This window comes from Phaseolus vulgaris, chromosome 1 (assembly GCF_000499845.2).
Source record: "Phaseolus vulgaris cultivar G19833 chromosome 1, P. vulgaris v2.0, whole genome shotgun sequence".
NCBI lineage: Eukaryota > Viridiplantae > Streptophyta > Magnoliopsida > Fabales > Fabaceae > Phaseolus > Phaseolus vulgaris.
The window spans coordinates 36,731,217-36,803,305 of NC_023759.2; the positions used below are offsets into that span (position 1 = coordinate 36,731,217).

General features: G+C 33.5%; 4 protein-coding genes and 1 pseudogene across 5 annotated transcripts; 4 read left to right on the forward strand and 1 right to left on the reverse strand.

Moving 5' to 3' along the window:
• Nucleotides 1-14,832: 14,832 nt before the first annotated feature.
• On the forward strand, nt 14,833-17,683 carry LOC137814044 (putative disease resistance protein RGA3). Its single transcript, XM_068616578.1, has one exon. It carries the CDS (start codon nt 14,883-14,885, stop codon nt 17,508-17,510), a length of 2,628 nt encoding a protein of 875 aa, XP_068472679.1. The 5' UTR covers nt 14,833-14,882; the 3' UTR covers nt 17,511-17,683.
• Nucleotides 17,684-23,306: 5,623 nt separating this feature from the next.
• LOC137814045 (putative disease resistance protein RGA3) lies at nt 23,307-31,568 on the forward strand (annotated as a pseudogene).
• A 15,466-nt stretch (nt 31,569-47,034) lies between these two features.
• LOC137814046 (disease resistance protein RGA2-like) lies at nt 47,035-49,879 on the reverse strand. Its single transcript, XM_068616579.1, has one exon. It carries the CDS (start codon nt 49,508-49,510, stop codon nt 47,168-47,170), a length of 2,343 nt encoding a protein of 780 aa, XP_068472680.1. The 5' UTR covers nt 49,511-49,879; the 3' UTR covers nt 47,035-47,167.
• Nucleotides 49,880-56,479: 6,600 nt separating this feature from the next.
• LOC137815982 (uncharacterized) lies at nt 56,480-57,388 on the forward strand. Its single transcript, XM_068619089.1, has 3 exons — nt 56,480-56,881; nt 56,995-57,057; nt 57,266-57,388. Exons 1-3 carry the CDS (start codon nt 56,480-56,482, stop codon nt 57,386-57,388), a joined length of 588 nt encoding a protein of 195 aa, XP_068475190.1.
• A 9,298-nt stretch (nt 57,389-66,686) lies between these two features.
• Nucleotides 66,687-69,763, forward strand: LOC137814047 (putative disease resistance protein RGA3). Of its 2 annotated transcripts, XM_068616581.1 has the most exons (2): nt 66,687-68,362; nt 68,704-69,763. In XM_068616581.1, the coding sequence occupies exons 1-2, from the start codon at nt 66,794-66,796 to the stop codon at nt 68,719-68,721; spliced, it is 1,587 nt and encodes a 528-aa protein (XP_068472682.1). In that variant the 5' UTR covers nt 66,687-66,793; the 3' UTR covers nt 68,722-69,763. The 2 variants fall into 2 exon arrangements, with proteins under 2 accessions (XP_068472682.1, XP_068472681.1); XM_068616580.1 differs by having other exon boundaries at nt 66,689-69,763.
• Nucleotides 69,764-72,089: the final 2,326 nt, after the last annotated feature.

A 72,089-nucleotide genomic window follows, 5' to 3' on the forward strand; every position in this document is an offset into this window, starting at 1 on the left:
TATCCCGATTTCAAATAAAAGGTGAATGTCAATTTCGAGATTTATAAAATCAAGGGGGTGCAGGAAGAAAAATGTAGGGGTGCAGGAAGAAACTGCTGCAAATAGTGAAGTGGTAGGGGTAGAAAATAAATAAGGGTTGCATAGAGTAAAACTTGTGGGCATAATGGATGGACAATTTCTTTTTATTGTTTTTTGGTTGTTTCTTCCTGCACCCTAACAAATTTCTTCCTGCACCCCATCATTTTTCAAAGAAGTCTGTTTTACTTGACTCAATTCCTCATATAACACTATTTACATATTTATTTCTCCATCTAACACTCTTTTGTTTCTATTTTTCTATTTAGAATAATTTTAAAAATAAAAAAAAATGATAATTTTAATTTTGAATGCATTAAAAAAATAAATATCTTTAATGTTTAAAATAGTTAGAAATATAATTAATGAATAAAGAAATGAGTTTTTAAAAAATAAAAATTAAAAATGTTTAGTTTGAAATTTTTTTTAAGAATGAAGAAAATAAAAATTAAACCCTACAACAACATAAAAGTTGAATTTATAAACATAAATTAGTATTTTTTCTTTTATTATTATTGATGTTGTAATCATGTTAATTTCAAGTAAAAAATACAAGACATAATTATAAAAAAACCAAAGTCAATTAGTATTAATCAATAGTGGACACAAATAATATTGAAGTGTCTACCCTAAATGTAAAATCATAAAAAAAAACTTAATGCAAATGTTACACTTAATGCATAAAAACGAGAATAAAAAAAATGTAAAAATAAATAATATAGAAAATAAAAACAACAACAATAAAAATAAAAACATAAACAAAAATAAATAATGGCAGAAAAAATAATAATAACTAAAAATAGAAAATATATAAAATAAAGACAAAACAAATAAGATAAAGATAAACGATATAAAAAAGATAAAAACAAATGTAAACAAGATAAAGATAAGAGATATAAGACGATACTAAATAAGTATGTCACACCCAACCATATTTTCTTCTCATTTTTAAGCATTAAGTGTAACATTTGTATTAGTTTTTTTTTAAGATTTTGCATTATACGTACACTTCAATATTATCTATGTCCATCACTCATTAATACTAATTGACTTTATTTTTTATATAATTATGTCCTGTATTTTTTACTTGAAATTAACATGATTACATCATCAATAATAATACAAATAAATACTAATTTATGTTTATAAATTCAACTTTTATGTTTTTTTAGGGTTTAATTTTTTATTTTCTTCATTCTTAAAAAAAATAATTTTAAACTAAACATTTTTAATTTATTAATTTTTATTTTTTATTTTTGTAAAAACTCATTTCTTTATTCATTAATTATATTTATAACTATTTTAAACATTAAAAATATTTTTTTTAATGCATTCAAAATTAAAATTATCATTTTTTTAAATTTATTATTATTTTTTTACTTTTGAAATGGCGCTATAGATAGGGAAATAAAAACAAAATGGTGTTGGATAGAGAAATAAAAACAAAATGGTGTTAGATGGGGAAATAAAAGTGTAAATAGTGTTATATGAGAAATTAAGTCGTTTTACTCCTTTTAAAAATGACTTATGGATTGCTGTTTCCAAAATATTTCCAGAACATATTTTCTGGAACATATTTTATTAATTATGAATTTACCAATCTAGAAATCAAAAAACTGTATTTTGGAAAAGATATTCTGGAATGATTTTTTGTCTCCCGGATCCTATTATAGAAATACTCTTTCCTTACAGAACCCTTATTTTGGAAACACTTTTTACTTACGAAACTCCTACTACAGAATTACATAAAATTGTGAAAGGGTAATTTTGGTATTTTAAAGAATGTAGGGGTGCAGGAAGAAAAATGTAGGGATGCAGAAAGAAACTTCCTTGTTTTTTTTGCTGCCATTTATGCATCGGCCTGATCCACACAAGTATTTATTTTTATTTTTTTCAGTTTTGCACAAAACTTTGATTTCATTTTTTTTTCATCGGCTTGACTGACAATACTATGCTCTTTTTTGTTTGCCAAGTCGACGCATGGAGGCATTTCTGGTACATTTGCGTTTGTTCGGTCGACAATATTGTTGATGATATTGCGTCCATTTATACGTTAGTTAGATCAACGATATTCACATTTGTCTCACGTTGGTTAGGCAGACGTAACTTGGGTCGTTAGTGCTAACTGACACAAAATGGACTTTGTTTCCGCACTATTTTCTTTCGCTTGATGGTCAACAAGTCCATTTTCATTGATTGTGTATGTTTTTTTTGACTAAATATATTGTTTTTCTTGTAGTGAACAAAGCCTTAACTTTACATGAAAGTTAGTGTTACTTGTCAAACATATAAAAAAAAAGTCCATCACTTTAGAAAATAAAAATGGGACAAAATACATAAATAAAATACCCATATTATAGAAATACACTAAATATTAAAACTCATGAATTGACATTCAGTTGCTAATTAATATATTAATGACTTGCTTTACTGAAAAATAAATCCTAAAAACATGTACTCCTTTTAAAAATAATTGGATCCCTCCCTCAATAAAAAAATATAATGATAGATGTAATAATTCAACAGTTAAATGCCAATCAATGTAAAATATATATACCTGGAATACAAACAGATCTCCTTTCCCTTAAATATTACCCATCCAATAAAATTACACAAAAAAAGTTAGGCAAAAAAAAGTTAGGTAGCTAGCTAGTGAAACTCCCAATACCATTTAATCGTGTCTATTATATGTTTGTGAATGAGAAAAAGTAAAGTAACTCATGACAAGGAGTGAATGAAGATGAGAAATATAGTATTAGTAACTTACTATCAATGAATATTATAATAAGTTAATGTTCGTAAAGCTAGTAAAAGATAAATCACCAGTCCAGAAAACCATAATTGATAAAAAGAAGTTGGTAATTTCACCAAAGTTTTGAAAGTGAACAATGACCACTAGTACAAAATTTGAAAACAACGACTATTTATTTAGTGCGGCTTTGCGTTTAAACGCATTTGTAAAAAACGCGGTGGCATTTTTGTAATTAAATTGATTTACAAATGCGGTCTTACCCTAGAACCGCATTTGTAAATCAATTTTACCCTAAAAATAGAAGCGCGCCACTGGTTTTCACTTTCACTTTCGTCTTCTCCGCTCTTCGTTTCAACGTTCTCAGCTCTCTCCGCTTTGCATTGTAAGTTTCAGCTCTCTCTTCTTCAACGTTTGTTTTCGTTTTCGTTTTTGTCATTCTCATTATTCACTTCCTTGGCATTGTCATTTCGTTTCCTTACTCGTTTTCTGCATATAGGTGGTTACTGTTCTATTGGTTCTCTGGTTTTTTCTGCTCCGCCACCGCCACTGCTTCCGTCACCGCCACTGCTTCCGCCACCGCCTTCGTCTTCGTCTCCGATCACCATCAACCTAAAGGTTGGTGTTGTATTTATTTAATATTTTGAATTTATATTTAAAATTTTGAATTCATATTTAATATTTTGAATTTTTATTTTTCTGTATTATAATATATATTTAATTAATAACTAATATAACTTGGAATGTATATAACTAATAACTAATAATTTATATATTTGTGTGTATTTTGAATTTTTGTATTATATAATTTCTATTTTCTTAAATTTATATTATATATAAATTCTATTTTTGTAATTATTTTTATTTTTTGCACTTTCTCTTTGCATATCTTTCTTTTTTTCCCTGGCATCATTTATTTTTTATAATTGTCACTTTAAACTACTTTTACTTAAATAAAAATGAATATGATATTAATCTTTATGGAATTATAATTCTATAGTGTATTAAACTTTGTTCTAGAATTTTAATTTTAGAAGTGAAATATTTAGTTAGTTGTTAATTACATTTTAATAAAAGTTTTATGTTATGTTAGTTATTGTTACTTTTAGAATAGAAATATCGTGTTTGGATTGAGTCCGGGGGTGTTCGACCCTCGGCAAATGTGTGAGATTGAAGAGAATACTAATTATTAGAAAATCCTAACTATATTCCAGAATATATAATGGATCGAAGTTGGATTAATGCTGTTCGTATAAGTGATGAGTACGAAAGGGGAGTAGAGGAATTTATACAATTTGCACAGCGTAACGCGATTATTAGTGGTCATGATGGAGCAAAGATCAGGTGTCCGTGCGTTAACTGTTTGAATGGAAGGATACTGGATGTGAATATCATGAGGGAACACCTGCTATGTGATGGGTTTCTTCGATCTTATACAACTTGGACATGGCATGGTGAATTATTAAATTTACCACGTGTTTCCGTAACTGAAGAATATGTGGGTTCTACCATGGATGAAGCAGTACACGATGATGGAGATGATGATCGATTGGAGGACATGATTCGTGATGTGGGAGCTGAGTGTTTTGAAAAAGCGCATGGATATGAAAGTATGTCAAAAGATGCAGAGACTCCTTTGTATCCTGGATCAACTAACTTCACACGGTTGTCGGCGGTGTTAAGATTGATGAATTTGAAGGCAATAAACGGATGGACTGATAAAAGCTTCACGGAATTGCTCCAGCTGTTGAAGGATATGCTTCCAGAGGGAAATAGTCTACCTAATCGTAATTACGAGGCAAAAAAGATTCTTTGTCCAATGGGTATGGAGTTCAAAAAGATACATGCATGTCCTAATGATTGTATATTATACCGGAAAGATTTTGAATTGTTGAAAAGTTGTCCGAGGTGTGGGTTATCACGTTATAAGTTGAAACAAAAAGATGATGATTCTATTGATGACATGGAAAAGCATGGACCCCCAATGAAGGTTATGTGGTATCTTCCCATCATTCCAAGGATGAAGCGTTTGTTTGCAAACCCAGACGATGCTAAGAATCTTAGATGGCATGCAGATGAGAGGAAATGCGATGGCATGTACCGACATCCAGCTGATTCTATTCAATGGAAGAAATTTGATGATGACTTTCCAGAATTTGGTAAAGAATCAAGAAATATCCGACTTGGTTTAGCTACAGACGGAATGAATCCGTTTGGTAATATGAGTACAAATCACAGTTCATGGCCTGTATTACTAGTTATTTACAACTTACCTCCTGGATTGTGCATGAAGCGAAAATACATGATGTTGTCTATGATGATATCCGGTCCGAAACAACCAGGGAATGATATTGATGTTTATCTAAGTCCCCTAATTGAAGATTTGAAGTTAATGTGGGACCAGGGTGTCGAAGTATTTGACGGATTTGCTAATGAAACTTTCAAGCTTCATGCCATGTTATTTTGCACCATCAATGACTTTCCGGCATATGGTAACTTATCTGGTTATAGTGTTAAGGGTCACAAAGCGTGTCCAATATGCGAAGAAGACACTGCTTCTCAACAATTGAAACATGGAAGGAAAACAGTATATCTTCGGCATCGGAGGTTTCTTAGAAGTCATCATCCTTACCGGAGGTTGAAAAAAGCCTTTAATGGACACCAAGAGGGTAGTGGTCCACCAACTCCATTAACCGGTGTTGAGGTTTACGAAAAGGTAAATAACATAGACCACACCTTCGGCAAGTCCAAAAAAAAGTCATCTGTGACAAATATTTGGAAGAAGAAATCAATCTTCTTTGATCTTCCGTACTGGTCGAGGTTAGAAGTCAGACATTGTATAGATGTAATGCATGTTGAGAAGAATGTGTGTGATAGCTTAATTGGTACACTTCTTAACATTAACGGGAAGACGAAGGATGGTCTAAATGCTCGTTTAGATTTGATTGAGATGAACATACGCGGCGAGTTGGCACCCATACAAATGGGTAAGCGTACATATTTGCCCCCAGCCTGTTACACAATGTCAAAAGATGAAAAAATTAGTTTTTGTCAATGTCTAAAGGGTGTGAAAGTGCCACAAGGACATTCCTCAAATGTGAAGAGTCTAGTGTCAATGCAAGATTTGAAGTTAATTGGGTTGAAGTCTCATGATTGTCACATCTTGATACAACAATTGTTGCCGGTAGCTATCCGTGGGATCTTACCAAAAAATGTTAGACACACCATAACCCGTTTGTGCTCATTCTTCTCTTCCATCTGTTGTAAAGTCATTGATCCCTCAAAACTAGATGAACTTCAAAATGAAATTGTTGTTATCTTGTGTGAATTGGAAATGTTTTTTCCTCCGTCTTTTTTTGACATCATGGTTCATCTAGTGGTGCATCTGGTAAGAGAGGTTAGATTGTGTGGACCAGTGTACTTAAGATGGATGTATCCTGTTGAGCGGTATATGAAAATTTTGAAAGGTTATGTGAAAAATCATTATCGTCCAGAGGCTTCAATGATTGAAAGGTACATAGCTGAAGAAAGTATTGAATTTTGTTCAGAGTACATGACAAAAGCAAATCCAATAGGTGTTCCAGCTAATTCATGGCACCACAGGCGTTCTACAAGTAAATGTTTACGTGGTGTGAATATTGTAAGCAAATCTCGATCAGAAGTCTTGCAAGCACATTTGTACATATTGAATAACACAGATGAAGTTGTACCTTACATAGAAGCTCATAAAGCCATTGTGAAGGCAAATAACCCAAGACAAGCAGAGAAATGGGTCTTGATGGAACATAATAGAACTTTCATGCCTTGGTTTAAAGATGAGGTGTTCAAGGATTCAACGGCATCAGAGACCTTGACTTGGTTGGCTGCTGGATTGAAGTTTGATGTCATTTCATGTACAGCGTACGAAGTGAATAATTGTATATTTTACACGAAGTCCCTGGATGAAAAGAGTACAGTTCAAAATTCTGGTGTTACTCTTGAAGCCGAGTCAATGCAGTTTTCGACTTCGAAAGATACAAATCCAGTACTTGGATCAATGTCATACTATGGGTTTATAGAAGAGATATGGGAGATTGACTACACTAAGTTTTCCGTTCCAGTTTTCAAGTGTAAATGGGTTGATAATAAAAGTGGGGTTAAAATTGATGAATCAGGATTCACACTAGTGGACTTTCGAAAGATAGGGTATCGAGATGAGCCATTTATAATGGTTCAACAAGCATCTCAGGTTTTCTATGTGAAAGATCCTACGTCAGAACATTGGTATGTCGTTTTACACGGGAAAAAACAAGGGGAAGCCATAGATGATATTGAATATGGCGAAACTCGTTCATTCACACCAATGATAACTAATAAAGATGACAATGTACTTGATGATGTACATGCAACCCGTAAAGACCACAGTGAAGGAATTTACATATAAACATTCAACCCACATGCAACATGTAAATAAACATTTATAATTTTATGTATTATTTTTATATGATTTTAATTCGATGCACATTAACTAATGTTTGTTACCTAATTTTTTTAACAGAGACATGGATGACGACCAGACTCCAGTCAGACCTCGATCTGGGCGAGGTAGTAGAGGACCTACTAGATTGAAGCGTCTTGCATTGAGACGTGCTGCTGGTGAGAAGACACATGTTGACATTGACGTCAACACTGGAGTGGCTTTTGGTCCTAAGGCAGATGAGTTTATGAGCTATCTTGGAGTTGTTTCTCGTGAGAGGCTCTCCATTTTGATTAATTCATGGGATGAGGTTTCAGAGGTTGATCGGAACATGCTATGGGAGGATGTTCTGGTAAGCTTTACATTATTATTGTTATCATATAATTCTTTTTAATATTGATTAATTAATTTTAATTTCATGATGTTATTTTGCAGGCAAACTTTGACATTCCTGATGTGGAACCGCTTCGATCAAAGATATTATCCAATATCGCACTTAAATTTCGTACCTTTAAGTCAAGACTGACATCGAGATACATTTTTGGCGACCTTAAAGACGAAAATCCATGTTTAAAGTACCAACATATTGATGAAGAGACATGGCGTCTTTTTAGAGAAAGCCGTGAAAATGAGGCTTGGATGGTAAGTGAAGTAACTTTTTTGTTTATATAACATTAATAAGTTTATCTTATTTACTTCAGTTTGTTTATTTCAATTATGACAGGATCGTCGGAAGAAAGCTCAAGAGATAGCTTTGAAGAATCTTACCCCGCACGTTATGTCTCGTTCGGGGTATAGAAAACTTGAGCAAACACTGATGGTGGAAAAGGAGAAATCTCAACAGGGGACGTATTCTGAGAATGTGGAAACAGGGGTCACTTCTCCTCCACCACCTTTTCGCCATGAAAAATGGAAGAGGGCCCGAATTAAAAAGTCTGGTGCACCAAGTTCCGAGCAATCCGGGGTTATAATCGAAAAAATTGTAAGTTATTTTTGTTATTTTCAATTTTTTTAAAGCATTAATTATATTAATGATTGAAAATATGATTTTTGTGTACTCTTGCAGGATTCCTTGGAATCCGACGGTACATTTGTTGCTGAAGGTCGTCACGATATCCTGGTTGAAGCAATTGGACGACCTGAACACTCTGGTCGTGTTCGTGCCGCTGGACAAGGGGTCGGAATTAAACTTTTTTTTGGAGTTTCAGAACGACAGCCATCCTCCTCCTCCAAGAAGGAAACTCAAATGAAGACTAAGTTACGTGAAGAAATAATGGAGGAGATGAGAAAGGAGACTGATTTGATGTGGCTGGAGATGAAAAAGGAGAATGATCGAATGCGACAAGAGTTTCTATCGCAACAAGTTTGTGCTGAGCCGATTGAACCCCTTGTTAGTCCCACTCCCAAGAGCACAAAGGGGAGTTGTGCGGCTCCTCCAACATCAGGGGATGATATCAATGGGCAGACAGAGGATTGTGAGCTACTGGTAGTGGGCGGCAAACTTCCTCGGGTGGTGGCACTTGGAAAAGTCTATAAAAACGCCACCACCTTACATAGCGTTCCTCTCTCCCCTGATGTGGCGAAGGTAACTGTTGAAAAAGTACGATTTCCTGATGCTCGTGTTCCACTACCTTCAGATGAGGTAACCACTGTGGCCGATGCATTTCAGACATTCGTTGCCTGGCCCAGAGAGCTCATTCGATCTATGCCCGAACCTCATGTAATAATTTCGTTTCATTATATTATTTTTATTTATATTTATATATTACATATAATTTAATACAAATGTTGTTTATCTTGTAGGAACCTTTTCAGCCACCAACTCCGAAAAAGAAGCGTGAGGTTCCAGTTGACGATCCTATGGCTTCCCTACGTCTCATTGCTAGTCAGATTGGCAATGATCCTTTTCCAGTTCCGTGGGATAATACATTTTTTCAAATCAACACTGAACTGCCACTGATGATTTACAACACAGATTTATCAGAATTTATATCTGGGAACCAGGAGCTCAATATAAGTATAATTCAATTTTTTATGATGTAAGTATCTTTACCTATTATTCAATTTACTTTATGTTAAATTATTATTGATTATGCTTTAACTAAAAACTTGTAGGTTTTTGCATAGAGTCTGTATCACTGAGGGGAAGGAAAATATGTATGGATTCGTAGATCCTGCATATACTAATCCCGTTGGACCAAACTCAACTGAGACTCAAGCATACATCACTAACATCCTGGAAAAAGAGGGAAAACAAATTTATTTATGCCCTTACATTAATGAGTAAGTTTAATTATATGTCATCAATTATTATTATTTCATGTTTTAAATATTTACTAACTCTTTTCAATGATCATATAGGCATCATTGGCAGTTACTTGTCTTATCAATGGTTGATAAGACTGCTGTGTGGTTCTGTTCCCTACACAAGAAGATGCCCACAAAATTTAAGGATATCATTGATACGTAAGTATAGTATGAACTTAACTTTGTATATGTTACTAATTAACCATCTACTAACGAGGTTTTTTGTATTAACCAGTTCATGGCGTGGATATAACATCCTAAAAGGTCGATCCAGTTCAAATAATTTGAACTACATAAGAGTAAAGGTTTGTAATTTTTTTCTTTCTCTATTATCATTGTTTATCAATATACTAACATATTACTTTTTATTGAATTATATAGTGTAATAAACAACCAGGAAGCTATGAGTGTGGCTATTACATTATGCAATGGATGATTACCATTATAAGACTAGGTGTTAAAACTGGTTGGAAGGAGGTATATGTTAAATCATTTTTATAATTCTTGAACATATATATATCTAGAAACTAATTTATGTCAACTTTGCAATGCAGTTATTCACAGAAGAAACACCAATGAGTGAGGAAGGCATTTCATATGTTAGAGATTCTTGGTCCACATACTTCATTAATTTTTATAACTCTAGCATACGTAAACAACATTAGTGGTTTTATTATATGTAATTTGATCACTTGTAAATGTACATTTTGATGATTTCAATTGGTTACTACATTTTTGTATTTGTCTGGCTGGGTTTAATCATTATGCAGGTTATTTAAATATATGGTTTCTGCACAAAACAGGATGTACCAAAAAAAAAAAAACACTATTTACAAATGCGGTCATTTACCAAGACCGCATTTGTAAATAGTGAATTCGCATTTACAAATGCGGTCTTAGTAAATGACCGCATTTGTAAATAGTGATTTATGAATGCGGTTTTTACCAAGACCGCATTCATAAATCCTAAACCCCAAACCCACTCCCTAATTCAGAATAATATACAAATGCGGTTACCTAAAATGACCGCATTTGTAAATGTGATTTATGAATGCGGTCATAGGACCGCATTTGTAAATTCCAGATTTACAAATGCGTGTTGATCAAATGCGGTTCTATGACCGCATTTGTAAATTTAAAATAGCCGCATTTGTTTAACTTATCTGCACTAGTGGACGCATATCTTTAAATTTGATTAAGTATGTGAACATCAGTTCACCAAACAATTGAAGGTTAGCAAGATGGCAATTACACACTAGTGCATAAACATAAAACAAATGCGGCTATTTCGAATTTATAAATGTGATTTTACAACCGCATTTGATCAACACGCAATTGTAAATCAAGAAATATAAATGTGGCTATATAGCCGCATTTATAAATACCATTTACAAGTGCGGTTATTTGCTTTAACCGCACTTGTATACGCTAAATCATTAAAAAAAAAAAAAAATTTTAAAACATCGTTAATCTTGTGTGAAGCCAACGTTGATGAAGAGTCACGGGAGCGAACAACGGTGGCGGCAGCAGAAGCGACGGCGGACAGGGAAGCAGCAACGGAGCAAACCAAAAAATCCACAAGAAACCACGAATACAATGAAAGAGTGCTCTGAGACCACCAATGCAAGGAAAAAAACATATATAAGAAAAACGAAAAACATTTATGCATATATTTGTGAAGATGAAGAGGAAGAAAGAGAGTTCAAAAACTTACATTGCACAAATGGAATGTAGATGCAGCAGAAGAACTCAGAGTGCGAACACGAAACGAAGGCAAAGACGAGAAATAAAGTTTGAAATTGTGTGTGGCGCGCTTCAAAATTTAAGGTAAAAAATGATTTACGAATGCGGTTAAAGGTAAAACCGCATTCGTAAATCAAGCACTTTGATTTACAAGTGCGGTTATACAAATAACCGCATTCGTAAATCAAGTGCTTTGATTTACGAATGCGGTTATTCAAAATAATTTCAAAAATGCCACCGCGTTTTTTACAAAAGCGAGTAGAGCAAAAACCGCACTAAATAAAGCGTATCCTTTTCTTTTTTTTTGCACTAGTGACACTTGCAAGGAGGAATAATATGTATTTTAACAATAGTTTAATTTATTAGAAGATAATAGAAACTCTATAGTTCCAGTATATTAAATTGTAAATCGTTTTTTATCTAAAGAAAATAAAACGAATAAGGTGATTTGATTAAAAAAAATTCAAGTGGTTTTGGGGGATGAAAACAAGTTGGTATCTGTTTAGTGTGGGTCATAGGGTTAAGATAAGCTGAGATTTGGAAGGTGGAGACAAGTTATTAACCACAACAACTAGAAATTAGTGACTAATTTTTACAATCATTATTTGTTTTATGGGAAACTGCAATGACACAAAGATCCAGCAAAAACATTAAAGCAAAGTTACTCAATTCACACTTACAAAAACAATCAAAGGGGGAAGTACATATACTTAGAAGAAGAAACAAGTAATTATGAAAAGAGTAGTCCCAAAATTTGATATGTTATTTTTAATTTCTAAAATTTCATAATTTTGTTTGAATTATATGAAGAGAAAAAATAGTTACAATAAAAGAAAATATAATAGTTAATAAATAATTCACTTAAAGTTATATTAAAAAATTAAATGGTTTTCTTTATTATTATAAACATAGATGGAGTATATCATTCAAAATTACTATTAATGGATTTTATCCAAATTTGTCTCTTAGTTTCCTTTTTACAAAATTAATTGAAATAAAAAATATAAATCCTATTTAATATTCTCTCATATCATGGGACATGTTAGCTTAAAAAGGAGATCTCAAATTCTTTTTTTATGCTTTTGAGATGACTTTATACTTATAAACGCTTAACTAAATAAAAGGCCAACTTTTATTTCTTAAATCACATATTGTAAATTGAAAGCTAGGGATAAAGAGAACTTCAATTACTTGACTTCTCATATTCTCAAAAGCACAAGTTAATTGGACTAAAATCTCAAGCGGTAAACATCAATGAAAAAAATTCACAAAATACATTTATTAGCAAATTTAATTTGAACTTCATTAATAAGTAAATCAACTGATTTGTGTCAAGAAAACAACAATAACATGAACACAAAATAGTTTTATAAACAACACAAATATTAATTTGAGAATTTTAAAATGAACTATTTAAAAACATAAAATACTAATTTGAGAATTTTAAAACTCTCTTTGATGCAAACCAAGCCAACAAGGAGATGACCAAGGATGTACATTACCACTCATATTATGAGAAGTCATCTCATTAATCAAGTGAAGACCTCACCAAGGAACTAGCATATCTCACTAGAGGGGGAAATAGACACAAATCAGAGAATTAAATGTTCTTCCTTCTGGTTTTCTTAAGAATAAAACAAGTTGTAAATAATTTGGGCTCTCTTTAAAGGTCTAAATAGCAGGATATGATAGAATAGACGCTTTTAGCAAAAATAGGAGTGCTCATAGCGAAATGGGCTTGATCCAAGCCCACATTTTCAAGACAAGACACTTATAATTAGGATTTGACCTTAGTCAACCCTCCTAGGCTGCCCCTCCCTTATTTCCCATCCTACCCTTGCCCTTCTTGAACACCAAGGAACCCATTCCTATAAATAGGGTGCCTTACTCCATGTATCACATGTTAATTTTGAAGAGAAAAGTTACTCTGCACAAATTGTGTGAGGTTTGAATCCTCTTAGCTAGGTCTTATCTTGAGTGGTGTGAGACTCTCAAGTGGCGGCCCTTCACTCATCTTGGTGGCTATCACACCCTAAGTGGCGTGAATCCCTCTCACAATCACTCCATAAGCTACTCTTTTTCCACTCTTTTCATTTCATTTCCATTTCATAAATGTCTTTATCTTAAATTCTTACTCTTGGTTTTTGCTTTTGTTATATGCTTTTGATTCATCATTTGGTTTGGCCATGACCACCATTAATGTTTACCGTATTGCTATTTCCATTCTACATTGCATTTCATCGATTACTTAGTGTTGATTTTCATCATTGTCTTTGTGAAGTGAACATTCATATTTACTGTTCCTTCCGGTTGACCAAATTCGTCTTCGTGCGTCTACGTCACTCTCACGTCCAGAATCCTTGCGCTCGCACGTGCTTTCCCTTTGGTTGAATGCCTGAAAAAACAAAGACAAAGGGCGCCCTAGAGGCCATTTGCACTCCAACGCTCAAGCCAATCTTAGGGCTAGGGAACACCAAAACTCTTTACGTAAAACTGTAACTGTGTGTGTTAAGTGGCGCAAATGAATAACGTACCTTGCCAAGTTTGTTACTTCCCTTTATATAGATTGAAAACTAGGGTTTCCACTGTTTCCATTACCCGAAATAGGTTTCCTGAGGGGGTGGGCCCCAACGCCACAACTACCCACTCTTAGGATAACCTAGCGCGTGGGGTTCCCTAACTGGAGTGCAACCTCTGACAAGATGACCACCTGGATGCCTCCTTGTGCACCTGATCTCTGTGGTCACACGTCTTGGTAGTGCCCTAGCTGTTCACGTGCCATGCATGCAGCTCACTGCTGGAACGTGACCCTCACAGGTTGTATCCTTTCCAGTGCTCTATACTTGTGTTACGCCTAAACGCGTCATCAACTCCACACACATGGACTCTCGTGACCTAGGCTTCTCCCCTACTGATAACTGGTGTGTGGTCTGGGATCCACCTCTCGTGGCCCAGCTCTGCTGTTCGAGTCCCCGATGTCCGACCTCTCCACACTGCCTAGTGGCACGTCAGTACATCCTGATGACCGATGTCTGACCACTCTTTGGTTCCTTGGCGCACGTGCCTCGGGAGGCACTGACCCACGCCGCTTGTGAGACCCCGCTTACGTGGCCCCACATTACTAGTGGTCCCGAATACTGGCCGGTACACTTACTTAACCATTTGGTTAAGTTCGTGTTCAATGAGAATCTTCCTTAGATTTCACTATAAAATTGCTAAAATCCCAACTCTAAGTAGAGTGTCCCCATAAAATGGAACCATAAAAAAATCAACTTACACCACTCTTAATCTATTTAATGTTTTAATTAAAACATTCAAAAATAAACCTTGCAAAAGATATGAAATACTTCAGACTTAAACTCAATCCGTTGACTTAACACCAAAAGATAAACAACCAAAAGTAACATTTAACCTTAAACAGTGAAAATTGACTCAGAGAGACTTAAGCTCTATTTCGTGACCTGTCACAAGACTGTACGGGTATAATGGACATGGAAGGCCAATCCCCACAAACACAATATAACAACTACTTTGTGCTCTTTCACCAAGAACATGGCCGAATATTTTGTCTTCGAAATTGCTGAATCACTGCTAGGGAAGCTTGCATCTAATCTTTATGAAGAAGTTTCTCGAGCCTTTGATCTGTATGAGGATGTGCAAGGTCTGAGAGACACCCTGTTAATTGTAAAAGGCGTGCTGTTGGATGCTGAGGAGAAGAAGGAGAAGAAGCATGGGTTGCGTGAATGGCTCAGGCATATTCAAAACGTTTGCCTAGATGCTGAAGATGTGTTGGATGGATTTGAGAGCCAAAGCCTGAGAAAACAAGTTCTCAAAGCTTCAGGCAGCACAAGGATGAAGGTAGACCACTTCTTTTCTTCATCTAATTCTCTTGTTTTCCGTTTTAGGATGGCTAGGCAAATAAAAAATGTTAGGCGTAGATTGGATAAGATAGCAGCTGATGGGAGCAAGTTTGGTCTTGAGAGGATTGATATTGATCACAGCCGTCTGCAAAGGAGAGAAATGACTTACTCTCATCTTGATGCTTCAAGGGTTATAGGAAGGGAGAAGAATAGGGAAGAAATTATGAAGCTTTTGATGCAACCTCACCTTCATGGTGATGGTTATGGAGATCAAAGTGTTTGTGTTATTCCCATAGTAGGTATTGGAGGGTTGGGAAAGACCACACTAGCAAAGTTGGTGTTCAATGATAAGAGAATGGATGATCTTTTCCCGTTGAAGATGTGGGTGTGTATTTCTGATGACTTTGACATAAGACAGATAATTGTTAAAATCATCAACTCTGCTTCTGATCCAACCATTTCTGTTGTTCCCCAAGAAAGCATTGACAATTTAGATATTGAGCAGTTACAAAGTCGTCTGAGACACAAACTTTCTTCCCAGAAGTATCTACTAGTCTTGGATGATGTATGGAATGAGGATCGTGCAAAATGGATAGAGTTGAAAGATTTAATTAAAGTTGGTGCAATTGGAAGCAAAATCATAGTGACAACACGGAGTCTCTCAGTTGCTTACATGATGGGGACTATCCCCTCGTATGTTTTAGAAGGTCTTTCTGCGGAGAATTGCTTATCTCTGTTTCTCAAATGGGCATTTAGGGAAGGTGAAGAAAAAGAACACCCAAACCTAGTGGAAATTGGAAAAGAAATAGTAAAAAAGTGCGGAGGGGTTCCACTAGCACTGAAAACTTCAGGAAGTTCCCTGTTCTCAGTTTTTGATTTAGAAAGATGGGAAATTATGAGAGACCATGAGCTATGGAACCTAAAACAACAGAAAGATGACATTTTACCTTCCCTAAAGTTGAGCTATGATCAAATGCCATCCTATTTGAGGCACTGTTTTGCTTTCTTTTCTCTTTATCCTAAAGATTTTGACTTTACCAGTGCTGAAATGGCTAACTTTTGGGTCACACTTGGATTACTTGGATCACCATTTGGAAGTCAGAAGATAGAGAATGTAGGAAAACTATATATATATGAATTATATTCAAGATCATTTCTGGAGGACTTTGGCACACACTACTATTTTAAACTACATGATTTGGTACATGATCTTTCGCTGTATGTTGCGAAAGAGGAGTTTCTAATGGTGAACTCCCACACTCACAAAATACCTGAGCAAATAAGGCATATATCAGTTGTTGAAAATGACTCACTAAGCCATACTTTGTTCCCCAAGTTCAGAGGTGTGAGAACTATAATATTTCCCGTTGATGGAGTGGGTGTTGGCAGTGAATATCTTTTGGAAACATGGATAAAAAGATACAAATACTTACGTCATTTAGATTTAAGTGATTCCTCTTTTGAGACACTTCCTAATTCAATTGCTAAATTAGAGCATCTGCGAGCTCTCAGTCTTGATAATAATTGCAGAATAAAAAGACTTCCTAATTCTTTTTGCAAACTCCAAAACTTACAAATGTTGTCTTTAAGAGGATGCTTGGGCCTTGAAACATTGCCTAAACGGTTAGGAATGTTAGTCAGCCTCCGAAAATTGTATATAACCACAAAACAGTCTACTTTGTCAGAGGATGAATTTGCAAGCATGAACAGTCTTCATACTTTGATTTTTGACTACTGTGACAATTTGAAGTTTTTGTTCCGAGGAGCACAGGCACAACTCCCATCCCTTGAAGTTTTGACCATTCAATCATGTGGGAACCTGGAGTCCTTACCTCTTCATCTTCTCCCTAAACTTGAGGTTCTGATTGTAACAAGGTGCGTGATGCTAAACCTGTCCTTCAACAGCGAAAGACCAATCCAAAGATTGATGATGAAATATTTGCATATTGAGCAATGTGCACGGCAACAGACATTGCCTCAATGGATTCAAGGAGCCTCCAACACTTTGAGAACATTGTTAATTTCAAATTTTCATTGTCTTGAGAAGCTTCCTGAGTGGCTTAACACAATGACTGATCTTAAGATGCTCCATATTGTTAACTGTCCTCAGTTGTTGCATCTTCCAAGTGAGATGCATCGTCTACGAGCCCTTGAAGATTTGATCATAGATGGTTGCCCTGAATTGGGTCGAAAATGTGAACCACAGTCTGGTGAGTACTGGTCCTTTATCTCTCACATCAAATGTGTTTCCATTGGAGAAACAAGAAAAAGGAAACTTCTTTTTCAAATGCTTTCACGACTGCGCTTGAAATACACTTAGTAAAATTGAAATGATGCACACCATGGGAGCTGCACTTTAAAATCTGATCATGTATGAAATCATCTAACATTAATATTATTTTGTGGCTATCTTAACAGATCTTTACACTTTTATAGCTGGTATCTTGAATATTTCAATAATCAATTTGAGATAAAAGATATGGGTTAGTTGGATTTTTTGTTGTGCATGTCTCTCCGTATCCTTAATCTGCTTCTTGATAAAATGTGATTAAAATTAAAGTTAAAGGTATATTATAAAAATTAGTTATATTTTCAATACAAACATGTGCAGAAAAGCTCTTAGACGATAGATGATCACTCACAACCGTAGTTATAAGGTATACTTAGACGACGATTATTTTGACCAATCGTCAACTATTACTACAAGAAAAAAATGTTTTAATGGGGGTTATTTAGCAGAAGTTAATATAACCCTAAAAATTGATTTAATTAACGATTTTTTTTAACCTTGTGAAGTTCCAAAGGTTACTCTAAAAGCTCAACAAAATAATGGAGGTTTTTTTAACCATCGTTAAATTTTTAAAGATTTATTTTAAAAGCTTAGCAAAATAATGGAGTTTTTTTAACATTTGTTAAATTCCAAATTTTTATTTTAAAACCTCAACAAAATAACAGAGGTTTTATAATTTTAATTAAATTCCAAAGGATTATTCTAAAATCTCTATAAAATTTTGAAAGTGTAACTTTACATTACAAATAAGTTTTTTAAAGTTTCAAAAGTTTATTTTAAAAATTTAGCAAAATAACGTTGGATAATAAGTATTTCAACAACTAATCTTGGATGATGAGTATTTCAACAATATTTGCATATTTTTTATGATTCACTACAAGAAAAAAAAAGGTTTTACCCAAGGTTAATATAACCCTAGGAATTTATTTAATTAATGAAGGTTTTTTTTATCATTCGTTAAGTTCCAAAGGTTATTTTAAAACCTCAGCAAAATAACGAATGTTTTTTTAACCTTCGTTAAATTCCAAAGGTTTATTTTTAAAACCTAAGAAAAATAACAAAGACTTTTTTTTGTTGGGTTTATTAGTGTCAAGTTCAAGAGGGGGTGAATTGAGCTTATAAAATTTTGGCAAGAAACCTGTTTTTTAGAAAAACTTACAAAAAGAACAGATTGATTCATAACAAAACAAATTTATTTTTCTAATTATACATGCACTTTCATAAAATTAAATAAACAAATTAGTTTCAGAATCAATGTGTTAAATTTTCAACCTTACACCAAACAGATTATGAGCAAAGTTTTAAGCAACACTTGCAGAAGTGATTGTCAAAGATTCAAAAAACAAGGAGTTCAATCTCAAATTTATAGAAACTGTTATTGAAAAGAATTTGAATTTTGAAATCAATTATTTAGAAGATTTTATTACTTGCTTCAACTAGCTAGTATCCACTGGTTTAATGATTTCTTAAGCACACAAGAATTTCATACAATCTTAAAGAACACTTTATGAAGCAATCTAGAAACAATAGATTCAATTTTAAATAAACAGATTCTTTCTAGAAGAGTATATCAATTATTTCAGTTATCAAGAAGAGATAGAGGCACACACAGATTTATACTGGTTCACTCAATAAGAGCTACGTCCAATTTAACCTTACACCAAGGTGATTTTCACTAAACCAAATCAAATCTTTACACAAACCTCTTGGTTCTTGAACCCTTCAAGAACAAAGACAAAACAATGCTGAAAAACCCTATTTCAGCACCACCCACACTCTTAGAAACCCTATCAAGAAGTGCAATACAAACACCCTTACACAAGAAGAAAAATAGGAATGAAAAAACTTGAGTTGGGAATACAAGAACCCAGAAACAGATCACCCTTGATGTTGAACTATGACAAAATCTGAAAACTCTTCTCCAAGAAGCACTAACACAAGGACACTTGAAGTTTTTGAGAGAACTTTTCAAAAAACAAAGGAAAGATCTCAAAACAATTACTGAAAGCTTTTGAAACTGTGTGTACAACGTAATTTTCTCAACAACATTAACATGAAAGAATTTCAGAAAACAGTTAGAAAGTTGTTATCAAAATAACAGATTGAAATTTAAATGAACAAATTGCTTTTCGAAAAAGTAGCTGGTGGTTATCTAACCACTTCCAGGTCAGCTGTAACGGTCATATTTAGCCACAAAATGACTTTGATCTTAAACATAGAGCTTCCAAAAAAACTTAGTAATTTTTGCTTTTAAAAGAACTTAACATTTTTGTTCTAGTGCATAAAAGAATCTATTGTTTTGAAAAAAAAATAGATTAATTTCGTGATCAGTAAGCTAGTTTTGAAAAACTTAAAACAACTTTTGATAAAACTTTGTAAACCATCCTTTTGCTTGAGCTCGAGTTCATCACCTTGGTTATAAAAGTAAGAGATAGATCACAGTGCAAAAGGAAAATTTAAACAACCTCTAACCTAATATATACCATGAATACAAAACACCATTTTTAAAAAAAGATTTTCTTCGTTAAACACACTCTTTAAGCAAGTTGAGTAGAGACTCCAGCTATCTTCAACCTTTTTAACATTCGTTGAATTCCAAAGGTTTATTTTAAAACTTAGCAAAATAACGAAGATCTTTTTAACATTCGTTAAATTCCAAAGATTTATTGTAGAACCTCAATAAAACTCTCTAGATTTTTTAAACTTCAATAAATAAATATAATTAAATGTATTTATAAATAAATAATTAAAAACTATATAGTTTTAATATATTTTATAACTAAATTCTCTAAAATTTTGAAAGTGTAACTTTACATTACAAATAAGTTTTCTAAAGTTTCAAAAATGTATTTTAAAAACTCAGCAAAATAACCTTGGATACTAAGTATTTCAACAACTAATCTTGGATAATAAATATTTCAACAATATTTGCGTATTTTTTTATGATTGATGGTAGTTGGTTTATATAATTCCTAGTTTTTTTTATTACGAGCTCATACTTCAAAAAATCTGATTTATTTTGTTTTAACTTTTATGTACGTATATTTTATGTGTAATTTTAGTTTTAGTTATAACTGATAATATTTAATTCTCATAATTTTGAAATATTTTAAATTAAGGTCTTTATTTTAAAATGCATCTAATAATTAATTCATTGTGAAAGTAAGAAGTAATAAAGTTAATTTCTCCTCGCAATATGTTCTTGCAATTTTACGATCTTGGCCGATAATTTCTCTTATGGGTCTTGACCTCCCGCCCCTCATACTTTTCTTCTTCTCTACCATCCTTCTGCACAAAAGTGCCTCAAGTGGTCAACCTCACCAACTCTTCTATTTTATCCTTTAGTGCGGCGCACTCTTCGGTGGTATGACCGTGATTTCGAGGATACCGACAATGTCGGGTTTGGTCTGCATTGGGGGGATTGGTGTTCTTTTGAAAGGTGGTATTAAGTCGATGTTTAGGGCCTCGTCCAGGACTCTCAACCTTTCAATCGTTAGGGGTGTGTATTGGAGGAATCTAGTCTGCTTTGGGAATTCCCTTGGTCTTTTGGGAGGCCGCATGGGTCGTTGTGCCTCCTCTACCCGTCAGGTTCTTGCATCTTCACTTACCTTCGTTTTGAACTCTCGAAGCTCTTCCAGCTACATAAACTTTGTCGCCCTCTATCTTAGCTCGTCCATGCTTCTGGCTGGTGTTTTTCACAAGCTATCAGATAGTGGTCCCGACTTCAATGCAATTACCAACTGATGTAAGGCCACCTCTAGGCTCAAGTCTCGAATACTAAGGGCTACCTTTTCGAATCTCTCCATGAAGGATCAGAGTGTCTTGAACCTTCCTTGCTTGATGTTTACTAAGGCAAGGGAGGTCAGGTGATGTGTTTTGCTTGTGGCGAACTGAGAGAATTTTGACACTAGCGTGTCAAAACAATCAATCGTGAAGGGGGTAAACAAGTGAAGTAGTTCAAGGCAACCCCCTTCAACGAACTGGGAAAGACGCGACAAAGAAGGACGTTGTTTGTCGTATACAAGGTGACTTGAGTGATGTACACGTCTACATGCTCATCCGGATCAACACTGCCATCGTACTTGTCAATTGCTGGACTCTTTCAGCTGGGCGGAAGAGTTACTATTGCATGATTGATTCCATGAAGGGGTGTCAGCAGGAAGACATCCCTACCGCTCCATTCGAGTCGGTGTGCATCGTGTGGTGATGTGTGTTATTCTCTCCTTCCATTCGTGTCAACGTTTTGCTTTTCGAATGCTCACGATTTCTTGAATCCTCTTGGCCTGTCGGGGTGTGTCCAAGGTCTAGTTTTCTCCTCATGATTTCATTCTCAGCCTTCAGGTCGGCTATCTCCTTTTCATTTTTCTGTTTCAAGTTCTCAAGTTCTTTCCTCATTGCTGACATCATGGTTATCGGATCCGCAGTCGGTTTTCCGTTTTCCCTATCGTTTCCCATCATGCTCCAGGTGGTTACCATGCAGTTGTTCGATAGGTTTTTATTCGGCCCCACGGTGGGTGCCAAAATGTTCTTACAATTTATCCAAGGCCGAATGTCCCTTATTGAATTCCTCCTGTCTTCTCTTCGATTTCGATCGCTCTTCTTGGATATTCGAGAGGGGGTACCTGCAAAGGCACTTCGACGCTTAAGTCAGATGAGGTCAATTTAAATGATCTAGTTTAGGATTTAGAATAACATTACCTTTCATCACGGGAGTCCCCTCTTATTTATACTATTCTAGTGAGCCTTGTCCAGTCATAACGATTAAGGTAGGCCCAATAAGTGCATAATCATGCTTTGTTACTCCTAATTGGGATTAATGTATTTAACTTGAGACGTGACGTGGATCTTTTTTGCCGAGAGGCCGATAGGTCATGGATATAATCGGGCATCCGATCTTTCGATCTCCATAGAGAGGTTGTCCCTTGTTATAACACAATATAATACAACAAATCTCAAGATTCTCCTACTAAATCCAACATTAGTAAGTTAAATATGATTAAATTTTTTGAGATAAATAAAGACTACTTAAGAAAAAGAATTTTCCTACATGAAAATAAAGAAAAAAGATACTGGTTTTTGAAGACCTATTCTCAAGAAGAACTTCATAATTACAGGAAAGAATACTACACATTTTTAGAATCAGTTCAAGAAAATATTCTTTATTTTAGATGGTTTGAAGAAACTGGTTAGACAAATAAAATCTAAATGTCATAAAAATCGATGAAAAAAAAATATGGAGAACTTTGACCAACAAAGTTGCTGTAAAATCCCAGCTTTAGAAGAAATAAAATTCCCAAATATGGAAAACAAGGAGGTAACAACTCTCTTTTGAAATGCATAGAGAAAAATGAAAAATAGATATAAAAGACATTCAAAATATTTGAATATTCATAGTCAACTCGATTATAGCAATCAATTAGAACATCCCTCCACCTTTGATGGAAATGGCGTTACAGAATGGAATATTGATGGAATAACAGAACATCAAATTCGAAGAAAAATCTATAAAATAACTATGGTTGCATCACTCTAAAAAAGACTATTAAATTAATAATTGCTGGATTTAAAATGGATAGTATATTAAAAAAGGAGAGTCACCAACTTATTTTAAAACTCTCTTAATCTATTTAACGTTTTAATTAAAACATTAAAAAATAAACCTTGTAGAAGATATGAAATACTTTAGGCTTAAACTCAATCCGTTGACTTAACACCAAAAGATAAACAACTAAAAGTAACATTTAACCTTAAACAGTGAAAATTGACTAAGAGAGACTTAAGCTCTATTTGTTGACCTGTCACAAGACTGTACGGGTATAATGGACATGGAAGGCCAATCCCCACAAACACAATATAACAACTACTTTGTGCTCTTTCACCAAGAACATGGCCGAATATTTTGTCTTCGAAATTGCTGAATCACTGCTAGGGAAGCTTGCATCTAATCTTTATGAAGAAGTTTCTCGAGCCTTTGATCTATACGAGGATGTGCAAGGTCTGAGAGACACCTTGTTAATTGTAAAAGGCCTGCTGTTGGATGCTGAGGAGAAGAAGGAGAAGAAGCATGGGTTGCGTGAATGGCTCAGGCAGATTCAAAACGTATGCCTAGATCCGGAAGATTTGTTGGATGGATTTGAGAGCCAAAGCCTGAGAAAACAAGTTCTCAAAGCTTCAGGCAGCACCAGGATGAAGGTAGACCACTTCTTTTCTTCATCTAATTCTCTTGTTTTCCGTTTTAGGATGGCTAGGCAAATAAAAAATGTTAGGCGTAGATTGGATAAGATAGCAGCTGATGGGAGCAAGTTTGGTCTTGAGAAGATTGATATTGATCAAAGCTGTCTGCAAAGGAGAGAAATGACTTATTCTCATGTTGATGCTTCACGGGTTATAGGAAGGGAGAAGAATAGGGAAGAAATTATGAAGCTTTTGATGCAACCTCACCTTCACGGTGATGGTTATGGAGATCAAAGTGTTTGTGTTATTCCCATAGTGGGTATTGGAGGGTTGGGAAAGACCACACTAGCAAAGTTGGTGTTCAATGATAAGAGAATGGATGATCTTTTCCCGTTGAAGATGTGGGTGTGTATTTCTGATGACTTTGACATAAGACAGATAATTGTTAAAATCATCAACTCTGCTTCTGATCCAATCATTTCTGCTGTTCCTCAAGAAAGCATTAACAATTTAGATATTGAGCAGTTACAAAGTCGTCTTAGACATAAACTTTCTTACCAGAAGTATCTACTAGTCTTGGATGATGTATGGAATGAGAATCGTTCAAAATGGATAGAGTTGAAAGATTTAATTAAAGTTGGTGCAATTGGAAGCAAAATCATAGTGACAACACGGAGTCACTCAATTGCTTCCATGATGGGCACTGTTCCCTCGTATGTTTTAGAAGGTCTTTCTGCGGAGAATTGCTTATCTATGTTTCTCAAATGGCCATTTAGGGAAGGTGAAGAAAAAGAACACCCAAATCTAGTGGAAATTGGAAAAGAAATAGTGAAGAAGTGCGGAGGGGTTCAACTAGCACTGAAAACTTCAGGAAGTTCCCTGTTCTCAGTATTTGATTTAGAAAGATGGGAAATTATGAGAGATCATGAGCTGTTGAACCTAAAACAACAGAAAGATGACATTTTACCTTCCTTAAAGTTGAGCTATGATCAAATGCCATCCTATTTGAGGCACTGTTTTGCTTTCTTTTCTCTTTATCCTAAAGATTTTGCCTTTACCAGTGCTGAAATGGCTAACTTTTGGGTCACACTTGGATTACTTCGATCAGCATTTGGAAGTCAGCAGATAGAGAATGTTGGAAAACTATATATATATGAGTTATATTCAAGATCATTTCTGGAGGACTTTTTGGACTTTGGCACACATTACTATTTTAAACTACATGATTTGGTACATGATCTTTCGCTGTATGTTGCGAAAGAGGAGTTTCTAATGGTGAACTCCCACACTCACAAAATACCTGAGCAAATAAGGCATATATCAGTTGTTGAAAATGACTCACTAAGCCATACTTTGTTCCCCAAGTTCAGAGGTGTGAGAACTATAATATTTCCCGTTGATGGAGTGGGTGTTGGCAGTGAATATCTTTTGGAAACATGGATAAAAAGATACAAATACTTACGTCATTTAGATTTAAGTGATTCCTCTTTTGAGACATTTCCTAATTCAATTGCTAAATTGGAGCATCTGCGAGCTCTCAGTCTTGATAATAATTGCAGCATAAAAAGACTTCCTAATTCTTTTTGCAAACTCCAAAACTTACAAATTTTGTATTTAAGAAGATGCTTGGGCCTTGAAACATTGCCTAAACGATTAGGGATGTTAATCAGCCTCCGAAAATTGTATATAACCACAAAACAGTCTATGTTGTCAGAGGATGAATTTTTTTTTATCAGCAATAAATTAATAGAATAGATAGGGACATTTAGGGGGTGTCCCAACCCTTTTACAAGTCAATCTCTAATTAAGCGAGCTACACTACAAAGCAGAGTTGAAAAATCACTTAACACTAGAGAGGCTTAAGCTAAAGAGGTATCATTCCAGGTACATGGTCTACACATAAACCAGCATAAGGGCACACTGCAGTGGTCAACAGCTACTAGAAGGGTGCGTAGGGTGATTTCCTTCCCATCCCTTTCCAGCGTGACAAAACTTTCTAAGTGACATAATCTACTTCTTACAAGAATCATAATGTGCCAAAAAGCCAGCCCCCAACCTCCACTACTAGAAAGATTCCATATCCTCTTGCTTCTTCCTTCTGCATACGTGTCATGGTCACTCCTTTAGTCTTGCAAAGCTTTTGAGTTCACCCTGCATTAGCAGTTGCCATCAAGGGAGCAACAACCACTAACACATGTGGTAGCAGCAACATTTGAACCCGTAACCCCCTACATCCCTTCTAAACGCTGCCAGGCATATACTTCCCACTATAATATAACCAACCTCCCCACAACACACCTGGGAACCTCAGCACCTTGCATCAGCCGCAACCCGCCTAGGATGTCCCATCCTAATATACACCAATTCACCCGGCTACATCTGCTGCATGAACATGACATTCTTCTTTACTACTTCACAAAACAGGTTCACAAGTTGAAACAACACCAAGTCAATTATATCAATACACAACATAATTCCCCTTTAGGCCCCGTTGCAACACCTAATATGGATAAGTCCTCGTCAGAAGGTGTTGGCCTTTCACATGGTTTAATACCTGCAACCAGACAGAATCAATCCCCGGTATCAAGGGGCCCAAAGCAGCATATACAACATTTACTATCTATACAGACAACAGGTTGTTGCTATCCAATTCAGGGTCTTCTTGGGCAACCCAAACCATCTTCTATGTTCTACTTCCACCATACTCCAACAAGTTCATCACAAGGTTGGTCCATCACAGAGCACCTAACCAACTAGCCAAGGTAATTGCCGCTGGAAATTTACCATTCTTTTAACAGCCACATATGTTGCACCAAACCTTGGCCTCCCTGCAAGAGAGTAGTTCATTTCTTCATCCTACAGAGCCTTGGAACACTCCGCTCCCTCCCAGCATAAAGTTTCTTCCTATGGTGATCACCTTCAGTACGTTACTCCTCCTCCTTTGCAGCCAAACTCTGTCATACTTGGCTCCAAGCCAAGACTAATCACACTGATCACATTGTCTGTTCAACCTTCACTTGTGTTTCCTCTACCTGAGATAACCCCTCTCGTCCATCCAGTCCTTACTCCTTGGTCTGTTTTACTCTTCCTGCAAATTCACACCATCTTGTAATCCTCATCACCACTAGTAGACCACATATGCTTGTTTGATTAGTACCACATGTATGTGTCTATCATGTGTCATTACTGTACCAGAATACAACACCAAAGTATAGCATCACTTGGCCACCAAAAACCTAATGTCTACCCTCTTCCATCACCTGCCTTCCAATTTACTTTCACCTCCCTCACCATTTTTGACCTTCAGCCCGCCAGAGCCCTCCTAGCAACCAATTTTACTTTTGCTTAAGTTCAATTAAGATCATAATACCTGCATCCAAAAAACCTTCTTTAAACACCACATAGCGGACTTATGACCTCACACCCTTATCCTCTCCCCCTCAAACACCATCCTTCCCCATTTATTTGTAACTTCTAATCCAGATAAGGGGATTCAGCATCCAATCTGTAAAAGAATAGCTAAAGGAGGAGCCCCTGTGCTTTAGCCACTGCCAGGACTTAAGCTGGACTTTCTGAACAATCTCCTCCACATCTACTTTCCCTTGACTAAAGACAACAGAATTCCTTTGCTCCCATATACATGCCACTATAGTTGCCCACACTCCTTTCCAAAAGAGATTTTGTCTACTACTAAGTTGGGGTAGGTAAAAACTTTCAAAATGAGATAAGATGGCATTCTGCTGGACCGACACAATGCCGATCCATCTAAGACATAACACCCACACCCTCTGAGCAACATCACATTCTATGAATGTATGTTGACATGTTTCCTCCTTTAACTCACACATAGCACAGAGAATTGTATTCAGGATCACCCCTCTTCTGCTCAAATTTTCTCTTGTAGGTATTCTACCTATAAGAACTCTCCACGCTGTGGTTATCACACTGGGGAAGGTTTTGATTTTCCAGAGATAACTGAACACATCATTTTGGGAGCTTCTAACGGATGAGCTATACATTCATACGCAGAATTAACAGAAAATAGCCCCGAATCATCAAACCCCCACACCCGTATATCTTCCTGATCCCTTGATAGCCTAACTCTTGATAAGTGCATAGCCAAATCTGATTCCAACATGTTTTCCCACTCAAATCTAACTCTTCTCCATCTATGTTTCCATTCCCATACTGAGTCTACCCAAGAGCCAACCTCTTCCACCTTTTGGCCCTGGTTCAAAGAGATTGAATAGAGCCTAGGAAATAAGGTTTTGAGACTACTATTACCGGTCCATGCATCCTCCCAAAATCTTACTTTGTCTCCACTTCCTACTTTCCATACAATTTGCTGATTAAACCAACCTTCTCCTTCTCCCTCCGTGCACACTTTATGTAGGTCTCTTCACCACCAGGATTGGACTTTTATTGGTGCTTGCTGGCATTCTAAATCCACCCCATACTTGGAAACTAACAGCTCCTTCCACCTCCCTTTCTCTTCAGATATCAAGCGCCACCTCCATTTAGCCAGAAGAGCATAGTTGAACTTCCTTATATCTCTGATTCCCAAACCACCTTCCTCCTTTGGTTTACACAGTACTTCCCAACTTACCCAAGCAATCGGTTTTTTCTCCTTCCCCCAACCCCATAGGAACCCCATAGGATGAATTTGCAAGCTTGAACAGTCTTCATTCTTTGATTTTTGAATACTGTGACAATTTGAAGTTTTTGTTCCGCGGAGCACAGACACAACTGCCATCCCTTGAAGTTTTGATGATTCAATCATGTGAGAACCTAGAGTCCTTACCTCTTCATCTTCTCCCTAAACTTGAGGTTCTGATTCTAACAAGGTGCGTGATGCTAAATCTGTCCTTGATCAGCGAAAGACCAATCCAAAGATTGATGATTAAAAATTTGTATATTGAGCAATGTCCACGGCCACTACTAAAAAAATCAGTATTATCTACGAATTTTTACCCACGAATCTAAATTCGTAGGTAAATTCAGCATTACCTACGGACATTACCTACAAACAACATTACCTACGGACAATACTCACAGATTCTGAATTCGTAGGTAAATTCAGCATTACCTACCAACTATTATCCACGAATCTTATTACCTACCAACTTTTACCTATGGATATCTATTACCTACCAACTATTACCACAAATCTCTATTACCTACGAACTATCACTCACGGATCTCTATTATCTACCAACTATTATCATAATAATTATATACATAATATTAAAAATATTAATATCATATGAAGAATTATAAAATCATAATTAATATTCATAAACAATAAAAACCATAACTAATTTTTGAATATTATTAATATTATAAAATTAATAATATTAATATAATAAAATTTAAATAATATAATTACTATTTTATTAATAGTATTAATAGTTTTAATAGTACTAATAGTTTTAATAGTACTAATGGTACTACTAATGGTATTAATAACATTAATAACATTTAATAATATTAATAACATTAATAACATTTAATAATATTAATAACATTAATAACATTTATTTAATAATATTAATAACATTTAATAAGATTAATAAGATTAATAATATTATTAATAACATTAATAACATTTAATAACAATTAATAATATTAATAAAATTTAATAATATTAATAACATTAATAATATTAATAATATTAATAACATTTAATAATATTAATAAGATAATAATATTAATAATATTTAATAATATAAATAATATGAATAATATTAATAATATTTATTTAATAATAATAATAATATAATAATATTTAATAATATTAATAATATTTATAATATTTAACAGTATTATAATATTTAACAGTATTATAATATTAATAATATTTAATAATATTTAACAATATTATAATATTTAACAATATTATAATATTTAACAATATTATAATATTTAACAATATTATAATATTTAACAATATTATAATATTTAACAATATTATAATATTAATAATATTTAATAATAATAATAATATATTAAATATATGAAGAATGTTATTAATTTTTATTTTATTAGTTATATTAATATTGATAATTATAATCATAAATATAATAATAATCATAATATGACAACAAAACTTTATTGGTGGAATGGTTAAAGCTTCTATGGACATTCCTCATTAAAATTTTAAAAATATAGTATATTAACATTACCTACGGACTGCAGTTGGTGGGGCTGTTTCCGTTACCCACGAACACCGTATTCGTAGGTAAATTACTGACGCCTACATTACATACGGATTTTTGTTCGTAGGTATTCCATAGGTAATGTTGATTTACCTACGGTTTTTTGCTGTTACCTACGGATTTCTTCCGTAGATAAATGCGATTTTTCTTGTAGTGGGCTACATACATTGCCTCAATGGATTCAAGGAGCCTCCAACACTTTGAGAACATTGTCAATTTTAAATTGTCATTGTCTGGAGAAGCTTCCTGAGTGGCTTAACACAATGACTCATCTTAAGATGCTCCATATTGTTAACTGTCCTTAGTTGTTGCATCTCCCAAGTGAGATGCATCGTCTAGGAGCCCTTGAAGATTTGATCATAGATGGTTGCCCTGAATTGGGTCAAAAATGTGAACCACAGTCTGGTGAGTACTGGTCCTTTATCGCTCACATCAAATGTGTTTCCATTGGAGAAACAAAGAAAAGGAAACTCCTTTTTCAAATGCTTTCACGACTGCGCTTGAACTGCACTAAGTAAAATTGAAATGATGCACACCATGGGAGCTGCAATTTAAATTCTGATCATGTATGAAATCATTTAACATTAATATTATATTGTGGCCATCTTAACATATCTTTTAATCAATAATCAATAATCACGACTACACTTTTATAGCTGGTATCTTTAATATTTCCATAATCAATTTGAGATAAAAGATAAGGGTTAGCTGGATTTATTGTTGTGCATGTTTCTCCGTTAATATGAATCTTCTCCTTGATAAAAAAATGTGATTAAAATGAAAGTTAAAGGTAAAGTTTGTGCTGATATATTATAAAAATTAGTCATACTTTCAATACACACTAGTGGAGAAAATCTCTTAAATGATTACTCACAATTGTAGTTGTACCGTCCCGATAAATGGCTAGGAATTAAGCTGAGCTACCTGGGTCTCCATACCGACCGAGAGGCTAATCAGAGTCCGTCCAGATCACGGTATAAATGCTAAACGCAGTATTCCTGATTACGTTATAAATGCTAAATGCAGTATTCCTGATTACACTATAAATGGTGACGCAATATTCCTGATTACGCAATAAATATTCCTTGATTATATCACATAAACCTTAATTTATTTGCCTAATATCCCTTATCATATTACATAAATGCTCCAGTTATATTACATGATATTCATATTTTATGTAAAGTTATCATAATGTGACACATTGATGCCTAGAGGAATTAGAGTAAAAAATCCAAGCCTATGAAGCTTATAAATAGACAACCACCCACATGGAGTATCTCAACTTGTATCTTTGCAATATATCTCACTATATACATTAATATTTTGTGCTCTCACTGACTTGAGCGTCGGAGTGTAATCGTAGGTGGAACCCCCTTCGTCCCCAGGAGATATGTTCGCTAAAGCCTGGAGGTAGTTACCAGCACCTCATCCAGTTGGCCGACCGAGCACCAGAAGGGAACCCAAGGAGAGCTCATCCATACTCCGACCGACTTCGAGTCGACGAGAAAGTAGTTATAAGGCACATCTAGATGACGATTATTTTGACCAACCATCAACTGATAAGTTCCAATGTGTAGTTTTTATGATTGAGAAAATTGAACACTTTGGAACTTAATTGTTGCTTAATGTTAGAAAATTACCTTAATCTGAGAATAATTGAATCCGATTATATATTTTGAACCAAGAAACAAATGAAGAAATTTAATCTCAATTTTTGTGTAAATTGCAGATGAATATGAAGCATTGAAAGAAAGAAAGCAAAAACTTAATTGGATCACAAGAACATTTAGCTCAAGCTACAGGATTTAGCTCAAGCTACAAGATTTAGCTCAAGCTAAAATTATCCAGATTTGATTAATGGTGCAGTACTAATCTAGCTTAGGCTAGAATTGCTAGCTCAAGCTAAAAAAGCACCGAAAGATCTAGCTTTAGCTAAATTGGCTCACTTGAGCTAAAGTTCATTATATAAATTTTGAAACACAGCTAAAATAGAGGCGGTGGAAAAAGATTGGATTTTTATAGAGAGGTTAGTGAGAGAAAAAGAAGAGAACTCTATTCTAGAAGAAGAATTTGCTCAGATCAACCCTTCTTATGCAGATCAGATCAAGAATGAAGATTGGAGGACCTGTCATGAGTGGCTAAGTGCTTTCTAACTTGGGATTGAATGTAATCTACTATGTTCAAATGTATTCTTGGTGATATATATATATATATATATATATATATATATATATATTATTTTCTTTTCTACTTGTTCTTGGCATTTTCGTTTCATGCTTATTGCTTGATTCTATCTGATCAATGAGGTCTTGATTTTGATCCTTAAATTTAACTGGAAAGTACTTTTAAGGATCTGAAATAGACGAAAATACTTGATAACTTGTATTGCTAGGAATAAATTTCAAGATATTAATTGCATCATAATTATGTTCGTGAAGTTGGATGATTTGTTAGATATATGTATTTGGGAAATTATCTTATGAATTTCATCTGTGAGGAATCAAGGTGAATGACTTTAAATTAAGCATTAAGTAGTTTTGAGTATTATATATTGTATTATTCCAAAATAGAAATGACTGAGATAGACGCAATTCAATCCCAAGTATCTTTATCTATATTTGATAAGTTAATTTTGTTACATCTTGAATCAAATCTTAAACCTTTAAGTTACTTCTTGTGAAATCTTTAATTTGGTTATGAACAAAATTCTCAAAATTATTTTATACATTTGATGAGTTTTATAACAGAACTTCTTAATTAGAATTGTTCCTTGTGGGTTCGACATTCGTACTTTGAAGAGTACTATATTACAGTTGATTCGGTACACTTGCCGGAAAAAATCAACAAGTTTTTGGCGCCGTTGTCGGGGAACAATTTCTTTTAAGAATTTCTGAAGTATAACTTATTAAGTATTTTGAATAGTTTGTTTTCTTTGTGAATAAACACTTGTTTAGATCTTATTCTTTTATCCTGTGTTAATCCTTGCTTGAGTTGTCTTAGATATATGTTATTAAGAGGACAGGTTCCTGAAGATCAATTGGAATTTGACATAGAAATTGAGAAGATAACTAGAAGAAATCAGAGCAAGAAGAGAAAAGAAAAAAAAGAAGCTAGGACAAGCAAAAGGAAAATCTTCCAACACTCTCAACTCACACAATCAAATAGAGTTCCAAATGGCTGATAATAGACAAAATCCACCTAGAAGGACATTGGGAGACTATGCCAGGCAACAAGGACCGAGACATTTCTCCAGCATAGTCATACCTTCTGCAAACAAATCATTAGGAATGAAGCCAACTTTTCTTAGCTTAATCAACACTCATCAATTTACTGGAATGGATCACGAAGACCCTTATACTCATCTATCCACATTCTATGAGTTGGTGGGAACCATGAGCTTCGAGGAAAATGATATTGAATCTGTTTATCTGTTTATCTGTGTCTATTACCTTTTGAGTTGTTCTGTCGGATCGGTCCCTCAAGACCTTTGGTTTCTACCCGAACCTGATGAAAAAAATGGGATCACATCTTATGAACTCGTTGAGAATAATTCTGATCTAGTTCATGGCCTATATTAAAAGTTATTAGTAGAATATATTTTAACCGAAAGATAAGTGTGCGTGCTAATGTGGTTGTTAGGCTACGTAAATACATGAATACATTTGTTGGTTAAAAATATAAAGTTGTTAAATAAGAGAAGCACCGTAAGTAAGGGTACACACGTAAACAACATATTTTCCTGTTGCTAGCACCTGGAGATAAGTGGTGCCTGCTAGCAGGTGTCTTTTCTGTTATTATTTTATGCTTTTAGTAGAAATAAGATTCTCGTGAGAGAAAGTTGTTACAAGAGTAGTTATAAAAAGGGTTAGAGTCCCCCGGTAAAGGTACGTTGTTTTTTAATAGTAGACTAAATTGAATACTACTTTTATTTTGTATGCTCTCACTGACTTGATCGTTGGAGTGTGATCTGTTGAAGATGGATGTTGCTCCCTTCAAGACAATGCGTTTGATGAAGCCTTTTGTATTTTGCTTTGTTGTTTGAGTTTGGTGTTAGGGGTTGTCTTGTGTTTAGATTAGAGGTTGTTTAAAGTGAGTTTTTTGCTGCATGACCCACCTCTTAACCCTTAACCATGTGATAAGAGCAAGCACAATGTTTTCTATAAATGTTTTTCACATGCTTTGCCAAAATATGCTTTACTGCACAGAAAATGAATCTGTTCTTTCTTAAATGAATAGATTCTTTCTTAAACTGATGTTTTGTTAAGAGTTTTTGATAACCTTGTTTTGTACATCATGTATTTTGACTTAGTCTTCATGTTATCAAAACGATTGTGTTTCATCTGTTCAAATATCTCTAGTTATCTTTTTGAAAATGAATATGTTCTTGCTTAAATGAATAGATTCCTTTTAAACTAGTGCTTGGTTCTTAAAAGGTTTTTCACATATTTATCTTTGCACCAAGTAGATTGGCTAAGTCCCTTATGACTAAGCTGCAACCTTTCAAAAACTCTCTTTGCCTTTGAAAATAAATCTATTCTTTTTACTTTCAATCTGTTCATTTTATAACTGCTTTAACTGTTTTTTAAAAGTTTGTTATAAAATGTTTCTTATAAAAGGAAAGTTGGTTCTGACTTAAAAGCAGTTGTTGAGAAAACGTTTTAACAACAAAGATTAAGAGATTTCAGAGAATTAGCACGTATTCTTGAAAGATTTTTCAAATTAGAAAGTGTGCTTGTTCTTGCTTGGTTCTAAAGCTTGGTTAGAGGTGTTGTCACAGTGCATGCAATTTGTTCTACTAGTCTAAGTCAGATTTCTACATTCTCTTTCCAGGTGTATTCATTTCATCTTTCAATTCTTTGTAAAGTGTGTTTGTAAGACTCTTCTTGATAGGGTTTCTTGAAGATTTGTGTGTGTTGGAATAATGTTTTTCAGCAAGGTGTGTCATGTTCTTGTAGGGTTCAAGAACAGTGGTTGTGTAATTGTTTTGAACTGTTTTTTAGTGGATTTCACCTTGGATTAGGTGAGACTAGATGTGGCTCATTTGAGTGAACCAGTATAATTGTGGAGTGTTCATTTATTTCTTAATCCCTGCGCTTAATAACTGTTGCATAAGCTGATCCGTCAAGAAATAAATCTATTCAATTGAAATTGAATTTGTTCATTCTGGGTTAGTTCATACTGTTCTTGTTTTCCGGAAAACCATATGAATATCTTGTGTAAATCTGGGAGTACTGTTGGAAATAATTGAAGTGTTGGATTCTATGTAAATCAACTCAATCAATTGGCAAGTGTTATTCAAGTGGGTGTTTTTAATATTCAAGAATTGTGTACAAATTCAACTCTCTGATTTTCTTCTGCTGAAATTAATGTGATCTTTGCCTGTTGATCAATTCATTTAATATTAGGAACTCACATATCTGAATTACTGTTTCATTAATATAAGCAGAAAAATAAATATGTTCATATCAAAATAAATAGATTCTTTTACTCTGTCCTGTGATAAAACTGAATCTGTTGAAATTTTTAAAAGCTCAATTCACCCCTCCCCCCCTTTTGAACTTAGACATTATTGAACCCAACATGATCAATAGGTAGAGCTTCATTTGTTTCAACGGAGCCACGTTCCAATGCAATCTAGAAGACGTAGGACAAATTTCCAAAGGAGACAGGTTAGAAGCAAAGCTCTCACAGAGTCAACCGGCGAGAAAGTCAAGCGGCGAGAACATTTGGCGCCCACTGTGGGGCCCGATAAAATCTAATCCTATCCACGTTTGTGTTTGAACCTTTCGAATAACATGCGGACATAAGGCAAGGACCTGTGGGACCTGTGGGACCTGCGGGATTTGAAGGAAGTGAGGTCCCCTCCTTACACCAGCTCATGGAGACCGTAAGAGCTCTCTAGGAAGCTAACGAGCAGTACAGGCTGGAACAGGAGCGGATCCAGCAAGAGGCTAAAGCAGAGCAAGAGAGGTTGATGGCACAAGCTAAAGCCGAGCAAGAGAAGCTCATTACAGAAGCTCGGGGAGCAGGTGCTTAGGCAAGATCAACTGATGGCAGAGATAGATGTTTTACGAGCAAACGCTAAGAAATTGCGCAATACCAACGATAATTTGTGCAAGAGTCTACAATAACGTGAACAACGCTCCGCAAGAGAGCTAGGTTTGAATGTGCCCCTAAAAACTCGTCTCAAGCCCCTAAGCAATGTCCACGGCTACAGAAATTGCCTTAATGGATTCAAGGAGCCTCCAACACTTTAAGAACATTGTCATTGTCTTGAGAGGTTCTATTGGAAACTTTGTACTAAATAAAATAGAAAAAAAGTTAACAACTCAAATAAGTGGGAATGAGAATGATTTAATGATACCTATAAAATATCTAAAAGATGTGTAAAAATTGAAAGAAGACTGAAACCCTTGAGTAATACCAAACTAATACCACATAACACCAATTATGTGGTAATATATCACCTTTATTATTTATTATAAGATAATGAAAACTCGCATTACTAATGTTTCCTTAAAGATTAAACCACCTTGTTATTATTAAATCCCAAATAGGTAAATGCTTCGATAAAAAAAAATTCCTTAAAACATTAAAAATAACAAGCGATTAAAAATGAAGATTAGAAAATATTCTAATATCTAAAAATTCATATCCAATAGTGGTAGATACGATAACAAAATTTTTATCTTGATTAGTAGAAGTCATGTTTGATCCATTAAAAAGTAATTCTTTTAAAATATCATAATTTAGTTTCGTTGACCCTCAATAGATAAATAGAGTTTTTCTATACTGCGAGAACTATCCGGAAATACAACAAGATCATATAATATGATGAGAAATTAAATACAATAAAAATAATATCTCAACAATAGCAATAAACAGTGGATAATAATTTCCCCAACTTTCAAGAATTTGTGAGGAACAATAACAAATAATGGCAGCAACAAAAAAACACACTTCAAGAAGACACAAAAAATTTAACGGGGAAAACCTTCTCAAGGTGAGAAGTAAAAACCATGGGCACAAGTCAGTCAATCAAACTCCACTATAATCAAAGTTATGATTACAAGAGAGTCTCAAATCACAACACAAATTGTGCTCAATAACCAACCAAATAGCAATACAACAGAGATGAAACAGAGAAATAAGAAACCTGAAAAGTTCACCAAACTGCAGCTACTGTACGCGGTCTATATGTCACTGTTCCGGTGACTTTTGAACAATCCGAACGGTCCAACCGAAGCACCACGAGGTATGAACCTGATGACAAAATTTCAGCCAGATCCAACGGGGTAAGAAACAGCATCAGCAATCTGAAAATTTTTGTCCTCAATAGAAACGTTGAAAAATGCTGCTGCAATGTGAGATTAATGTCTCTCTTCTCAAACAACTTGTTCAATATCCGAACGGTTATATTTCAGTCACACAAAGTATGAACCTGCTGACAAAGTTTCAGACTGATCCAACGGTGAACAAAGTGTCGGTGGCGGCTGGAAGTTTCTGAGCGAAACTTTCTCTCTTTACTGTTCTCTCTCTGTCTTTTCTGACTGACGAATATCTCTCTATTCGAAAAAACCAAAGGTTAATAATGGACTGGGCTTCCACATAGGAAGTGAGCCCAACCTAACAAAACTCCCCCTCACAACTATGTGGAGATGATCGACAAACCGACAATCTCACAACAAGTTTCAAACTTGCTTCTCAGTAGCATCTTAGTCATATCAACACAATTATCATTTGTATGAACTTTTGCCAACTACAGTAACCTAGCTTCCAAAGCATCACGTATCCAATGATACCTCACATCAATATTCTTGGACCTAGAATGGAAAGTTGAATTCTTACCAAGATGAATGGCACTCTGACTATCACAAAATAGCAAGTACTTGTCTTGAACAAAACTAAGCTCTTGTAGGAATTTCTTCACCCAAAGCAACTCCTTGCATGCTTCTGTAATGGCAATGAACTCTGCCTCAGTAGTGGACAACGCAACACACTTCTGCAATCTAGATTGCCATGCCACAACTCCCCCTACAAATTTAATCATGTAGCCTGAGGTAGACCTTCTAGAATCTATGTCTCCAACCATATCAAAATCAGTATAGCCCACAAGGGTAGGCTTATCACCTCCAAAACAAAGCATCAAACAAGTAGTACCACGAAGATACCTTAAAATCCGTTTCACAGCATTCCAATGCTCTCTACCTGGATTAGACAAAAGTCTACTAATAGTACCAACAACATGTGCAATATCAGGTCTTGTACACACCATTGCATACATCAAACTACCCACAACAGATGCACAAGGAACCCGTTGCATATCTGATTTTCTAGTTTCATTAGGAGGACTTTGTTTTGCACTCAATTTAAAATGAGTTGCAAGAGGAGTGCTTACTGCCTTAGCATTTTCCATCTGGAACCTCTATAGCATTCTTTTAACATAGTGCTCCTGTGACAACCAAAGCTTCTTCTCTTGCCTATCACACATGATTCTTATACCAAGAATTTGCTTAGCCGTTCCCATGTCTTTCATAGCAAATGACTCACTCAATTGCTTCTTCAACCTGTTGATCATGAAAATATCTTTCCCAACAACAAGCATGTTGTCAACATACAACAACAGGATAATGAAATCATTATTAGCAAACCTTTTAACAAAGACACAATGATCAGAAGTAGTCTTCTTGTAGCCATGCTCACACATAACAGACTCAAACTTCTTATACCATTGACGTGGAGCCTACTTCAAGCCATATAGACTTTTTCTCAGCCTACACACATGATCTTCCTTGCCTTCAACAAGAAAACCATCAGGTTGCTTCATGTAAATCTCTTCCTCCAAATCACCATGAAGGAAAACAGTTTTAAAATCCATTTCCTTTACCTCTAAATCAAGAGTAGCAGCCAAACTCAGCACAATTCTAATGGATGACATCTTCACCACAGGAGAAAAAATCTCATTGAAATCAATGCCTTTTATCTGTCTAATACCTTTCACCACCAATCTGGCTTTATACCTTGGAGATGTAGAATTACTTTACCCTATAAATCCACCTGTTTTCCAGAGCCCTCTTGCCTTTTGGCAATTTCACCAAGTCAAAAGTGTGATTATCATACAAAGACTTCATTTCATCTTGCATTGCATCCTACCATTTTTTCTTTTCTTACTCTCTATGGCCTTAAGATAACACTCAGGTTCTCCTTCATCTGTCAAGGTAACATAGTCATCAGAAGGATACTTGGTAGATGGTTCCCTCTGCCTATTAGACCTCCGAATTTGAACTTGAGGTGGTTCAGAAGCATCACTAAGATCTTCATCTTGTGACATCCCATGTTCCTGTTCAACGTCATCAATAAGAACATCAAAATCATCTCCAAGTTGCTGAGCATCAACATCATCATGTTGCTCATCATTCTGAACATTATTCTCAATAGTATCCAGATCACGTAGAGGCTTCGAAATGGATCAACATTAGACAATCTATTATCTATCTTAGATGTCATCTTCTCTATCTTGTCAATATCTTCAATGGTTTGATCTTCCATGAACTTCACATCACGACTTCTAATTGAGTTCCTCTCAACAGGATCAAAGAGCTTGTAGCCAAATTCATCTTAACCATAACCAATAAAGATGCACTACCTTGTCTTCGCATCCAACTTGGATCTCTCATTCTTTGGAACATGCACATATGCTTTACAACCGAAGACTCGCAAATGATCATACCTGACATTCTTGCCAAACCAAATCTTGTCTGGCACCACACCATTCAAAGCAACTGCAGGACTCAAATTAATAACATGCACCGTAGTGTACAATGCCTCACCCCAAAAATGCTTAGGCAACTTCTCACTGATATGACTAAGCCTTCGACGCCACAACGAAGCATCCATATCCATGGCATTCACACTGTCTTTAGCAACCAATGCTTTTGACCAATATAGTTTACTAATTATCTCCCCTTTGGCCACAATTAGATTACCTCTGGAGAGTTTCCACTTTCCTGAACCAAAGTGATTTTCATAACCACTATCATCAAGCATCTGCACAGAGATCAAACTAAAGCGGATATTTGGAGCATGTTTTACTCCTCTAAGCAACAACTGCATTCTCATATTGGTTTGCAAGCAAACATCACCAATACCAATTACCTTAGACACACCATCATTACCCATCTTCAACACTCCAAAATCACCAGAAGTGTAAGATGTGAAGAACTCCTTCCTTGATGTAACATGCAATGTAGCACCACTGTCAATTATCCACATGCTCTCATCTGATACAAGATTAACTAAATCATGGTCATGGAGAATAATAAGATCATCATCACAAATAGCAGTAGTAACACGATCATCATTGTCATGATGTTTCTCCTTCTGCTCCCCTTTCTTATCCTTGTTCTCCTTTTTCCAAAGAAAACAGTTTCTCTGAATGTGCTCTGTTTTGTGATAATAAGGACACTCCACATTTTTGTATCTAGACTTGGACTTACTTCTGTTGTTCTGTTTACTCCCTTTCGGTTCCTTTTTCTAACTTCTCCCCCTATTTTCAGTGACAAGTACCTCAGAATGAGATGAAGTACCATGAGCCTTCCTTCTCATCTCCTCGTTAAGAACACTACTCTTAACATTTTCTAAGGAGAAAACACCATCAAGATATGAATTTGTAATTGAAACACGAAATGTTTCCCAAGAGTCTGGTAGAGTATTCAGTAGCCATAATCCCAACACTTCATCATCAAATTTGATGCCCATTTGTGACAATTGATCTTAGAGCCCTTGAAAATCATTTAAGTGATCTGAAATAGAAATCTCCTCCTTGTACCTCAAATTCATCAAGGAATTCAACAAATATAATTTATTGTTTCCTGTACTAGAAGCAGACAAAGTCTCAATCTTCTTCCATAATGATTTTGCATGTTCCTCGTTAGCAATGTGATTATAAAAATTGTCTTCAACATACTGACAAATAAAACGACAAACCTAATGATGCTCAAACTGCCATTTCTCACCAGTCTTGTCTTTTGGCTTTTCAATAGCAAACACAGGAAGATGCAATTTCTTCACAAATAACAGATCCTTCATTTTCCCCTTCCATAAGTGATAGTTAGTGTCGTTCAAACAAACTATCTTATTCATATTTGCCTCCATCATTCAAGCAGTCAAATAGCTCCAACCAAGGAGTTCTGATACCACTCTGATGGGAAATTCAACACAATAAAAATAATATCTCAAGAAGAGCAATAAGCAGCGGATCCTAATTTCCCCAACTTGCAAGAATCTGTGAGGAGCAATAACAAATAATGGTAGCAACAAAAAAACACACTTCAGGAAGACACAAAAATTTTAATGTGGAAAAGCTTCTCAATGTGAAAAGTAAAAACCACGGGCACAAGCCAGTCAATCAAACTCTACTATGATCAAAGTTATGGTTACAAGAGAGTCTTAAATCACCGCACAAATTGTGCTCAATAACCAACCAAATAGCAATACAACAGAGATGAAACAGAGAACTAAGAAACCTGAAAAATTCACCAAACTGCAGCTACCGTACGCGGCCTATATGTCACTGTTCAGGTGACTTTTGAACAATCCGAACGGTCCAACTGAAGCACCACGAGGTATGAACCAGATGACAAAATTTCAGCCCACTCTAACGGTGGAAGAAACAAAAGCGGCAATCCGAAAATATTCGTCCTCAATAGAAACGCTGAAAATGCTGCTGCAATGTGAGATTAATGTCTCTCTGCTCAAACAACTTCTAAAAGATCCGAACAGTCAAATTGAAGTCACACAAAGTATGAACCTGCTGAAAAAATTTCAACCCAATCCAACGGTGAACAAAGTGTCGTGGTGGCCGGAAGTTTTTTAGTGAAACTTTCTCTCTTTACTCTCTGTCTTTTCTGACTGACAGTTGTCTCTTTGTTCGAAAAAACCCTAAAGGTTAATAATGGACTGAGCCTCCACATAGGAAGTGAGCCCAATCCAACATAATATCCATCCCTAAACATGACTTAGATTTTAATAATATGCAATATAATACAACAAATCTCAAGAATCGCCTACTAAATCCAACATTAGTAAGTTAAATATGATTAAAATTTTTGAAATAAATAAAGACCACTTAACAAAAAATAATTCTCCTACATGAACATAAAGAGAAAAGATATAAGAAAATTGTATATAGGAAGATGGTAAGAAAAATGAAGATGATTTTATTCTCTTGTGTGTAGGAAATACATACAACTGTACGAAGATTTTCTCTCTCCAAGTTACAAGTTAATTATGTAATGATTCACTAATCATGAAATTCTCATTATCAAATTAATTGTGTATAATTGCGTATAATTTGATAATTATTATTTCCTTAATACTCCCCTCAAGTTGGTAGGTGAAGATCATGAACCCCAACTTGTGTCGCAGCATCATGTACTGTGTCATGTCAGTACATACGAAGGACTGATTATCTCGGCGTGTAATTTTTCTCGCACAATGTGACAGTTTATCTCAATGTGTTTTGTGCGTTCAAAAAATACTGAGTTTGCTGCAATATGCAAGACCGCTTGATTGTCACAAAAAAGTCGAGTTGGCAAGTTGCATAGCACATTTAAGTCCTGCAACAGATATCACAACCAAACTCTCTTCAAACAAGTATTGGCCATAGTGCGCTATTCTGCTTCCGCAAATGATCTTGATGCGTTTGCCTTTTTTTTTTTCCATGAGATAATAGAATAATCAAGATACTGATCTTTGAGTTTTCTGACAACCTCCCCAGTCTGAGTCGCAATAAGCTGTCAATGTCAGATTGTTCTCGGATGGAAATAGAAATCCTTGTCTCGGTGATCCTTTGATGTACTTTAAGACTCGAATTGCGACATCCCAATGAGGTTTCTGTGGAGTCGGTATATATTGACTTAGGATCCGAACCAAAAACATTATGTCAAGCTGAGTAACGTGAGGTATATCAGTTTTCCCACAGGTCTCCTGTATGTGACTGGATCTTTAATAACTCTTCATCGTCTGGTGTGAGTTTTAGGTATTGCTCCATTAGAAATTTGTCTAGACGAGAACCTATGAGTCCCTTATCCTACAAAATATCAAGTGCATATTTTCTTTGTGACATGTAAATACTAGCTTTGGAATGGGAAAATTCAATTCCTAGAAAATATTTTAAGTCTCCAAGATCTTTAATGCGAAATCATTGTAATAGACAATCTTTAAGACGTTGCATTTCTGTCAAATCATTTTTTGTCAAAAAAATATCGTCCACATAAATCAAAAGGGAAGTAAATGATGAGTTATTATGTCTTGTGAATAGAGAGTAGTCTGTCTTGGCTGTTGGAATCATGCAGATTTAATCACATGAGAAATTGTTGAAAACTATGTCCGGGATGCCTGAAACCATAAAGGGATTTGTTGAGTAGACATACAATGTTCTCCCCTGTCGATGATGCCTAGGTGGCAATTCCATGTAAATAATTTTGTGTTATTTGCCATGTAATAAGGCATTTTGCACATCCATCTAGTGAATAAACCAATTTCTGGTTGTTGTAATGGTGAGGAGACACCTCAAAGTTGTTAATTTCGTTATTGGTGAAAAAGTTTCGCAATAGTCGACACCTTCAATCTGAGTGTACCCCTTTGCGACAAGGCGCGTCTTATATCTGTCGACAATGCCATATGAGTTATACTTTATTTTATAGACCCATTTACATCCGATGGGTTTTCGTCCGGCGGGTAAAGTGTCAAGGTCCACGTTTGATTTAGCTGCAAGGCAGAAAGTTCTTCGTCCATTGCATAAGTGTGAGGTTCTTTGGTGGTTGTGATGTTAGTATGATATGCACTATGTGTAGAAGAAAATTGTGAATTAGAAAGAAAATTATGCATAGGATACCTGGTTCCATTCAGCCAGTCTTGGGTAGTGGTCAAATGATTGGCTTGGAATCCCTTTACGTAGTCTTTAAGTCAAGAAGGTGGGGCTGATGTGCGACTGGATCGTCGAACAGGAAGGTCAACTGGAGAAGGTTCGGCAATGGGTGTTAGACTTCTTGGTGTGGGAGAAGAAGGTTGGTCTGCTAGAGAATCATGTGCGTTGTGATGAGTAGAAGAAGATGGTGGATCGAGTGAATGTTGGACAAGAGTGGGTAAGTCAATGTCAATAGCGGGCAAAATATCTAGTGATGGAGGTGAAGATTGTGTCTGAGACTGTTGGCAGAATGGGAAAACACTTTCATGGAAGGTGACATCCCGACTTGTAAAAAAAGTGTCTGCATCTATATCAAAAAAATTTGTATCCTTTTTTATTGAGTGGGTAACCAATGAAGATGCATTGTCGAGCACGCAGATCAAATTTTTCTTAGGTGAAACAACAGTTGCGTAACAAAGGCAACCAAAAGTTTTTAGGTGAGAAAGTGAAGGTGGGCGAATATATAGCATCTCAAAAGGTGATTTATTTTTTAGTAAAGGTGATGGCAAGCGATCAATGATATATGTGACATTTATAACGCATTCCCCCAAAATTCTAATGGTAAATGAGACTGAAATAAGAGGACTCGTGTTGTGTTTAAAATGTGTCTATGTTTGCGTTCTACTACTCCATTTTGTTGAGGAGTGTAGACGCAAGTGTGTTGACATTCAATACCTTTTTTGAGAAAAAAAATTACGCATTGAAATAAATTCCAATCCGTTGTCAATGCGAATTGTTTTAATAGATGCCTGAAATTGATTTTGTACAAATCTAATGAATGATTCTAAGAGATGTTGGGTTTCAGACTTGTGATTCATAAGAAATAACCAAGTACATCTAGTATAGTTATTGGCTATAGTGAGAAAAAAATGTTTTCCAAAATGAGTTGGGGTTTTATGAGGACCCCAAATGTCACAATGCAATAGATTAAATAGAGAATGAGATTTTATTGTGCTTAAAGGAAAGGGTAGCTTGTTTGTTTAGCTTTGGGACAAATACTACAATTATTATGAATGGGAATGAGATTTTTACTGATAGGTAGTAATGAAGATGCAAGCTGTAGACGTGTTGGAGAAGGATGTCTGAGATGCTTGTGCCATAAATCAGGGTTGGTCGAAATTTGAGATGCGTGGGCTTGGTTTGGAAGAGGAGACATGTAGTATAAGCCTGTGAGTTGTTTACCCGAGCAAATCATCCTCCCCGTAGTCAAGTCCTACAAAACACAACCATGTGGATAAAATGACACATTTAGTGAATTGGTTATCTTACTAACGAACATGAGATTTAAATTAAAAGAAGGAACGTAAAGAACTTTACATCTTTGAGAACGATATTGTCATTGAATTTAATTGTGCCCGTAGATGAGGCGGGTGCAGTTGAGACTGTAGACAGATTAACTCCGCTATCCAAAATCCATGGTTTCGTAAAAGCATAATTAATAGATGAGTTATGGGAAAATAGACCTGCAACATTTATAAACGTGTCACTTTTACCATTATGGTTAAGTGAGTAAACAACCTTTGCCAATTGCTGAATTTGAAGCCTTGTACCAGGTTTCCATCGGACTCGTTACTGGTGCCTTCTTTGTCAGACATGATCTCTTATTTAGCGGATAAAAATGGAGTGTTTGTCAGAACATCGATACCATATAAGAAAATGATATATAGGAAGATGATAAGAAAAATGGAAATGATTTTATTCTCTTGTGTGTAGGAAATATATACAACCTAATTATGTAGTGATCCACTAATTATGGAATTTATCATTATCAAATTAATTACGTAGAATAACGTACATATAATTTGATAATCATTATTTTCTTAATAGTCTTTTTTGAAGAACTTTTTAGAATCAGTTCAAGAAAGTATTCTTTATTTTAGATGGTTTGAACAAAACTGGTTAGACAAATTAAATCTAAATGTCATAGAAATAGATAAAAAAAATATGGAGAACTTTAGAAGAAACAAAATTTCTAAATATTGAAAACAAGAAGGTAACAATACAACTTCCCCTCTTGAAATGCTTAGAGAAAAATGAGAAATATATATAAAAGACATTCAAAATATTTGAATATTCATAGTCAAGTCGATAACAATCAATTATACCAAGTAGCAATAGCTAAAATACAATGAATCAACGGTATCAAACAAAAGTAAAAGGTTAGAAAAATCACTAATAAAACCGTTTTAATTCTTCAAACAAGAATTAAAAGATCTGAAAATAGGAAGATATGCTAATACAACATTGGAAGAAATTAATAAAAAATTAGATTGTATAAATGTCCTACTTTAAAAGGTTTTAGAATGTATATCGATAACTTTAGGTATTTCTTCCTGCACCTCTATATTCTTTGAAATACTAGACTCATCCTTGATAATTTTTTATGATTCTAAAATAAGGGTTTCGGAATATTCTTTCTGGAATGATAAATCTGGAATTCATAAAATGGATTACAGAAAGTATGTTCCGGAATTATTAAAAAAATAATAATTCATAAGTCATTTTTAAAAGGATAAAATGATTTTTTCCAAAAATGATTGGGGTGGAGAGAGAAACACCCATAACTTTATGACAACGTATTAACTAGAGAAAACCATAGAAAATATTTTTGGAAAGAAAATATTATTGCAGGGTACCCTCTAGTTTTTTTTTGCTGAAAAGGTTAGAGAAAACTAACCTGATACGCGTTAAAAGATATCACTTGTGGAAGAATTGTTTCCATGAAAAAGAAAAATACGATAATTGCTTTCTACAAATAGTCTAAAGATAGAACACCGAATTAAAAAAAGTGAAGCCCAAGGAATAAGAGAGTTGGGAGATTTTTGTAATCAATAATAAGGGTACAATAAGAAAATTCCACCCTCCACGGTTAAAAGAAGAAATATTAAAAGAAATCAATTGGCTAGAAGAAATGCACAACACCATACAAATACCAAAAAAATCACAAGGTTGCCACCACTAACAACAATACTAATAAATCTACGGACAGATCAAGAATATTTTGCTATAAATGTGGAAGGATTGACCACATGAAAAAGATTTGTAAAGTAAAAGAAAAAACTTAATAAACTAAATATGAGTGAAGAATTGAAAGAACAAATAGCTAATTTACTCCTGTATAAAAAGCGTAATTAGAAACAATTTTTTTATTTTTATTTCTAGAATAAGAAATAAAAAACATAAGGGAACTATAGAATAAGAATTTTTTAAAGTATAACTAGAAATAAAGAAAGCCAAATAAGTCACATAAAAAACGAGTTAAATATAAAAGAGTTGAGAGAAAACATTTAAATACACTACAAAATTTAAGGAAATAAAAAACGAATTTATATCTGCAATTTCAAGCGGATCTTCTTCTGCATTTGGAAAAGGAGTTTCCGTTCTCTTGTTTCACCAATGGAAAGGTGTTTGATGTGAGCAATGAAGGACCAGTACTCACCACATTGAGGTTCACATTTTCGACTCAATTCGGAACAACCGTCTATGCTCAAATCTTCAAGGGAACGGAGGCGATGCATGCCACTCGGGAGACAACACAGCTGAGGACAGTTAACAATATGAAGAATCTTAAGACGAGTCATTGCTGTAAGCCACTCAGGAAGCATCTCAAGACTATGCCAATTTGAAATTAACAATGTCTGCAAAGTGTCGGAAGCTCCTTCAATCCATTGAGGCAATGTCTGTTGCCTTGGACATTGCTCAATATGCAGAAACTTCATCCTCAAACTGTGGATTGGTTTTTCACAGTCCAAGGACAGATTTAGCATCTCACACCTTATGACAAACAGAACCTCCAGTTTAGGGAGAATATGAAAAGGAAAGGACTCTAGCCTCCTACATGATTGAACAATCAAAATTTCAAGGGATGTGAGTTGTTGTGCCCCTCGGAACAGAAACATCAAATTGTCACAAAATTCAAAACTCAAAGTATGAAGATTCATCAAACTTGCAAATTCCTCCTCTGGCAGAATAGACTGTTTTGTGGTGATAAACAATTTTCGAAGGCTGATTAACATCCCTAATCCTTTAGGCAATGTTTCAAGCTCCACACATCCTCTCAAAGACAAAGCTTGCAAATTTTGGAGTTTGCATATAGAATGAGGAAGTCTTTTTATGTTGCGGTTATTTTCAAGACTGAGAGCTCGCAGATGCTCCAGTTTAGCAATTGAATTGGGAAGTGTCTCAAGAGAAGAATCGCTTAAATCTAAAATACGCAAGAATTTGTATCTTGTTATCCATGCATCCAAAAGAGCTACATTATCAACACCAACTCCAACTATTGGAAATAATATAGTTCTCACACTACTGGACTTGGGGAACAAAGCATGGCTAAGTGAATCATTTTCAACAACTGATAAATGCCTTACTTGCTCAGGTATATTCCGGGTAACTGAGTTTACCACAAGAATCTCTTCTTTTGCAACATACTGGGCAAGATCATGTACCAAATCATGCACTTTGAAATAGTAAAGGTGACCAAAGTCCTCAAAATCCTCAAGAAATGATCTCGAATGTAACTCGTCTATATACTGTCTTGCAGTATTCTCTATCTTTTGACTTCCAACCTCAGATCTAAGTAAGCCAAGTGCCGCCCAAAGGTTAACAACTTCAGCACCAGTACAGCCATAATCTTTTGGATAAAGAGAAAAGAAAGCAAAACAGTGTCTCAAATAGGAAGGCATTTGGTCATAGCTCAACTTAAGAGCAGGTAAAATGTCATCTTTTTCTTGTTTTAAGTTCCATATGCCATGGTCTCTCACAAACTCCCACCTTTCTGAATTAAAATTTAAGAACAGAGAACTTCCTAAAGTTCGCACTGCTAGTGGAACCCCTCTACATTTATTCACAATTTCTTTTCCAATCTCTACTAGATTTGAATATTTTTTTTCTTCGCCTTCCTTAAATGCCCATTTGTTAAACAGAGAATAACAATTCTCCATGGAAAGACCTTCCAAAACATACGAGGGAACAGTGCCCATCATTGTAGCAATTGAATTACTTCGTGTTGTCACCAAGATTTTGCTTCCAATTGCACCCACTTTAATTAAATCTTTCAACTCTGTCCATTTTGCTCGATTATCATTCCATATATCATCCAAGACTAGCAAATACTTCTGACCAGAAAGCCTGTGTCTAAGACGACTTTGTAGCTGCTCAATATCAAAGTTTTTATTGTTTTCTTGGTGAGCAAGAGCAATAGTTGGAGCCGAAGCTGAAGCAGAGTTGATTATTTTAATAATTATCTGTCTTATGTCAAAGTCATCAGAGATACACACCCACATCTTCAACTGGAAAAGATCATCCATTCTCTTATCATTGAAAACCAACTTCGCAAGTGTGGTCTTCCCCAACCCTCCAATACCCACTATGGGAATAACACAAACACTTTGATCTCCATAACCATCACCATGAGGGTGAGGTTGCATCAAAAGATTAATAATTTCTTCTCTATCACTCTCCCTTCCAATCACCCCTGAAGCATCAACATGGGAATAACTCATATCTCTCCTTTGCACAAGTCTGTGATCAACCTCAATCCTCTCAAGACCAAACTTGTTTCCATCAGCTGCTATCTTATCAAATCTACGCCTAACATGTTTGATTTGATGAGCCATCCTAAAACGAAAAACAAGAGAATTAGATGAAGAAAAGAAGTGGTCTACCTTCATCCTTGTGCTGCATGAAGCTTTGAGAACTTGTTTTCTCAGGTTTTGGCACTCAAGTCCATCCAACACATCTTCAACATCGAAGCAGACGTTTCGAATCTGCCTGAGCCATTCCTGCAACCCATGGTTTTGTTCCTTCTTCTCCTCAGCATCTAAGAGCACACCTTTAACTATTAACAAGGTGTCTTTGATCCCTCGAAGATCCTCATACACACCATAGGTTCGAGAAGCTTCTTCCTAAGCATAAGAAGCTAGGTTGCTTAGCAATGATACAGTAATATCAAAGACAAAATACTCTGCCATGTTCTTCGGGAAGAGCCAAAGCGGTGTTGTGCTCAGTTTGTGGCGTGGTCGATGTCAATGCTCCTCCTCCTCCTTATGTTGTATTCATGTACACTTGTTTTAAGAACAATAAAGTTTCTTAACAATCATCACTAAATGAAATACACTTAACAAACATTAATAATAATATAATAATATTTTAAATTAAAAAAATAAATAAAAATGAATAAAATATTAATTTATTGAAGTGAGAAATGTTTTCACTGTTTACCGTGTTATTATATCAGCACCTTTTAAGAAATGTCAAACACATCATAACTATTTTGGAGTATGAAATATTTTCATTAGGGTAAATTTCCAATTTATTTTGTTTATAAGAAGGCAAATAGAGGATAATTTGTTTTTAAAAGATTTTTTTTTTGGTACAGATAATTTTTTCATACTATTATAATATTTAAAGACTATTTTTTTTTTATAATCAATTTAACACTAAATCATAAAATTTATGAATTAGTTACATTGTTTAATAGTCATACTGATATTATAATGTTTAGGTGTAATTTTTCATTTAATTTATGGAGAATTAATATTAATTGTCATTCTCTTTATTCACTCATATACTAAATAGGAATTTTCTTCTTTCATAACTAAATTGGATCCAAACTATCATTTATTTTTTGATAGAGATGAGTAGTAATGCACTAACATACTTTCTATTGACAATCAGTTAAAAGTTATTAAATACTAGAAAATAGAAAATAAAACATTAAATCAAATTCATATCTTATCTTATATTATAAAAAGAAAATAATTTTGTATAAAATTTCTTCCCAAAAATATTTTTTGATAAATATATATTAAATTAATTAAATAATAAAATAGTAAATATAAAAAATTAATAATATAAAAAAACAAAAGTGTCACAGTTAAAAAAAAGAGAATTCCATTAATTAGACAGGTGTGATATGTTAATAAAAAAGCAAACATATCACCATTTTAAATAAATTTTAATTTTTTTTAGAAATCAAAATAAGATAAAAAGAAAATTTCATTAATTTGGCACACAAATCATGTAGTTAATCACTTAGTATATTGAAAAAAGCAAACATAATTATCTTGAAAAATAATTAATGCAGTTTTAATATATATATATATATATATATATAAATTAATTTAGGAAATTGTTATAAATAGAGTCACAAAAATTGAAGGTTAACAAATGGATACGCGTATATGTTACAATATCAATATTTTTGTAAATTAAATATTAATACAACCTTATTACAACTTACTCTTTTAAGTGGACATGAGTATTATAACCAAAGATATAATTATGTTTTCAATACCAATTATTATAAAAATATTTTAAGCTTTTGAATTTTATTTTTATTTTTTAAACAAATGATTTAATTAAATTTTAATCATCTCGTAAATTTGGATAATTTTCATTAAACAAGTGTTCTATATAATATTTAAAATATTTTTTATTTTCATTAATGGTCATGTAAAAATAAAGTACTCAGAAAAAAATAAAAAAATATCTTAAAGACTTAATATAATGGTATTTCTAATAAGAACTCAATTGAATATAATCATATTTATGAGTTAATTAAAATTTAATTAAGTTTTTAAAAATTATTTAGAATATGATTTATTAACAGTATGAAATAAAGTAATTAAAATTAAGTTAATAAAAGTTTGATTAAAAAACATGAACACGTTTAATTGAGCACGAAGAAGTTTCAGTTAAGCATGTCTTTTTGCTCCTTAGTATGTGAATAAACCTTTCTTAACTACGAAGCTAACAAAGTGAGCCACTCGCTTAGGCTAGGAAAGATAATAAAGGGCATTGGTATATTTTATTTGGGACCCACTAGAATTCTTATGAATAAAGACCTAGAAAAAACAAATTCAAAACTTTTATATTAAAATTTGAAAATAATTTCTCCAAACATTCAGTATAGAAAATTATTCTCTAGTGATAATATGAGTAACTATTTTTTCTAATAGTTGAATGTAACAAGACCAAAACTTATGTAAATACTACGTAAACTAATTTTTAGTAAAAAAAAATAATTAGTTGTTAGAATGACTAAATTAAAGATTATTTTAGAACAAAAAATTGATTTCTAAATTAGTTTCTATTATTGTTAAATGATTTTTAAATTAGTATTTAATTAACAACAAGGTTTTTACTACCAAATTTAGAAACTAAATAATTGGTAGTTAAAACTTTGGTTGCTAATTATATACCAATTTAGAAACCATTTAACAATAACATAAACTAATTTAGAAATCATTTTTTTTAAAATGGTCTCCAATTTAATTATTATAGCAACTAATTATTTTTTTTATTTAAAATTGGTTTCTATTTCATGTTTTTTCTTGTAGTGTTATTTTTGAATTTGTTAAGGTTTTATTTTGATTATATTGTTCTTATGTTTAGGCTATATATTAATCATCATATTTTTCTTCTCATATTTGATATTGAAAAATACTTTTAAATCTATTTTTTTAATGAAGATTACCTAATTGAAATAATGATATAAAGTTGATTAATTGATTACATTTTAATAGATTAATATTATAATAAATTAAGACTTATTAAGTTTTAAGTTCTTTATAAATTTAATTATTTTTAATATTTATATTAAAATTTTATTTTATTGAGTGTCCAAATTTTATATATTTCAGTTGAATTCTTACAGTTTGATTTTGTCATTAAATGAGTGAATTAGATGTTAGCTTGAATCATCAACGCTTACATGAAAAATCAAGAAATTAAACATTTAAGTATTTATAATTGAGTCCATATTAAAAGTTCTCATTCATTTGAGTGTCTAAAATTTGTATATTTCTCAAATGAATCTCTATCTTCAACTATGGTATGATCATTTGATCTTATAGTCTTTAGCATAATATCATGAGCAATGAGAAAAATGAAACTTTGGAAACTTAATTATCTTTATCAAACACATTGTTTCGTGTCTCCAGTCTCCACTTGGTCGGTTTGATTTTAGTTTTAATATTCAATGTAATTTTTTATAAAGATAATTATGATTTTAGAGATTTGTTTTTATTATTGTTCAAGTTTGTGGTGTTGTGCTTGTCAAATGATTATATTACTTTAGTTGATGACAAAATCAAACAACAAAAACTCAATTGAAATCTATAAATATTTTGGATACTCAATATAATGAAAATATTTAAGAGGAACTCAATTAAAAATACTTAAATTTATGAGAAAATTAAAATTTAACTATGCTATTTTTAATTTTTTTATATAAAAACACCTAAGCAATAATATTTAGGCAGATTCTTCCTGCACCAGATCATTTTAAACTACACCCAATATACATAAAGGAAAAGACTAAAATACCCTTAATGAAATGAAAATTAGGGTTTTTTAAAATGTGCACCCAACCCACATCCAATTCACCCAACCCAACAACATTGCACCCTTTTTTCTATGATCACTGTGAGGAGGCAGCGCGCCGAGAAGACTGTGAGGCAGCGCGCCGAGAAGACTGTGAGGCAGCGCGCCGAGAAGGAGATGAAGCCACTGGAGAAGGATTGAAGCCGCTGGAGAAGGATTAAAGTCGTCGGAGAAGGAGACGAAGCTACCGGAGAAGGATTGAAGCCGCCGGAGAAGACGAAGCCACCGGAGAAGGATTGAAGTCGCCAAAGGTAGTTGGTAAAAAGGTTCTATGACATATAGGTAGAGTCTGCAGCCAATATGAATAAATATGCAACTTTTGCCCAATTTTCATTGGCGATGTAAAATTAATATTAGAACCATTATCTCAACTACAACTAGTTTTTGCAAGCAAAATAGTAATGAACAACATAGATCATATCCTGTACTTATCTAATAAACTAAAAATGATTTGGAAGCTAAAATTGATTTGTAACTAGTATGTATCTCTACACTGCATCCAGTCCAGATTTGCTTTAGTAATATATCCCTCACTTGCTTAACAGAATGCAGTCTCGGGAGCTTGGATGTGTAGGAGCAAGAAGTTATGCTGTAAAACAATTTTTTTTGTCTTAGATTCAAGTTCAATCAAACTTTCAAGTCTGTCTGGTGCCCTAGATGCAAAGTTTATGAAGGAGAAACTTCATCTTTGCACTTTGGAGGGTGCTATATACAGATGTAAATGAATCAGAGGAAACCACTAGTCATGTGTAATACTGATCTTTGTGTGATACTGATCTTTGAAAGAGACTTTGCATGCTTCAGCTTCACCATGCTATATACACTTTTGGTTCAACTTTTTTTGTTTTGTTTAAGATCTTAAAAAAATTATTTTCATATGATTTTGTAGGAAACAAGCTCCGGAAAATTATGAAAGCATGAAAAATAAACACACACTTTTGCTCATAAGCAATTTATTCCACATTACATTAAACACTGAAGCCTTAAAATAGTTCATTTTATTTGAGATGAAATCTCATACTAGGTTTTTTTTTTATGAAAATGGATGTCTATTTAAGTATGCATATTACAAATTGAAGATTAAAGTTTCTTGTAAATTAATAAGTGTTATGCAATCTTTATTTTTATTTTATTTATTTTTTTGGAATGAATCTTCTATATTTTAATAATGTTATTAAATATTTGATATATATAAAATAAAATAAAAATAATAATTAATAATAAAAATAATAATCGATATATTTATAAAAATAAATAATAATAATTAATTAATTTAATTTATATTCATTATTATTATTATTATTTAATTAATATTATTATTTTATAAATTAATTCTAAATATGATTGTTATTCTAATATTCTAATATTTAAATATTCATATTATTAATATTAATATATTTTTTATTATTATAATATATATATAAAATATATTTACAATATTATTATTTATTTATTATTATATTATATAATTATATTATATTATATTATTATAATTAATTATTTTAATAATAATAATAATAATTGTTGTTATTATATATATATAACCAAAAGTTCGTAAGTCAAATATGAGTTTTGGATAAACTTATCCAGAAGTATATTTTGTATTCTAGATATGAATATCCAGAATGATTTTATGTGTTCCAGATTTCAAATTGCGGAAGGATATTGTGAAACTTACGGATTTGTATATTTGAAAGCTAACTTTATGTTGTTTTTTTCAGCATTGCCAATGGATACAACTGACTCATACATGGGAATTTCAGGAAAGATTGATGTGTGGGATGGATTAGATGATGTTGATCTGGAGCAGTCAATAACATATAACACGTTAGATAATGAACATAGAGCACATGAGTGCAGTGAGGCGTTTACTACAAATAAGGTAAGGTAAATGTTAGGCGTGTGAACCTTATTGTTTATGAATGTCACGACAATAAAGCAAGTTTATAATGCAATGAGTGTTCACCGAAGATCACAACGAGGTCATAGAACAGAAATGCAACAATTCATGTTGTTACTAGAGCGAGACATGTATGTGCATTGGTGTAGGTGTGAAGAGGTGTCGAATGTTGTGCAAGATATATTTTGGACACACCCAGATTCAGTAAAGCTAGTGAACTTGTTTAACATTGTCATATTGATGAATAGTACGTACAAAACGAACAAGTATAGGATGCCGTTACTTGAGGTTGTTGGGATTACATCAACTGGTTTGACTTTTTCCGTTGCATTTTGTTTACTAGCAGCAGAAAAGGAAAATAATTTTTTGTGGGCCCTTGACAGACTTAAAGGGTTGTTTTTTAGAGTTGATTCATATCCTAGGGTGGTGGTATGTGATAGAGATATTGCCTTAATGAATGCAATCATAATCGTTTTTCCTGAAGCTTATAATTTACTTTGCCGATTTCACATTGATAAAAATGTGAAAGCAAAATGTAAAATGTTGGTGCATCCAAGAGAAGCATGGGATCAAGTAATGCAGTCTTGGAGATCTATTGTGGATTGTGATATTGTTGAGGCCTTTAAAGATCGTGTCAATGCATTTCAAGTTGTGTGTTCTCCATGGCCTATATTTGTTGATTATGTGATGGCTACATGGTTACGTCCACATAAAGTAAAATTTGTTAAGGCATGACAGATAAGGTGATGCACGTAGGAAACACAACAAGTAATAGGGTTGAGGCGACACATTGGAGCCTAAAGAGAGTTCTTCAAAATTCCATGGGGGATTGATGTTTCTGCTGGGATTCGATCAACAAGATGATTATTTTACAACATAATGCAATCAAAGCTTCATTCCAAAAGAGTCTGCATGTGGTCGGACATTGGTTTAAGGTTACAACTTACAAAAAATTGTTGGGTTTTGTGTCTAAATATGCTTTGAACCTGATTGCTGAAGAACTTGATAGGGTTAAATTTGTGGGATTTGATAAAAATAGATGTGGTGGATGTACTCTTACATGTACTCATGGTCTTCCTTGTGCGTGTCAATTGGCTTCGTTTGGTGCAGGTAGCATACCACTTAAATCAATACATGTCATGTGGACTCGATTAAGCTTTGATGATATTGCAACAGAACAATGTTCATATGAGTTGCCAATTGACAAAGAGTTTGAGGTGATCGCGGGCGGTTCAAAGAGTTAGACGTTGCAGGTAAGGTTAACATCAAAACTAAATTGCAAGAGATTGCCTTTCCAGAGAAGACATCTATTTACGCACCACATGATAAGGTCAAAACAAAAGGTGCTGTGAAGATGGCTCGTCCTACCAAATTCATGAGATCAACTAAGCGAATCCCTTCTTATTTTGAACATGTGGATTTCTTACACTCACAACATGATAGTTGTTCGAGTAAAAAATCTACTGAAGGACACTTACCACAAATTCTACCAGCACAATCCATTCCTTTGCTTGATCAGTTCCCTATAGGATATCATCCATACATTGTTGATGTTGTCGACATTAAGGCTGATGGCCATTGTGGGTACCGTGTTGTTGCTGCCGAATTGGGCATGGGAGAGGAGTCATGGGTTGTTGTTCGAATGAATTTGTTAAAAGAACTAAGTGAATGGAGACAAGAATATGTTGAACTGTTTGGTGGTGATGAACGATATGAATACTTGAAGAAGTCACTTCTAGTTGACCACATGTCTATGGTATCAACCACTAACACCATTTCATTTGTACTTTGCATTTCTTCATTTAACTCACTTTGCCATTTGTACTTTGCATTTCTTCATTTAACTCACTTCGCCATTTGTACTTGCAGGCAGGAGCAGATAAGTGGATGACAATCCCAGACATGGGATACGTTATTGCTAATCGGTATAATGTCATTTTCGTTTCATTGTCCATGATACAATCATTGAGTATTTTTCCTTTAAGAACCCAAGCACCAAGTAACTTCACTCATCACTGAATAATTGCAATTGGTCACGTCCACGGAAATCATTTTGTCCAGGTATACCCTAAACGAATAAAAAAAGCAAGTCATAATGTTAAGTTAAAAGTTATGTAACTTATATTTATAACTTTTATAGGTGAAGTTGAAAGATGGTTATCCAATTCCACCAACAAATATACTATGGGCATCGCATCGTTATCCTACGACCCAATCTTGGTCAACATACTACATTAGTCGATACAAGTTTATACACAAATAGTGTCCATTAGACGATATTTCTAATATCAACATTTGTAATACATATTTAATGTTTATGTTTTAGTATGTTTAGTTTATTTTAATACATGTATTCACTACATTTCTATTGCAAATACGCGTTTATGGAACTATCATAAACAATTACGGATGACACAATCCATCACACACAATGGTGTCTACAAATGCCAAAATTCGGAACACATTAGTGATGGCAAAATCTGGAACACATAATGATGCCTAGGGATGACAAAAAATTAATAATATTGTAAATAATATATATATTATAATAATAAAAATATATTAATCTATACCTATATATAAAGGGGATTCCTCTCTTAGCTGCTCTTAATTTTTTTTCCTATTTTATCCTTATATTAATATTTAATTTTATTATTGTATTATGGTTATTGTGTCATTTCCTATTCCCCTCTTAACTGCTTTTAATTTTTTTTTCCATTTTATCCTTACTTAATAATTTATTGTATTAATTTATTTTGGTTATTTGGACATTTTATAATTTCAAAAATTAATAAAATAATTTTTTAATTTTAAAATTTATTTTATTTGTTATTATTTAACTGGAGAGTGGAGAGAATGGAGAGAATGGAGAGAGTGGAGAGATTGATTAATTACGTTTCTGTTTAAAGATCTTCTTCTCTATTAAATAAAAAATTAAAGATATTTGTAATATTTTGTGGACCACTTTAACAGTGGAGATTTGGTACGTTACTTTTCTGATTTAAACTGATATTTTTTTTATTAAATTTGATTTAAGAAAAGGATTTTATGATTCTCCACTACACATAACCCACATATCCTACTTAAGAAAAGGATTTGGTACGAAGGAACATTAGATTTGGGTGCGAAAGATGGGAACAATTTAAACGAGTCTCTATACAGGTTTAAGGGTCCAAGGTGAAGAAAAGAAGCAGATTTCATTGCATTTTCTTCTTTTGTTGGTTTATTGTTTAATGATGTCATATGTATTGTAATGATTGTCATATATTATTGGTTGTTTATAGACCTAATGAAAAATATTGGTTTAATTCCTATAATTGATAAAATATTAAAAATTATTAAAAAAAATATGAAACTCAAATTCTATTTAATTATTTTTTCGGTTGAGTTTGTAGTTTTAAATAAATTTTAACTACCAAATACATATATTTTTACCCATAATTAATAAAATATTAAAAATTATAAAAAAATATGAAACTCAAACTCTATTTAATTATTTTCTATGAGAGACGGTTTTGAATTCAAATAGCAATTTTGAATTTTAAATTTTGAAAATTCATTCATTCTCTTTACCATATGTAACTTTTAATTACTGTTCTCCACTATTTTATTAACCTACTCTTTAACTGTATACTCTTTAACTTCTCATTTTAATGTCATTAAGAGAAATTGTTTTTGAAGAATAAAAAAATACTAAAGAAAGAGAAATAAAAAATGCGGATACACACTACTCTTTAACTGTATACTCTTTAACTTCTCAATTTAATGTTATTAAGAGAAATTGTTTTTGAAAAATAAAAAAAATACTAAAGAAATTAAAAATGCGGATACATAGGCACGTCAGTGTCTGTGTTCCCGCTAGTATTAATAATATGAATATGAATATTTAAATATTAGAATAACAATAATCTTTAAAATTAATTTATAAAATAATAATATTAATTAAAAAATAATAATAATAATGAACATAAATTAAATAAATAAATTATTATTATTTATTTTATTTTATATATATCAAATATTATTAATTATTATTTTTATTTTATTTTATATATATCAAATATTTAAAATATAGAAGCTTCATTCCAAAAAAAAAAATTAACAATAAAAAATAAAGATTGCATAACACTTGTCAATTTAAGCTTTGATCTTCAAAATGTGATTTGTGATATCCATACTTAAATAGACATTCATCTTCATAAAAAACTTAGTCTGAGATTCCATCTCAAATAAAATGAACCTTTTTTAAGACTTCAGTGTTTAATGTGGAATAAATTGCTTCTAAACAAAAATGTGTGCTTATTTTTCATGCTTTCAAAATTTTTCGGAGGAGCTTGTCTCCTACAAAATCATATGAAGATAACTTTTTTAAGATCTGAAAAAAAAAAAAAAAAGTCGAACCAAAAGTGTATATAACATGTACAAATATAGGATTTTGAACTGAAGCACTGGTGAAGCTGAAGCAAACCTGGGTGCAGCCCACATATACATACTAGTTACTTTAGCTTCCAAATCACTTTTAGTTTATTAGATAAGCACATGATATGATCTATGTTGTTCATTACTATTTTGCTTGCAAAAATTAGTTGTAGTTGTGATAACAGAAAAAAGGGTGCAATGCTGTTGGGTTGGGTGAATTGGATGTGGGTTGGGTGCTCATTTAAAAAAATCATAATTTTCATTTCATTAAGGGTATTTTAGTCTTTTTCTTTATATATATTGGGTGTAGTTTAAAATGATCTGGTGCAGGAAGAATCTGCCTAATATTTAAGATAATGGTGACGTCAACCTAATTGATGACAAAATTAATTGAAAATAAATAAATTAGACACTCAATAGAGATTTTTTTTAATAAATACTTAATTGTTGGTACAAAAACAAAGCAGCTGATCCAGTAGTGCGGGCTGCAATAAGAGCTCGGTGTCATTATGTTAATAAAAAATGGCTCGGCGGTATGTTAACCAATTGGTATACTACAAAAACACGACTTCAAAAAGAATAATCAAATTTTCGAGAGACCTCAAGTTTGGTTAAATCATAAATTAATTTAGGTTCACTACTTAAAAAATTAAAATTTGAATAATTTAATGAGTTAATGATATGATTAAATTTACCAAATTTATTTTTTAAAATTATCTTGAATAAATTCACTATTTCTTTCTTTTTCGATTGCCTGGAAAGAGCAAGATGTTTCTTTTGTTCTTTTTTCAACAATTTTTGATCTCTAATAAACTTATCATTAGGATTTTCATGTGAGGTGGTTTGGTGAGTTTTTCTACCAAACTTGTGCAATTTTAATTTATCGATGGATAAATTTTATAAAATTGACATAAATGAGGTACATCGTGTTTTAAAAACCTAATTTTTCTATTTTATTTTTATTTGTTAAATTTGTTTTTATTTAATATAAATATATTTTTTATTTAAAATATTTTAATTAATAAATTAATATTTAAATATTTAAATATTATTATATATTTTTTTCAAAGTATTCACTTATATTTTTAATATTATTTTCAAAGTATTTACATATATTTTTAATATAAAACTTTTTTTTAGCATTCCAACGTAAGCCTCCGAGACCCTTCGTTCTTTTTCACATATATATTAATGTTCCAATCTCAAGTCCACTAAGATGACATTGTTAGGTTCAATAATCACATTCAATGTATTGTTTGTTTTGAAACTTGATGCTTCTATCATAATTTTTCTTGTAAAAGGTGTCTTTGTTGACTAAAAGAGGTGATTGCACAAAAGTTATCCTTAAACTTGAATCCTAAGCAACGTGAGACTTTTTGACTTAATAAAATAAGCCCTCAGTCAAGGCCTAAGGGGTAGGAGTAAATTGGAACTCTCCTTTGTGGAACAAGATGCTTTGATGTCTCCAAATCCAAGAGAAAAGCTTGAAGACCTTGTTGTTGGGTGTGTGTGTTGTCTAGTTGTTTGAAACTTGTTAATTCACTCCTTAAGATGATCCAAGTTCATTTGAATCTTTAACCTTTTGAAAAGATGAGTTTTCTAAAAAGTTGTTGAAATTTCAACAGGTTGAAATTTCGAAACAACAGGTTGGTTTACCTTAGTAGTTTTTTAAAAGGTTTTGAAAAAGCTTGACTTTGTTGTTAAGTCAATTCAACCGATTGTTTCGACAAATCAATCGATTGTTTTTCCTGAAAACCTTAACAAAATTATGTTAAGTGGTTTTAAGATGTTTTAAATTATCCTAGCTACCTTGGCTCTTTTATTAAATGTTTTTGACCATTTGATTGGTCTATATAAAGGTGGTTTTACGCTCCTAATCTTGAAGTAAGAAAAATAGTTAATCAAAAACAGTTTTTCCAAGATTTGAAAGTGTTTTGGATCATTCTTAAGTGTGTGGAATAAGATTGGGTTGTAATTTTGAACTTTAAGCTTTGTAATACCTAGGTGTATTCTATTCCCTTCTTCCTTGATTACTGTATTTCTGTATTTGTGTTGCTAGAAAGTGTTGTGTGTTCTTGAGGGGTTCAAGATCAACACTCTTTGTGTGATTTTCCAAAGGTAGTGTGTTTCTTGAGGGGATCAAGGTCACTTCTTTGGTGTGTGGTGTTTGTAATATGGTTTTAATTGCATAGTGAAATACCCAGTGGTTTCTGGGGACTGGATGTAACTTTTAGTGTAAGAGTGAACCAGTATAAATATATTTGTGTGATTCTCTCTTTCCATGACCTCACATATATATGTTTTAAGTTGTTTTTATTAACTGTTGTTAAAAACAACTGGTTGAATCGCAAAAACAACCGGTTTGATTTTCTGGAAATCAACTAAAACAATTTTGTGTTTTGCTTTCCTTAGTTTATTTCTCTGTGATTCTTCATTGACTTTTATTATACCTTCAAAGTTTGCGAAAATCATTCTTAAACAATTCACCCCCCTCTTGTTTAAGGTCATATATTCTAACATCCTTTTCCTCCCCAAAAACGATACCAATGTTCTAACTTTAAGTTTGCTAAGATAGCATTGTTATGGTCAATCACCATATCTGAGATATTATCCATTGTGAAAATTGATGCTTCCGTCACAATTTTGCCTTAAGAGATTCTATAATGTTTCAAAAGAGGAAGAAGTTTATAAACAACCATTGGTCTCGACTCCTACGTGATGTGAAACTTGTGGATGTACCAAAATAATTTCTAAGGAAGCTTGCATCATAGGTTTATGAAGAAGTTTCTGAAGTCTATTATTTGTATGAGAACATTTAAGGGATCAAAAACACTTTGTCAATTGTGAAAGGTGAGATTTTTTATGTTAAGGAGAAGTAGAACCATGAGTTATGTGAATGACTAATGCAAATAAAAAATGTATGCTTGGATGTTATTAAGAGCCAGAGATCTTGAGAAAACAAGTTGTCAAAGCTTAAGGAAGCATCAAGATAAAGCTAGGCCACTTTTTTCTTAATCTAATTTCCTTATTTTTTTGTCACAAGATTTCTCATCAAATAAAATATATTCCACATAAATTGGATAAGAAAACAAACACTACAAGACAATTTGTTATTACCTACTACAAAAATCATAGGTAATACAAGAAATTCATTCGTAAAACATAATTTACCTATGGTAAAAAATTCGTTGGTAAATTGTTTGTAGGTAATTGTTACCTACATATTTTCAAAATTTGTCGATAAATTCATATGTTGGTAGTTAACGTCCATATGTAATTACGTATGGATAACTTCACATATAATTATGTATAGATAAATCTATTTGTAATTATGTATGAATAGATCCTTACATAATTACTATGGATAGTATGTACGTATTTATCTTCGAAATCATCCATACGTAATTTTTTTGATGTTTTCATGTATTAGTCTTTTTCTACAAGACATATATACAATCATGGACATTAGTTCTTTAATCTCTCCTACTCAACAGGATTTAAGGGAGTGCATTGTGAGACACCAAAAGAAGAAAACTCATATAATGTTTGAGAAAATCTACTTTCAAAATTTTCTTATTGAAATAAGACATGTATGTTATAAAATAGTAAATAATTTACATGTATAATAATAAACTTGAAAGAAACTAATGTGTGTCCGCCTTGATCTATTATCGACGAAATCCCCATTACAATTTTGTATTTGTATTTGTTGAAATACTTCATCATTATGGATCGGGCAATCAACCTTCTTTGTTCAAACAAAAATTTTATAAAGTGAGAAATTAGTATTACATCATAAATGAATGTGAAAGTATATTAAAGAAGTCATATAAAATGAATGGTGTGTTCATCCAACCTGATAGATCCTCCCGTGTGCAAACTCCCACCCTTTTTGGGTGCACGATTTTTCTTAGTTGTATCATATTTTGATTGATATAAAGACATGTTTCACTTTTTCAACAGATTATTTCAAACATTATTTCCAATTCATTTAGGCTTCTTATCTTCTTTTCAAACTTCTTTAAACATCTCTAAAAGTCTATAAGATGTCCTAGAGTGAAATTTTTTCCTTAATTATGTTTTTATCCTAAACCTTGATGACATCTTCTTTGTAAGACATAATGAAGAAGTTGCCATATATAATTCTCCATCTAAGCAAATGTTGTTCAAATAGACTAAGTATATTTAAAAAATAAAAATAACTAAAACAAAATTAATGCTGAAAACAACAACCATTGTAGCATTGTATGTTATCACAAAGAGAAGCAAAACCACATTAAAAAAGTCTATTATTATTTTGTAGATTATTCACATTATCCAAATTATCAAAACAATAAAATGATCATTAGACAATAAAACAAACAACTTCACTTAAATTTTAGTAAAATATAAGGCACATGTCTCCAATATTTCAAGAGTTAGATTCAATTAACTATATATATTTAGATGTGATATTATATATAATATATCTTGGTCTTAAATTATAAAAAAATATTAGGTGGTGTAGATTATTATGACCCAACTAATTTTTATATGACACATAATATATTATTATTATTATATGATCATAAATTAAAAATTAAATATGGGATAGAACAATGTCATAGTTTTCTTTGAAGTTATAGTATATAATTGTAATTATAAAGGAAAATATAATAATTTGAAAAATGCGATGATATGTCTAAACCCCTTTTGAACTTCTAAGTAATTTTCGTTTAATAAATTTGACCTGTGGTGATTCCTCTTATATGCAATTCAATGACATATAGGAAGTAATGTTAGGCAATATAAAATGAAAGTTCGCGTGTGGGAGGCAAGTTCATTTCGAAAATGGATAGGGTGATTCTCACTCCATCCAATCAATTTGAATTTGCACCCAATCTTTGCGAAAATATGAAAATACCCTTAATGAAATTTGCGATAATATAAAAATATCCTTAATGAAATTGAAAGAGGTTAAGGGAGAGATCTGTACCCAATCACAACACCCATTCGTTTTCGCATAGCAGTCGCCACGACCACCGCCACCTTCGTGCTCGCGCAGCAGCCACACCGCCACTGCCACCTTTGTTTTCGCACTGAACGCAACGGGCAGCGTCGTCTTGCCATTCTTTCGTTCACATTTCTCCTCTAAGGCAGTTGTATCCATTGAGAATGTTGAAAAAAAAATTCACTTAGCTTCTGGATATAGAAATCCATAAGTCAAAAAATATATTTCCGCATGCCCACATCTGGAACACAATTAACAATTCCAGATATGTACATCCGAAATTCAAAACCCAATTCCAGATATATACATCCAGAATACAAAAACCAATTTCGAAAAATGATATCCATAATGCATTTCTCTACTACGGACATAGGCATCCGGGAGCTTCAACTACAAATGTTATTTACTTATGGATGTTTATATCCGGAGTGTTTAACAAAGACAAGGGCATAATGAGATTTTAAAAAATTTGTTGGGTGTAGGAAACAATTGATTGGGTGCAGGAAGTAATTTCCAAATGGAAACTCAAACTGCAAAATGAGCAATGATAGAGAGAGGAAAAATGAAGACTCTTTCTTCCTACACCTCCATAGCTTCTTCTGCCACCCCCATACTAAATGTAAAAATACCATTTTCTCCTTTTTTGTGCCACCTCCATATATAATCCGGAAGCTGTTTTTGAATCCAGAAGTGTTCTTGAGATTTATAAAATCCAGAACTCTTTTTTGCATTTGAAATAAGCCTATGAATTATGTAATCCGGATATATTCTGGATTACATAATCTGGAAGTCAATCTCATATTTAGAAAAGACTTCTGGATTATATAATCCGGAAGCTAATCACTCCTCTGAAAAAAGGCTTCCGGATTACATAATTCGGAAGCTAATTTTACGTATAGAAAAGACTTCTGGATTATGTAATCCGGAAGCTAATCACAGAAGGCTTCCGGATTACATAATCCAGAAGCTAATTCTGGATCTAGAAAAAGACTTCCGGATTATGTAATCCAGAATATTAATAAAGGGTATTTTTGAAATATAAAAAATATATGGGGGTGGCACAAGAAGGTATGGAGGTGCAGGAAGAAGCAGCCAAAAATGAAATTAAGTCATTGTTTACTGGATCTGTACGTTAGATTCACCATGGATCCAATTCTCTATACATACAAATAATTCTATTAGTTGTTTAATATACTATTTTATAAAATTCGTATATAATATAAGAATGTAAATAACAGTTTCTAAATGTTATTGACTACGCAACATAAACATAGAAATGCAATAGCAGTTAAGAACTATAACCCAAAAAGTCCGTGCTGACCCATCCTGTTTGGTCAATACGTAACCCAAAAAGTCCTTGCTTCCACCTCATTACAAAATAATAAATAAGTCAAAGGAGTGTTCTCAAATTTTAGACTAGAAAAAAACCTCAATATTAAGAAAATTCAAACACGTCATCACAAAATCCTAAAAAAAATCTGTATAGCTATATAAAGTTCCTAATTGTTATTGATTATCCAACATAAACACTTTAATGCAATAACTAAAAACTATAGTCCAAAAAGTCCTTGCTTCCGCTCCTCTTCCAAGTCATTTTGTCAAAAATCCATTCTATTTGGTCAATACGTGTTCGCTGTACATTTCCTTTGCTCCTCTTCCAAATCATATCCTACTTCCATCAATTAACTGTATTAACACCATTTTCCTATAAATTAATAAAATACAAATTTACTTATTAAAATAAAAAATAACAATTTTTAAGGTTACCATATCACCTACTTTATTTTTATTGCTAACATCTGAAATATAAAATAATCGTAGTCTAATACTTATAGAAATTAAAATAATATTTGTATAATTTCAAGCACTAAATTAAATGTGGAAGTATATTACTTAAGGATTTAATTAAGTTTTAAATATATTATAAATTTAAGTATTTTTAATTAAATTTGTTGTTTTATATTTAAAATTTCTTTTATTTTTATTGAATTACGGGATGACATAACCTTATCTATATATTTTAGTCTCCAGTTTGTGGCCATTCATCAATTTGATTATTCCCTTAACTCAGCAAAGTCAAAAGTATTTGATTTGAATAAAAAAAAATTAATCAAGCTTTCAAGAAGTAAGAAAACAAATCTACCACACATTTTGTTCGTTTACTTTGTCCCTCACTTATGAAAAATTATACTTGCTTGTTTGTTGCCGGTTCAAAACGGTACACACTTCCAACTCTGTTTCTTCTCTTTCGTGAAGAACATGGCCGAATATTTTGTCTTTGATATTGCTGAATCACTGCTAAGGAAGCTTGCTTCTTTTGTTTGTGAAGAAGCTTCTCGTGTTTATGATGTGTATGAGGATATCATAGGGATCAAAGATACTTTGTCAATTGTGAAAGGTGTGCTTTTGGATGCTGAGCATAAGAAGGAGCAGAGGCATGGGCTGCGTGAATGGCTCAGGCAGATTCAAAACGTATGCCTAGATGCTGAAGATGTGTTGGATGGACTTGAGTGCCAAAATCTGAGAAAACAAGTTCTCAAAGCTTCAGGCAGCACAAGGATGAAGGTAGACCACTTATTTTCTTCATCTAATTCTCTTGTTTTTCGTTTTAGGATGGCTCATCAAATCAAACATGTTAGGCGTAGATTTGATAAGATAGCAGCTGATGGAAACAAGTTTGGTCTTGAGAGGATTGAGGTTGATCACAGACTTGTGCAAAGGAGAGATATGAGTTATTCCCATGTTGATGCTTCAGGGGTGATTGGAAGGGAGAGTGATAGAGAAGAAATTATTAAGCTTTTGATGCAACCTCACCCTCATGGTGATGGTTATGGAGATCAAAGTGTTTGTGTTGTTCCCATAGTGGGTATTGGTGGGTTGGGGAAGACCACACTTGCGAAGTTGGTTTTCAATGATAAGAGAATAGATGATCTTTTCCCGTTGAAGATGTGGGTGTGTATCTCTGATGACTTTGACATAAGACAGATAATTATTAAAATCATCAACTCTGCTTCAGCTTCGGCTCCAAGTATTGCTCTTGCTCACCAAGAAAACATTAACAGGTTAGATATTGAGCAGCTACAAAGTCGTCTTAGACTAAAGCTTTCTGGTCAGAAGTATTTACTCGTGTTGGATGATATATGGAATGATGATCGTGCGAAATGGATAGAGTTGAAAGATTTAATAAAAGTTGGTGCGGTGGGAAGCAAAATTGTAGTGACAACACGAAGTAACTCAATTGCTTCAATGGTGGGCACTGTTCCATCGTATGTTTTAGAAGGTCTTTCCATGGAGAATTGTTTTTCTCTGTTTGTCAAATGGGCATTTAAGGAAGGCGAAGGAAAAAACTATCCATATCTATTGGAGATTGGGAAAGAAATTGTGAAAAAATGTAGAGGGGTTCCACTGGCAGTACGAAGTTTAGGAAGTTCTCTGTTCCTAATTGTAGATTTAGAGAGGTGGGAATTTGTGAGATACCATGAAATATGGAAGATAAAACAAAACAAAGATGACATTTTACCTGCTCTTAAGTTGAGCTATGACCAAATGCCTTCCTATTTAAGGCACATTTTTGCTTTCTTTTCTCTTTATCCTAAAGATTATGGCTTTTCTAGTGCTGAAATTGTTATTCTTTGGGAGTCACTTGGATTACTTCAATCTCCAGTTGGAAATCGAAAGCTTGAGAATATTGCAAGGCAATATATTGATGAGTTACAAGCAAGATCATTGCTTGAGGATTTTGAGGACTTTGGTCACTATTACTATTTCAAAGTACATGATTTGGTACATGATCTTGCTCTGTATGTTGCCAAAGAGGAGCTTCTAATGGTAAACTCCCTTACTCGCTATATACCTGAGCAAATAAGGCATTTTTCAGTTGTTGACAATGATTCACTTAACCATGTTTTGTTCCCTAAATCCAGCAGTGTGAGAACTATATTATTTCCCCTAAAGGGAACCGGTATCGACAGTGAAACTCTTCTGCATACTTGGATAACAAGATACAAATACTTACGCTATTTAGATTTAAGTGATTCCTCTTTTGAGACACTGCCTAATTCAGTTGCTAAATTGGAGCATCTACGAACTCTCTTTTTAAATAACTGCAAAATAAAAAGATTTCCTCATTCTCTATGCAAACTCCATAATTTGAAATTTTTGTCTTTCAGAGGATGCATGGAGCTTGAAACATTGCCTAAAAGATTAGGGATGTTAGTCAGCCTTCGGAAATTGTATATAACCACAAAACAATCTGTTCTGCCTGAGGATGAATTTGCAAGCTTGAGAAATCTTCATACTTTGAGTTTTGAATATTGTGCCAACTTGAAGTTTTTGTTCAGAAGGGAACAACTCACTTTCCTTGAAGTTTTGATCGTTCAATCATGTGGGAGCCTACAGTTATTACCTCTTCATAATCTCCCTAAACTGGAGGTTCTGTTTGTATCAAGGTGTGAGATGCTAAATTTGAACTGTGAAATCCCAATCCACAGATTGAGGATGAAATTCCTGCATCTTGAGCATTGTCCGAAGCTGCATACATTGCCTCAATGGATTCAAGAATCAGTAGACACTTTGCGGACATTATTGATTTTGAATTGTGACACTCTTAAGATGTTTCCTAAGTGGCTCACAACGATGACTCGTCTTAAGATGCTCCATATTATTAACTGTCCTAAACTGTTGTGTCTCCCTAGTGAAATGCAAGGCCTCACTGCCCTTGATGATTTGACTATAGAGGGTTGTCCTGAATTGTGTCGAAAATGTGAGCCACAAAATGGTGAGTACTGGTCTTTCATCGCTCATATCAAACGCGTTTCCATTGGAGAAACAAGAAAAGGGAAACTCCTTTTTCGAATGCTGCAGCAGATGCGGTTAAGATTGCGCGATCAGTAACACTGAAATGTTGCATAAAAAACTATGCTGTGGCTGAATTTTCCATTTAACAACAAAAAATTGTATTGGGCAAGAGCAATTAACAAACTGTTAGGCACTTGTAAAGCCATTGCTAGTAAGTATTTTCACTTTTAACCTTTTTTTCTTTTGAATACTCAACTGTTAATATGAGAAAAGTTTGCATCTTCATGTCAAGGAGATGATTTGACAGTTACTTCTATCGTCTCCGATTACATTGAAACGCATCTCTATTTTTGAAGTACATAGTTTTTATTTGGGTTACATGAAGAACAATTGTAATTATTTTTTTATAATTCATCCATTTTAGTTCTACTATCTATCATTTTTTGAATTAGCATTAGTTTTCTTAGATAACCAATGAGTGTCATATATTCTATTTGGTAATTTCATATGTCTAAATATGTTTCGCAATGAGAGAAGAATGAAGTCATCACAATGCAGGTCTTAGTTTATGTTTCCTTAACGTAAATCATACAGATATCTTACTATCCACCATTTCCATGAATGTAAGTATAAACCACCTTGCTAAACCTTGACCACAACCTTGAGGATGACGGGGATGAACCAACTAATAATGAAACTTGGGGACGAACCTGATCGTGATTAGGTGCATAAAGCTTAAGCTCAACTTAAAGACTGTTAGATATTTTCAGTTTTGTTATGACCTGTTCTACAACATTAGTTAGTATTTGATTTAAGTTGTTATGCTTTATTTTTAGAGTTAGTTTCGTATTCATCTATTTGTTCTATTTTTTGTTGAGCCTATTTAATTTTTTTTTCCTCAAAATAAATATACAATATTCCTCCCAAACAGTTTCTCTTTTATTTTTCATTCCTGTTGTTCATATAAGAGTGATATTCAAGCTGTGATTCTGTGAACAATAAATTATTAAACAAAACAAAATGTCCTCCGATAATTTTGTACAACCAGTGATTCCGCGCTTTGATGTTACATGATCATCAAAGTATGTTAATGGAAAATTTTCTGAGATCCCATCATGATCAGTACCGGCAAGTAGATTTTCTGGGAATACCAGATTTGGCTGAGGGCACAACAACAACAGATTCACAGAAAATAGAAGTTGAACTGTTGAAATTGAAGGATCTTAAGGCAAATAATTATCTTTTTCCAAGCAATTGTTCATACAATCTTGCAAAGACACATCAAAGGAATTTTGGGATTCGATGAAAAATAAATTCCAAGGATCAGCTAGCAAAGCGACAACAACTTCAAGCACTTTTGCTCAGAATTTGAAATGCATCAGATGAAATTTGGTGAGTGAGTTTCTAACTTCTTCTCAAGAACGATGACCATCATCAGCAATATGAACATTTTGGGAAAAATTAGAAGATGTGGTTGTAGTTGAACAAAATAATGTCCTAATTGATACCAAAATTTAAATGTGGTTTGTTCCATTGAGGAGTAAAACAATATTGATCTTTTATCCCTTGATTAATGGCAAGGTTCATTATTAGTTCATGAGAGAAAGTTGCAGCAGCAAGACAATGTAGAGTTAGCTTTAAAAGTCCCATCAGATCATTCGAGGAAAGAAGATGGAGGATGTGGATCAAACAACATCAATAAAGATCGACGTAGAGGATATGGTAGAGGTCGAGAATGAAGAAACTATGCTTATCAACTGCTGGTGTTGACCCTCTCAGGTGGGAAGTACGGGCCAGTCTCGTAACAATAAGGGAGTCTCTAGTAGACTTAGGCAGGGTATTATGGGACTGCAATAGAGGTCATGCAATCAAGGAGCAGCTACAAGGTGTTGTACTGTGGCAATAAAAGAAGTGTTATAGGGGAGGATGGAGTGCGGAACAAGGCATCTAGCAAGGAACGAGTGTCAAACCTTTGTATTGAGCATGGTGGTTGGATGCTGAGGAGTTTGGTGTGCAGATGCTGTTATGTGCAACACTCTGTTGTTTGGTATGCTGGAATTGGATATGGGGATGTGCTTATTTCACTTCATTCAGTTTTGAAGCCACTATTTTTGGGCTTTTCTGATTGACCTAAGGCATGTGCTGGTTTCTAGTAGCCTGCAAGTTGTTTTACTGCATCAATGGTTGTGTGAGTCTAATAGGTGCTCTATGGTGATCAAGAACCAAAAGCTTCTGTTGTATGGAATTCTTGACTTTTGTATACGGGTTGGGATACCCCTGAAGTGTCCCATTTTAATTTTATTTATTCTTTGCTGATAAAAAAAAAAAACTGCTGGTGTCAAGGGAATAAAACCGAGCAAGATATTTGTGAACAAAAATATATATTTTATTTCACTGCTATTTTTCAAATAAGAATACAATCTCTCTAAATAGTCTTACCATAGACTTCTCAAATTCTACCTTCTCTCTCATAAAACCTATACTATAATTTACATTTAAATCATAGTATAAATGACATTCAAAACTAGAATTAAAGATAATAATTATTGGCTATTCAGATGCTAAAATAAAACTGGCGGAAGGCTTTGAGTTTAATGCTAACAAATTCCCCCTTAAACTCAAACCTTTCATATTATTCATTCAGATTGTTGCTTTTCTGATTGTCATACCTCACACTGCCTCCAATATTTGTCTTCACTATATCAATCCGTGCAGAATTTTGAATTGAATTACTTTTAATTTTCCAAACAAAATCTTC

Bases quoted from the DNA above. Each gene is read 5' to 3' on its own strand.
- LOC137814044 (XM_068616578.1), top strand. From the start codon at position 14,883: ATGGCCGAATATTTTGTCTTCGAAATTGCTGAATCACTGCTAGGGAAG.
- LOC137814046 (XM_068616579.1), bottom strand. From the start codon at position 49,510: ATGAAGGTAGACCACTTCTTTTCTTCATCTAATTCTCTTGTTTTTCGT.
- LOC137814047 (XM_068616580.1), top strand. From the start codon at position 66,794: ATGGCCGAATATTTTGTCTTTGATATTGCTGAATCACTGCTAAGGAAG.
- LOC137815982 (XM_068619089.1), top strand. From the start codon at position 56,480: ATGGCTCGTCCTACCAAATTCATGAGATCAACTAAGCGAATCCCTTCT. The intron at 56,882-56,994 runs GTATCAACCACT...TTGTACTTGCAG, and splicing joins TAGTTGACCACATGTCTATG to GCAGGAGCAGATAAGTGGAT. The intron at 57,058-57,265 runs GTCATTTTCGTT...TAACTTTTATAG, and splicing joins TTATTGCTAATCGGTATAAT to GTGAAGTTGAAAGATGGTTA.